General features: G+C 37.4%; 3 protein-coding genes across 4 annotated transcripts; 1 reads left to right on the top strand and 2 right to left on the bottom strand.

Annotated features, from left to right (window-relative positions):
• Positions 1-19504: 19504 nt before the first annotated feature.
• On the bottom strand, positions 19505-19990 carry LOC131167617 (uncharacterized). The gene has a single exon (XM_058126412.1). It carries the CDS (start codon positions 19988-19990, stop codon positions 19505-19507), a length of 486 nt encoding a protein of 161 aa, XP_057982395.1.
• A 20506-nt stretch (positions 19991-40496) lies between these two features.
• On the top strand, positions 40497-42355 carry LOC131168096 (CASP-like protein 4B1). Of its 2 annotated transcripts, XM_058127298.1 has the most exons (4): positions 40497-40612; positions 40816-41112; positions 41191-41326; positions 42010-42355. In XM_058127298.1, exons 2-4 carry the CDS (start codon positions 40832-40834, stop codon positions 42199-42201), a joined length of 609 nt encoding a protein of 202 aa, XP_057983281.1. In that variant the 5' UTR covers positions 40497-40612; positions 40816-40831; the 3' UTR covers positions 42202-42355. The 2 variants fall into 2 exon arrangements, with proteins under 2 accessions (XP_057983281.1, XP_057983283.1); XM_058127300.1 differs by having other exon boundaries at positions 40538-41112.
• A 184-nt stretch (positions 42356-42539) lies between these two features.
• Positions 42540-46736, bottom strand: LOC131168095 (probable WRKY transcription factor 33). Its single transcript, XM_058127297.1, has 5 exons — positions 46301-46736; positions 45989-46174; positions 43999-44627; positions 43736-43897; positions 42540-43273 (listed from the first exon to the last, which is right to left on the bottom strand). Exons 1-5 carry the CDS (start codon positions 46655-46657, stop codon positions 42832-42834), a joined length of 1776 nt encoding a protein of 591 aa, XP_057983280.1. The 5' UTR covers positions 46658-46736; the 3' UTR covers positions 42540-42831.
• Positions 46737-72089: the final 25353 nt, after the last annotated feature.

The following is a 72089-nucleotide window of genomic DNA, read 5'->3' as shown; positions in this document are numbered from 1 at the left end:
ACCCTCAATTTTAGCGCATGATTTCTCTCCTCTCTCTCTCAACCTACGCTTTTCTCTCTCCCTCTCTCTTCTATTTTGGCTTCGTTATAGCCCGAATTGACGATCGGGAACTGCCACAAGGTTCGTAGGGAGATTCTCTACAACTTAACTGAAGCAAATTTTCAATTTGTAGTTCTAGGGCACCATCCCAAAATCTGGGTAAATGAAGTATTTTAATGTTTAATGGTCTATTTGGGGTGTTCAAAACTTAGGAAGTGTTTAATGAGAATTGTTCTGGGGGTTGAGTTGACTAATTTCGGGAAAATGTGATTTTTAGGATTTTGAGTTTCGGGCGCCGCGAGCGTAGGAGTTGGGGTGTTAGTGGACCTCCCAGTAAGCCAGGTAAGGGAAATAAATTATAGCAGCATTTTGAGAACTACTAGTTGAATTAGTACATGAAAATGAGAATATGATACTTTGTATGAAATTATTATGATACAAATATTAGATAAATTGTGTGGCATATGACTAATACTGAATTGTGATGTTTTGGGATATGAAACATGATTATAGAAATATTTTTTATAATAAATGGAGAAATATGAGAATATGATGAATTATGTTTTATTGAGAAATGTTGAAATATGCAGATGGGATATGTATTATCATGAGAATGAAATGTATATTGAAAAGATGAGAAAGAAATAGAAAATGTTGAGAACATTGAAATGTGATATATACCATTATGAGACGAGATGTGAATATTGTAATGTGAATACTACAATGAGAATGTTGAAATGTGAACAATGAAATGTGAATAAGAAAATATGAATATTGGAATGTGAATACTGCAATGTGAATGTGGAAATGTGAATACTGAATATGTAAATTGCAATTAGAATTTTGCAATGTGAATATTGTAATGTGAATACTGGAAATATGGAAATTGTAATGAGAATACTTCAATGTGAATACTAAAATGAGAATATGAAAATGTGAATATTGCAATGTGAATGCTGCAATATGAATACTGAAATGTGAATGATGAAATGTGGAAATGAGAACCCTGATGGACAATTGTTGATATAGAGCATGGTATCGTTGCTAGTAAGGTGTTAGTGCAACCACACGGTCTCATGGTGAGTGTGGTGTTGACAGTTGATTGAGCCAGTGAGAAGGGTAATTTTGCCCCCTAGGTCCAGACCAAGCTTATGGTAGGCCAATCGTACTACAGACGCATGGATGGATTTCCTGTTTTAATCTAATCGGATAGGCCAACCGCAGTTTAGATTCATCCTACGGGCCACACAACATTGACCATAGGGTGAAGCATGGCGTGGAGAGAATATCCTCAGGGCAACCAGAGTTACAGATGCGGATGTATTGATTACCAATGACACTCATATGCTTGATGATGAAATGGAAAGGAAAGAGAAAAAAAAAAGTGTGAGTATAATAATATAAATAAATAAGACAAAGTAAAACTCTCCGCTTGAGGGCTTACTGAGTAAGGTGAGTGCCCTAATAAGTATCAGTTGTAACTATACCCAAGTTAATTGGGAAAGGTTACAAACAATATCAAAGTAGAGGAGAGCTACATGTACGGGCATGTAACCTCCCCTATCCTCGGGAACTTCTACTGATAAACATGGGTTGTATGTAGATGAGTTTGAAAAATGGAAATAAAGCTTTTAAAAGCTTGTGTTTTATATCTATATGATTATGAGTATAATTGGTATATTTTTCTCAGATGGTATTATCACTAAAATGAATATATATTATAATATAATGAAACTCATATTGCCACACACTATAAATAATTTATTCCGTCTTACTATGATGTGTCTCACCCAAATATCTAATTATTTTAGGAAATCATGAAAGACTAGGAGATAGAGCTCCGAGATAGAGGGGAGCAGGTACCCTGGTAGATAGGGTGAGTGTTTTGAGCTAGGGATGGATGATTCCCCTAGAGTTTTGATTGATTTTTGGGAATGTGTTAGATATGTATATGCGTATGGATCTTTAGTACTCTAGTTATTTGTATTCTGGATGATTTGTATATATTGACTTCCGCTGATAGGGTTGTTTATATAAGTTTGACTGATTACCTAGTATCCCACTTCGGGTCGGGTTATGTTTGAATGGTATCAAAGTTTTGATGTGGCTGATGTTCGAGTATTATTGATTTATTATTTATTAGAAAAAATGGTATGAAAATCGGGGCATCACACATTTATTGGGCAGTCGACCAACTTGGTGCATTTTTTAATTTTGAATTATTTTCTTTTGATTGGTTGGTTATTTGGTGGTGTCGCGTATCCCCAATCAATGCCATATATTAAGCAACAACAATGGGTGTTGGTAGTTGGTCATTGGTTGTTATTTTAAATTTTTAGTTTTAAAATTCAAATTTCAAACTTGTTTTCCCTCCCATTTTGCATGTTCTATAATGAGTCATTTTGGGGGACACCTACAGAGGGAAAAGAGAGCATATTAGCAAAAGATGTAGAATATTGTGTATACTTAGAGAAGATCTCTTATTTCCATCTCTTATTTCCATCATTTTCTCATCTTCTCATGCTTCCATTCCATCAATTATTTTCGTAATCCATTCGAGTTAGAGTGTTTCCCCTCTAGTCTACATTGGACAGAAATCTTCAGGTCAGTCCTATAACTCTTTTTGATTTTCATTTTTCATATCATTTTTCCAATTTTCTTATTTGATAATATAAGTTGGCAATTATTTTAGCATGATTCCTATGTATGCATATTGATTTTGAGTGATAGTATGTCATCTAAGATTATTTTAAAGTAGGATTGCACTTTGGTTTCAAACAAAATTGCATGAAAATTTGAAATGTGCTAGAGCATGCATACAAGCGGTCAATTGGCTCTCTATAGTTGATCTACCAACCTAGCTAGAACTTTGATTTTTACTCTATTTTGATTTTCTAGAATTTTTTCTTGTTTATATGATATGTGATGATATTAGCCAAGTTCTCTAGTAATGAATGACATCATTTTTTTTACGAATTTTCTCTTTTAAAAATTAAAAAAAAAATTCAATATTTTCTAAAGTTTCATGGTTTTCTTTCTTTAAAAAACCAAATTGTTTTGAAAACATTAGATGTAAATGAATTTAATAGGGTTGACATGTAACTCGGCTAAAGAAATTTGGGAAAAATTAGAAGTTACATATGAAGGCACTAAGGAAGTAAAAGATAGTAGGATAGACATGCTCACCAGTGAATATAAAGCATTTAAAATGACAGCTGATGAATCTATACAATCCATGTACACTAGATTCACACACTTCATAAATTCTTTAAATGCACTTGGAAAAACTTACCCTACTTATGAGTTGATCAGGAAAATACTCAGGGGACTACCTCCACTGTGGGAAGCGAAAGCTATGGCTATAGTAGAAGGGAGAAATCTCAAGGAGATGTCGGTTGATGAACTCATTTGATCGCTCATCATCTATGAGTTTGCAATAAATGAGAGGAAAAATGAGCAGAATAAGGCAAAAAAAACCACAACACTTAAGGCATCATCAAGCTACTCAAGTGAGGGAAGTGACTTAGAATCAGATGACGACATGGCCTTGCTAACTAAGAAGTTCAGAAAGTTCTTAAAGAAGAATAAGAAGTTCAACAAAAAATTCAAGAACTCAAAAATTCAATAAGAGGAGAGTCAAGTATGAAGAAAAATAAGGAAGATCCACCTACATGCTACAATTGCAGAGAGGTTGGACACATCAAGCTCAAATGTCCCAAACTAATGAAAGCCTCCAAGAAAAAGAAGAAGGCACTAAATGTCGAATGGGATACGCACAACACTAGTTGTTCAGAATCAGGATCCAATGATCATTCTCATCATTTTCGTATTATTCTAGTGATTCTGGAAATGAAAACGACATGATTTCATATGATGAATTGAAATAAGAATACCTGTACTCTATTAAAATGCTTGAGAAGAAAATAAATAAATCTCTGAGTTGAAAAGTAAAGTCAACGAACTTTCAAGTTTAGTTGAATGCCAAAATGAATTTCATGCATCTTTCATAAAAGACAAAGACTTGAAAATTGAGGAGTTAGAAAAGGATTTGAAAGAAAAATATGAAATTATTTGTATATTTACTAAAGGACAAAATAATTTTGAAAAACTCCTAGGAGCTCAAAGAAATTCCCTAGAAAAGGAAGGTATTGGTTTTAATGGGAAAGAAAATCTAAAACAAAGACATCTTTACATGGGATATTTTGTGAAAGAGTCAAAATCATATATTCCAACTAAGGATTATCATAGAAATATTACATGCTTTAAATGTAAGAGGTTGGGTCACATAAAATTTGGCTGTCCTTTCAAAAATAAAGATGTCAAAATTAAGAAGGTATGGAAAGTAAAAGGAGAATCTAGCACTAACCCCCTAGACCCAAGAAAATCTGGCGTACCAAAACTAGTTGTCTGATTGTGTCTTGCAAATATGCTTAAGATCATCATCCTCAAAAGACAGATGGTATATGGATAAAGGATGTTCACGTCACATGATCAAGGATAAAGCGAAGTTCACATTCATCACACCCAAGGATGAAGGATTTGTCAGTTTTGGAGATAATGCTGAGGGAAGGATCACAGGTGTAGGTAAAGTTGGTAATAATTTATCTTTAATTATAGATGATGTTTTACTGGCACAACTTATTGAGTATAAGACAACTGTGTGATAAAGGTTACAAAGTGTCTTTTGAAAATGACAAGTGCACTGTTGAACATAAAACTGATAATTAGATACTGTTCACTGCTAAGCATCATGAAAACGTATATACCACCAGTTTTGATAACTTAACCTTGTAGAATGTGACATGGTTCTCGGTTGTGAATATAATTAGTTGGATTTGCCATAGGAGACTAGGACACGCAAACATGGATTTATTCTCAAAACTTGTTAAGAAAGAATTAGTTAAGGGACTGCCTATGACTAAATTCATGAAAAATAAAATTTGTGATGCATGTCAACTAGGAAAACAAGTAAGAACAAGCTTTAAGAAGAAGAAAGAAATATCCACTACTAGGCCACTCCAAATGCTACACTTAGACTTATTTGGACAAAACCCAATTCAAAATTTAGGAGGAAAATCATACACATTTGTCATAGTTGATGATTTCTTAAAACATACATGGGTACTATTCTTAGGTCACAAAGATGAAGCGTGTGAACAATTCATAAACCTGTGCAAGAAAATCCAAAATGAAAAGGGATATACTATGACTAAAATTCGAAGTGATAGGGGTAAAGAATTTAAAAATCAAGGCATAGAAGACTACTGCAATTCATTAGGAATAGTTCATAACTTTACAGCCCCTAGAACACCACAATAAAATGGTGTAGTTGAAAGAAATAATAGGTCTATACAAGAAATGGCCAGAACTATGCTTAACGAACATAAATTACCTAAATACTTCTAAGCTGAGGCAGCGAATACCGCCTACTATGTTCTAAATAGAGTTCTGATTAGACCATCACTTAATAAGACTCCGTACGAATTTTGGAATGACTAGAGACCAAACAGATGATATTTTCATGTCTTTGGATGTAAATGTTTTGTGCTTAGAGACAATGAGCATCTAAGTTTGATGTGTAATCTGATGAAGGTATCTTCCTAGGTTATGCCTTAGATAGTAAAGCCTATAGAGTATATAACAAACGAACATTGACAGATATAGAATCTATTCATGTTGTGTTCGATGAGTCAAATCTCTTCTCCAAAAGAACTGATGAAGATGAAATTGAGATAAAAAAGGAATTTGATCCATTGAAAATGATTCAGAAAAGAAAAATGAACTTAAAGAACCATCCACTGAAACTAATCAAATTGAAAATAAGGTAAATGAACCACCTAGAGAATGGAAGTACATTAAGAATCACCCCATTGATCAAATAATAGGTGAACCATTATGTGGAGTAGCCACTCGATCCTCTCTTAGGAATTTGATTAGTCGTTTCGCATTTCAATCCCAACAAGAACCTAGGAATATGAGTGAAGCTATAGAGGATGAATCATGGGTGTTGTCCATGCAAGAAGAGCTAAACTAATTTTAGAGAAAAAAAAAGTATGGACATTAGTTCCTAAACGTGAGGATAAGTTAATTTGATAGCTTTGGTGTATTCCCAATAGGGGGGTGAATTGGGTATTTAAAAATTTCTCCCCTAGGTATAACTAGTTCAGAAATAGTATATTCACAACCTAGGTCTGTCTACCCACACGCGCAGATAAGTATAATATGCAGAATTTAAATCATGCGCATCATTCACACAATAACAAACATGTGTGGTAAATATAAAGTGCGGAAATATAAACACACACACGATATGTTATCGGGGTTCAGCCAACTGTGCCTACGTCCCCACCTCTAGCTCGCAAGCCCAAAGATTCCACTAATGCTCACTTAGCAGGTAGAACGGCACCTAATACAACCAGGTCAATTAGCACAACACTTACCTCAACTTTTACAAATTCTCCTTGCGGGGTGGAGAAGACCCTAGGTCAAATTCACAGGGCTGACCCCAACCTGATTTTTCTGAGTTAGATCAAACCCCCTCAAGCCACGCCTAGAAATACAATAGTATTTTTCTCAATAAGACTGGTATAGTGATTATGCTTTCATGTAAAGTAGATATGTACCCAATACGCACAGTATAATCAATCAACCACACATCAACAATGTAGGAAATGTAAGCTCAGTGATGTGTATTCTTGTGCAACCCACACTCAACAAGATATGATCGCTAATGTGCTCAAGAGTTTTCTAATCAAGCTATTTCTTTGAAACAGTATATATCAAATCTTTATAATCACCAGGGTTTCAAAGATGCTGCAAATATTCAAAACAACTTAAAATATTTTCTTCAATGTAATATTCTCAATAGTTGCTTGAAAGAACAATATACCTTGTAGAAAAATATTTTTGCACAACAAAATCAAGCTATAGGAATCTTTGCAATGACAATGCAAAGATCCTTAAGCTAATGAGTTTTTCTCAACACTAGATTTATCAAATAAAAATCTATGGGAAAACTCTTGCTTGACTCTCTAAAAATAAATCAATCAATTAAACAAAAACAAGGGGAGTATTAGCAATCTAATATACACTAGCACAACCAAAATACTCTCACAATACTAAAATGTATCAAGGGAATAGAAATTTGAGAGTATTTGGACAAAAGGAGTATTTTCAAGAGAGAGGATTTTTGGCTAATCTCACACTAATCCTCACAAATGAACCCATATTTATAGACAAGATAAAAAATATAACCGTTTGGGACCTATTGGGTATTATTAGAAAAGTTCAAAAATGCTTAAGCGCATTTAACCCGAATTAACTCAATTTACTGCAATTAAATTAATTTTAACCCGCCGAGGTTCGGGTGGTTGAACTGAGCTTCGGTCGCCCGAACAAACAGCTTTAAAAGTTATTTAAATAAGTTCGATCACTTGTGTCATGCTTCGACAGCCCGAAACAAAATCAATGGATTTTGTTCGTGACTTCGGGTGCCCGATCCTAGGTTCAATCGCCCGAACTCTTGTGTTGGGTCGCCCGGGGCTCATTTTGAACTGTACAGTTCGGTCGTTGGGTTGGTGAAGCGCATTCTGACACGGTTTGGGTGCCTGAGGAAGATACGTTCAAAAAAGGTTCGATCGTCCAAAACCAAGTCAACCGCTGACTTCCCTGCAGTTTAGGCGCTCAAGGAGTTTTGAACTCCTGGGGTTCGGTCGCTTGACCTCTCTCATTTTATGCCTATTAGGTTTATTTTCACTTCAATTGATTTCCCAAATATTATAAGTGATATTGGGGACTTTCTTTTGTGTAATTGCTGGGTCCTAGGGTCTTTTCTAAGGTCTTACTGAGTACGCCAAAAACTTGGCGTTGGTCGACTTTCGATTGACCGAAGGGTGCCCTAAAGTCATTCGGTCCCTATGGTCAATCTACGATCATTTTGAGCTTACATAACCTAAATGCATGACATGCAAAGATTATACAGACCGATATCCTAATTACTATTACAGACCCAAAAACATTACAACAAATAATAAATTTGTCAGGGTCTTCACTTCTCTTCAGGTTGCCGGATGCCATTATATAAACTTGTCAATGAGAACCTGCACACAAACTTGGCAACCATTAAATATCAAAGTATTTGTCATTATCAAAACTAGGTATGACACATAGGGTCAACACAATCATTGGAACAAAATGGATATATAAGAATAAAGAGGATGAACATGGGATAGTTGTGAGAAATAAGGCAAGACTAGTAGCTCAGGGATATAACCAAGAAGAAGGTATAGATTTTGAAGAAACCTTTGCACCTGTAGCTAGAATGGAAGCCATTCGAATGCTTTTAGCCTATGTAGCATCTAAGGATTTCAAGCCATGTCAAATGGATGTCAAAAGCGCATTTTTAAATGGCTACATAAGCGAAGAGCTATATGTAGAATAGCCCCCAACTTTTGAAAACCATAAGAATCCAGATCACGTGTACAAACTGACAAAAGCCTTCTATGGTTTAAAGCAAGCTCCTAGAGCATGGTATGAAAGGTTAAGTAGATTTCTACTAGAAAATGGATTTATTAGAGGAAAGATAGATACAACTCTGTTCATAAAGTCTAATAAAGATGACATGCTCCTAGTGAAGTATATGTAGATGATATCATATTTAGAGCTACAAATAAAGAATTGTGTAATGAATTTGCCAATACTATGTAAAACAAATTTGAGATGAGCATGATGGGTGAACTAAATTTCTTCCTAAGACTTTAGATCAAACAAGAAAAACATGGAATATTCATAAATCAATTGAAGTATATTAGAGATCTACTCAAAAAGTTTAATATGGAAGATGGAAAAATACTAGGTACACCTATGAGCTCTTCATTGAAATTAGACAAAGATGAACAAGGTATTCCTGTAGATGTCAAGCTATATCGGGGAATGATCGGTAACTTACTTTATCTGACTGCCAGTCTACCTGATATAATGTTTAGCCTATGTTTGGCAAGATTTCAAGCGGCACCAAAAGAGTCACATTTTCTAGCTGTTAAACAAATACTTAAATACCTAATAGGAATCGTGGAAATTGGGTTATGGTATCCTAAGTATACATCTTTTGAGATTATCAGCTATTCAGATGTTGATTTTACTGGAAGCAAAGTAGATAGGAAGAGCACAAGTGGTACTTGTCATTTCTTAGGACATTCGTTAGTCTCTTGGATTTCCAAGAAACAAAATTCTGTAGCTCTTTCCACAACTGAGGCTGAATACATAGCGTCAGGTAGTTGTTGTGCTCAAACGCTATACATGAAGCAACAACTGAAGGATTTTTGATTAAGCTATGAAACAATCCCCATAAGATGTGATAATACGAGTGCAATAAACACCTCAAAGAATCCTATATTACATTTACGAACTAAACATATAGAGATAAGACATCATTTTCTTCGTGATCATGTGCAAAAAGGAGATGTGACACTTGAGTTTGTATGCACGAATGAATAATGGAAATATATATTCACAAAACCACTTGCGGAGGATAGGTTTATCCAAATTAGGCGTGAATTAGGCCCGATGCATAGTCGAGAGGTTGCCTAGAATTATATTAGACGACAATTCAGGGGGAGCAACGTCACTTAAGATGTAAACATTTGGTATCCTCACATAATCTTTGAAATTTGGCACACTGTGTATGTTCATAATGCAATTTACATTCCATAACACAGATTTATGCATTAGTAAGGGGGATGGTTGATGTAAAAAGGGGAGAAGTAATTTTTCTTGGTCAAATCTGATAGTTGAACAAGTTTAAAACTTTAAGATTTCAAAAGGAAGAAGAACATAAGGTTATGTACACTCATGCACTATTTTTATACACCTTTTTATTGATGTCAAAAGGGGGAGAAAATTAAGGAGCAAAAATTAAAAGGAGCAAAAATGTTGTTGGCATCACTAGATAAATATCAGGAGCAAATATTGTTGGAAGCAAATAGGGAGAGGGAAAATAGCAAAATTTGTTGAAAAATCAAAAGCAAAAATAATTGTGTAAATGAGACGAATCAGGCTAAACAACTTGTGTATGAACATGAGCATATTTCATTTGGAATGATAATATTTCATTTATTGAGTATTTAATGCATTATTTGAGGGGGAGCCTTGTTAGGCATAACCCTTTTTTTTTTTTTGCTCGTGTATTTGTCATCAACAAAAAGGGGGAGACTGTTGACTCTATGAGTCCAATCCTATTTTGATAATGACAAATCACTTGGTATTTGATTTGTGCATTGAGATTGTGAACATGAACTATATTAAGCATGCATGGAAGGATAACAAGTCATGGAAACCATAAAGAATAAAGTATACACAACTTGGCAGATCCATGGAACTCAAAGAGTACAAGAATGAAGATTCAAGCACCAAGTTCAAGAACGTCATGGGAATGGGTACTTAGAACTCATGTATTTACATTTTCATATGATTTAATTTGAGGCTCAACATATATCCTAGAATGACTTTAGGACTCATGCATTTCATGAACATCATTAGGGGACATTTATGGACTTAGAAATATTTTTAAAACCATAGAAAATATTTTTATAAAGGAGCTAAGAAAGAGAGCGAAGTAGAATTTTAAACTAGAAAGAGAAAATTCATAAAATGAGAACTTCAGTAGCCTGAAGTTAACCTCAGTCACCTAAAGAATTTCTTTAGGAGACCGAAGATTAAGATCAGTAGCTTGAAGAACTAATGGTGAAACACAGAATCAAGCCGAGGCACTTCGGTCGCCTGAACTTGGCACTTCAGGCGCCTGAACTCGTCACTTCAGGAGCCTGAACTCGACTTCAGTCACCTGACCCTGTTTCCAGGTTATTTTTTTGAAGCTTTATGGAACTTCAGTTGCCTAGGCCTTTGACCTCAGTCGCTTGAATTTGCGGGAAAGCTTAAAATTTTAATTTTTATTAAAAGAACTTGCAAGATATTTTTTAATCCAACGGTCAAGATTGATTCTAAGGGTAAGAAACCTATATATTGAACTTCTAAACCCTAGTGTTGAAGCTAAGACAAACGAGAAGAGAAGAGAACATCTTGTTGAAATGAGAATTGAGAAACTTGAACATCTTGATATACGATTGTCTGCCCTCCAACTTACAATCATCAAGTTTAGGCAAATCAACTCAGAAAATCAAAGGGAATCTATTTACACATCTTGATTTCAACTTGGTATTGAGCTTTGGTAAATCCGTTTAGTGTTTTTCAAGAGTTTCTCTTATCATCATTTGTTATTAAATTTCATTAGAGAGTTTGATCTTGAGTGTTCCTAACCATATAGAGATTTTTTTTTGACAAGTTTGTTACTTGAGAAAGTTTTATTTTGCCATTGATATATATTTTTCAAAGAACTTCTCATTTCAAAATCTGTTGTTGAAATAGGCTGAGTGATAGATAGTGAGTATACTTTATATATAGATTATTTAGATAATCTCACTACTTGATAAAGGGTTTCATCATTAGTTAAATAGATTTGATTCAAGTGTGTGTTCTGTTAAAAGATCTATATTTTAGATATTAAAACACTTGATTAAATATCCTTGGTGTTCATAAATATATATTTTATTTAGGGATATTTTTTGAAAGATATTACATTGGGTTTTTTGATCTTTGGAATACATATCGTGTGTGTGTGTGTGTATATATATATATATATATATATATATATATATATTTGCATATTACAAAGATCGTGGTGTAATTGAATAGTTGAAAGAAAGATTTTTGATTTAGATCTTTACAATACTCAAGACAAATTTTTTAACAAGATCATATTTGATATTTGTGCATCTTGTCTTCGAGGCTATTACTCATACAAATATTTTGGAGGGATTTGATGAAAGAGAATTTGCGTGCTGAAGCGTATCATTCATAAACGATTGTATCGCCTCATATATTTTGAGCTTCAAGTTTCATCATACGATTATGTATTAGGAATTTGAATTGTACTCACTAGCTTTGTTGGAAGCAACTTTGAGTGTTTTACAGATTTCATTGTATTCACAATTCGGGTTGTGAATTAGGTTTGAGGAGAGAGTTGTATCTCTTGTAAGTAGCGGAGTAGGAGGAAGTTGTACCTCTTGTAAGCAACGGATTGTAAGGGAAGCTCTGTCCCAATTTAAGGATCTGGGATTATAGTGGGATCCTTGAGTGGGTTGCTCAAGGCGAGGACGTAGGCCGGGTTGGCTGAACCTCATAAAAACTGTGTTTGCACTCTATCTTCCCTTATCTCTTTACTTTCCGTACTACATTCGTTACTTACATTGCATGTATGTTTGTTGAATAATCTCTCACGAACTTGATTAGTATTTGGTTAAATTTAGACATAGGGACTAAGTGGTGAATAACTTTCAAAGAATTTTTAAAATACCTAATTCACCCGCCCCTCTTGGGATTACACCTAAATAAACAGAGTTGATTGATGAATATTTTCTATATACTATAAATTGAAACTCAAAACATGTCACTTAGGTACAAAGTTATGATTGGGAATGATCCATTCTCAAACGGCATGCTACCGACTTTTTCAAAAAATCTTCCTAATATACCTTTTGTATCTAAATGAAGTTCTTTGCCTTCATGCCATAATTCTTAGCCCTTTTTGTTGTTGTCAAAAAGGGGAGAAGAAGCAAAAGTGTGGGTAACATTTAATCAATTTATAATTACCCATTGTTTGGGCTTAAATTGTCTTTATATATAAAGTCGGGGGGAGCCCTTTCTTGGCTGTACCTACTTTTGCATAAAGTGTTTGTTATCATAAAAAATGGGGCAATTGTTGACGTGATAGGTCATGCCCAATTTTGATCATGACAAATACTCTGGGTCCTGATGGTTGTACTAAGGCTTGCATGCAGGTTCACTGTGCACGTGTATTCATACTAAAAGACATACCATGATGGCGTGCGGTGTTCGTGCCAAAGAATGAAGAATTTTGTGCTATATTTGTATTTTTCTTTTATTTTCTTCATTTTGGGATGTAATATTTATTATGGACTATACACTCCTATGGCTTGTAATAATTTGCATCATGCATGGTAGGTAGGTATGTTCATACAGACCCCAGTTGGACTTTAGGTACCTACACAAACCTTAGAAAAACCTTAGGAATCACCCTGTGGTCGATCGACGCTAGGTTTTTGGGCATACTTGAAAAGACCTTAGGCCCCAAGACATATCCACAAATAAGTCCCCAACGTCACTCTTCATTTTAGGGGAATCAAAGTTGGCTAAAATGAATTTAAATGAAAATGTTGAGAGGGTTCGGGCGACTGAACCTAAGCCGTATAACACGGCTCGGGTGACCGAACAAAGTCAAAATATTCACTTTGTGTTCGGGCACCCAAACTTGATTTGAGCGTATGTTCCTCGGGCACTCGAACCTGTGTTAGAGCACTTTTTAACTACTCGGGAGACCGAATGATCTCATTCAAATTGGGCTTGGGCGACTGAATTAGATAGTTTGGTTAACCGAACAAGGAACCGGGCACCCAAATTTACGAATAAATTCTACTAACTTTTGTTCAGCCGATCGACCGTTTCTTCGGGCACTCGAACCATTAAAAATTGGATTTTTGACTGAGTTTGTTCGGGCGCTCGAACCTCAGGCTGGGCACCCGAACCTTACGAGTTAAAATAATTTTTACAGATTTTTTAATAGGGTAAACAGGGTTAATTTTCTTAACGGCTTTTAAAACAAATTTAATTATACCCATTGTGTCCCCAACGGTCAAAAAATCCTCCTTACCTATAAATATTCATTCATTTGTCATAATTAGCAAGGAATAACATCTTGATTAAGGCAAAAATTCTCTCAATTTCCAAAACCCTAGTGTAGCCTATACTACTCCAAAACACTCATACACTTCATATTTCTTGATCTTTAAAGTGTTGTGAGTATTTCTAAAACTATTGTGTTTAATCTTACTAGCTAAAACTCTTACTTTTATTATTGCTTGATTGATTTTCTTTGAGAGTTTAGCATCAAGTTCTTCCACTGATTTAACTTGATAAATCTTGTGTGGGAAGACTTTGAAGGTTGTGGTTCTTGCATTGTTATTGCAAGATACCTAAACCTATATTTTTGTGTGCAAAAATCCTTTTCAAAAAGCTAGTCTTTCAAACAATTCCATTGTGCTTTATATATTGAAATATCTTAATTGGCTTTGTTTGATTCAACTTGCTTAGCATATTTGAAACCCTAATATGATTTTGTGTTATTCACATATTGTGCTTCAAATCTTACTTGGATATACACTCTAGGTCTGAATTGATAATCTATACTTGATTGATTGTTTAGCACACATTAGAGCACTGAGCATATTTACATATCATTCGTGTGTGCAATATTGATTGAGTTGTACTGGTGCACATATCTGCTTATGTAGAAGCGTATTTCTATGTACAAATTTTATACACATTGGTTGTTTTCTAGGCGCGGGTCTGAAGAGGGAGACTAGCCCTATTGAATAGTCCCGGACTGGATTAGACCTGGTTAAGAAAGTTAGGTTCACCATCCTAGTAACGTGTGTTGGTTGAGGTCAACCCCTTGAATTGACCTGGTTGTAATTGGTGCCACTCCACCCGTTAAGTGAGTTTTAGTGGAATCCTTGTGCTAGTGTAGCCGAGGCGAGGACGTAGGCAATTTGACCAAACCTCGATAACATATTGCGTGTGTTGGCTAATTTTTGCACTTTACTTTTACTGCATGTGTATGTTTATTTGTTGATTGCGTAGAATGACCCTAGGTTGTGCTACACTATTGATAAAACTAGTAGACCTTGGCGACAAATTTTGAATTCCCAATTTACCCCCCTCTTGGGGTTGCACCAAAACAAACATTTTTTGTAGGTTATAAGATATTTAAAGTTTGTCATTGCATACTCCATTTGTATTCAAAGATCATATCTTTGCAAAAAAAATTTGAAAAGCAAACACCCTAGGTTCTCCTGAGTTTTATTGAAAAATATTATGGAGAAATATTTATTTGAGTTTAAATCTTTGAAGTGCTTATTATATAAATCATTTTCAAAGATTGAAAAATCATTTTGAAAAAAATACCCATACTCTACTGAGTACAATTTCATATCATATTAGAGTGCATGCTTTAGAGTTTTATTGGTGTGCATCTTTGCTTAGTTGTAGAAAAATTTTAATGTACAAAAATATTTTTTATTGTACTAGTTGCTTTTAACCCGTAAATTGAATTGGGGAGTCTCTACCCCGTAAGGGAGATCGATTGGGTTCAGCCCAAAAATTGAACTAGGGAGTCTCTTTCCTGTAAGGGAGACCAGTTCAGCTCAGCCTAGTAATTGAGTTGTGGTATTTCTCATCCTGTAAGGAGAGGTGTGTAGGTTAGGGTTAGCCATGTAATGTGACCTGGGGTATTCCTTACCTAGTAAGGAGAGGATTGTAAGAGGCATCGCTCCGCCTAGTTGAAGTGAGCAATTAATGGAATCCTTGGGGGGGTAAGCCCAAGGCAAGGACGTAGGCTGGTTTGGTCAAACCTTGATAACAAATCTTATGTATCTTTCTCTCTCCATCTCATTTATATTTATGCACTTAAAATTTCACATGTTTATGCTTTCATTTATCGTTATAATTATTTGCATGCACACCTCTATTTTAAATGAGATATGTTCCACATGTATATTTGCATTTATCGTTTTATTAATTTACCTCTATTTTAAATGAGATATGTTCCACATGTATATTTGCATTTATCGTTTTATTAATTTACTTACACACGTGAAAATGGGATATGATGTGGTGTATGTATGCAAATATTTAAATTATTGTGAATGCCATATTAGTTTTAAATATTTGCATACTTGATTATTTGGGGGAATTGAGAATGCTTAGACAGACCCTAAGTTGTGCAATACTGGTTGTTGATTTAAACTTAACCTAAAAGGAATTTTTAATACCCAATTCACTCCCCCTCTTGGGATCGCTTTATTCACATCATATAAGTTATCAAGCAAAAGGAATGTATCCTAATTTGGTTAAGCTCTTTTATGAGAATATTATAAAAGGAGAAACTGTGACCTCCACCCAGGTCATGGAGAAATCTTTTGCAATTACTCCACAAACCTTAGCTACAATTCTAAGAATCAAAAGGGGAGAATTTGAGTGTCCACCCCTTGGACAATCATGGATTATGGCTCAAGATTTTAACCCTGAGGCATTTTTACCTTTGGTAATGACTGAAGAACCTATATATTTTGGTCATCCTCCACTATATAATCAGTTGAACTTGTAGACTCAATGTAACGCCTCGAACCCGAAACTAGGGTCCGAAGTGTTATTTAAAATATATCTCTGATACCACCTTGAGATGCCTCGAACCCGCCAAGTGGGGCCCTGGTATCACATGTTCCATTACCTGTATCTGATATTCTCACATCAATTACTCAATAGAAATTATAACAACTCCTCAATCATATACTAGAGTTTCTACATATCTATAATCTCAAAAGGTATCCTCCTAACAACAAGTATTCACAAACATATATACATCTCAAAAAACTTAAATATAATACAACCCCAAAAACATTATACATCCAAAAGTCTATACCCTCTCGCTCTCAAAAATGCTATGCCAAGCCTTGAGCTCACTGAGCTGGATCATGTGAAGGTCCTGAAAAAGTTAAAATTCCATATTGAGTGAGACACATCTCAGTAAGTTGGAATAGATTAGCACCAGCGTATGGCTATCATAAGGTTTGTGTACAAATATATAATCATCATTTATAAAATTATCACAGTTGTGAAAACATTCTTTTTCCCTACTCACATATATGCAACATATTTTAATAAAACGAGAGTTCCTAAGGATTGGGGTGATTACCCTCCCATACAAGTAGCACCCCTCTGCTCTGATACCTTATGCAACCCATAGCTACAACTGAAGCATGATTACCTTACTCAGTAAGCCCTCAGGTGGATCGTCTATCTCGTACTCACACACTCACACAAATGTTTACCTGGCAGAAGTTCCTGAGAATAAGGAAGATTACCCGCCCATACAAGTAGCTTTCTTCTGCCCTAATACGTTATGTAGCCTGACATGGCTACATTTGATACCTATTAGGGCACTCGCCTTTCTCATCAAGCCCTTGGGCGAAGTGTATTCCTCGCCCTAAATAAATATGATACTACAATATACAATACATTTTTTCTTTACCCTATATCCGCTATCTATGTAATATTCATCTTTTTATGTTCTCAATATTTCATATCAAATAGTTCACTTTCACAGTTCACATCACGTGAATCTCATATCATATAATTTAATTTCATAGTTCACATTACGTGAATCTCGTATTATATAATTCACTTGCATAGTTCACATCACGTGAATGTCATATCATATAATTCATATCTTTCACATTTCACATTCACATTTCACATTACTCTGATTTCATGCTACTCCGTATTCACGTCTGCATTCACATGTTCTGTTTTCATATTATTCACTGCTTAAATTAAAAAATTATGCATTTAGAACTCACTACCAGATGGATAATCACTGTCATGCTTCCCCCCATGATGGGTTGTGCGGTCTGAAGGCTAAGCTTAACCCTGGTCGGCCCACCAAAGCTAAATAAGAAAACAAGCTCTTCAGTCTGTAAGTTAGATTGGCTTTCCCACACTGGTTTAAACTCTAGGGGGAATCTCTACCCCACACAGTACAATCGACCATCCTGTCTCCACACTCTCTAGGAGATGGGTGGGTGCACTAATCTCTGCCAAAAATCACGTGCAACAGTACTGTGCCTCACTGGTTCCCCGGAGTTCTCAAATCATACATTACAATTTAACATTCATATCTGGCTCTGATTAACAATACACATGCAATATAATCCCAATACATTTTAGTATTTCCAACATGTCATATATATATCACAAGTCAACTCAATATTTTCATTTTACTTATGCTACACATTTCAAATAATACACATAATTATATCTCGTTAAAATAGTAAGCCAACCCATATTCACCATTCATTTTATTGAAGATACACATTGAATTATCCCCACAATTTCCAGAAAATTCATTACTAAAATCATTCCATTTTCATAAATAATATCAATAGCCCTATGCTCAAAAACCACAATTCCAATGGTTGGCTTTTCTTTTAAACTCACATGATAATCATACACACACACACACACACACACACACACATATAATTTCCATTTTAACTGGTAAATTCATAAAACTACTGGCTTAATCTATTCCCCTTACCTAATTTCTTGAACTACACCAATAGGACCCCAAAATAATGCCTGCGGCGCTCACTTGAATCTTCATTCAAAAACCCTAGTTTATCAACTCAAACCCCAAATTAACAACTATAAAACATTCCCAAGCCCATACACCCCTTTTTAAATCGTCATATACTAGCCAAATAGTTAATTTCTACCCTTACCTCAACTTTGGGGTAAAGCTTGGAAAGACCCCATTTGAAAATCCATGTCGCTAGACTTGTAGAGAATTTCCCCTTGGTCCTCATAGCAGCTTTCGATCATCAAATGAGGTGACGAATGACAAAAAATCGAAGAGAGAAGGTGAGAGATGACATTTTTAGAGAAAGAAACGGAGGATTTGAGGTTACTTAATAAATAAGAAACAAAAAATTCAATTTATACTCGGCCAACCTCATCGATTAAATGATGTCTTCGTAAACAAGTCATAGACGAATGTTCATGGACGAAAGAAGGACTTCGTCGATGAACCCTAAACCTGAAAATTCAATCGTTCAGGATCTTTTCGTCGACAACGCTTGAACTTCGTCAACGAACCACTGAAGGACCTTCGTCGAAGAAAATAGGGGATTCATTGACGAGACCTACTATTTCTTTTAAAATTTTCCTTTCATTCCTTTATTATTCTCGACAAATAAATTTTCCGAGTCTCTACATTCTCCCCCTTTATGAAATTTCGTCCTCAAAATTTTTCTAATCGTTTATTTCCACATCTCTACAATTTACTAACTCACTATATCTCATACAGTTTAGCATATATCACCATCTAAATTTCTACATTAACTACAATTAAATAAAACCTTCATTATCTTAAACATAAACTTGAACTTGCCCCTTTGGCAATATCTGCCTCGGTCAGGATCATTGTATACACACGTGCTAGACCACCTCCACCTCGGGATATTTGCTAGTTTCCCTGATTCTGATTTGGTGCGGGTGTATTAGGCAGCAACATATGACAATTTTGCATAATATGCCCTGGCTTACTGCACCTATAGTAGTTAGGACCCCTAACACTGCATTCACCCCTATGCCTTTTGTTACATCTATGGCATACAGGGTAAGATGATTCATTTTGATAACCAAAATAACCCCAATCCCTCATCTCCTGCCTCGGTCCCACCGTGCCCCTTTCTCTCTTCCACAATCCCTAACTAGCCTAAGCTTGAAAACTAGAAGGTGCAGGCCTCTTTCTCTGCTCTGACGGCTCTATGCTACCCTGCAAACACTTCTCCAGTACCGAAGCCTTATCCACCAAGTCTGAGAAATTCTGGACTTGGAACTCCACCACAGGCTCAAAGATCTTTCGTTGCAGACCTTTTTCAAATATTTCGGTCTTTCTTGCCTTATTAGGGATCATAAAAGGTGCGAAGCGAGATAGCTCCACAAATTTCGCCACATACTCCCCAACAGTCATATTTCTATGGGTCAAGTTGGTAAACTCCCCAACATTTTCTTCTCTAGTTGACGAGGGAAAATACCTGTCCAAGAACAGTTCCTCAAATCGTTCCCAGGTGAATGCCACTTTCACTACCCTCTGTCCCTCTAGCAGGTTTTCAAAAAGCCACCAACATTTCGCATCTCCATTCATCTTAAATGCGGCATAACGGACTTTCTGCTCATCCGTGCAGCTAAGTACTTCCATTATCTCCTCAATTTCTTGAACCTAGTTCTCTACAATCACTGGATCAAGTCCTTCCTAAAAAGTTGAAGGGTTCAACCTCATGAACTCCTTGATGCTACTGCCCTGATCTGAAATTGGGCAATTCTGCTCTCTAGGTTCCTTCCTCATTTTTCCCTAACCTGATGGGCTATACCTGTAACGCCCCGACCCTTTAGGTGGCCCCGGAGTGCTACTAAATATACATACCTTTTGATACCTTACATGTACAACCCACCCAAACAAGGGAAAAGGTGTGTTCCATACTAATCCGTATAAACATACGCATTGAAAATACAAACATCATCTAATACATACCAGAGTTTCTAACTCTTCTCCATATACATCCATACATAATTAAAACATAATCTGCTACTACAATCCCCAAAAGACATAAACTGACTATCATCTCACCAGCTCTAACAAGGACTGCCAGCCATCTAACTCAGCCCAGAAGAACACTAGGCTCGATCCCTCAGAGGACTTGAAAATACATTTGTATGCTAGGGTGAGACACCTCTCACTAAGACGGATTACACCATCATCAGTGTGTGGTTAACATGAGATTTCGTGTTTACATAATACTGCTAACATTAATCATTTAACTGGCATTTAAAACTGTACTAAAATGTATATACGAAAATACATGCTTTCATAATAACATATTGTTGGCTCAATATAGCTCTTTCAATAGTAAATGTGCCCATATATGCCTAGAAGATACAACCTGGTCTATAGGACTAACGTTGTCACGCCATTACATAGATGTACGACATGCTTCCCCCATAATGGGTTGTGCGACCTGAAGGATGGACCTAACAAATAGCCAGTCGACTAATGCTAAATCAAACATAATGTAATACGATGGTGCCTACTCAATTTGTACCCGAAGGCTACCCGAAGGCTGATTCATCCAGAATTACTACATCAGATGGAGTCCCAGAAAACCTTTAGGGAGTACTTTACCCAGGTCGCCAATCGCCTTTCCCATCCATAATCTCATGTGTGGATTGCACCTCTACATACATTTAGCTATGGTACCGAGCTTTAACATGAGAACATAATAATAGGGCTCTACTATCATATATGGCAATTTACATCGTATAAAACTATATTCATAATTCATTTCATAAAACCGTACATATCTCTGCTACATATCTGTTGGAGACTTGGTAAAAACCGGCATATCATGTCATATCATTTCTCGTATCTCATATTTCATATCTCATACCTCGACATATAGCCGTTATGTTTCAGTATTTCACAAAACATGCTCATTTCATGCCAATTAAAAACTATACTCACGCCACACAATTTTCATCAGTTAATTCATAAATAAAATATCTGCTTGATAAAGTAATTTTTGCTGCTAAAACTGGGGTATGAATATCTCCAAGTTGTCATTTTATTATATATATATATATATATATATATATATATATATATATACATATATATTGCTAAATGTGGGAAAATGGAGAAAACCAACCCTACCGCTTTAGTTAATTTTAAAATAAGCTTATGGTTCAAAATAACGATTTTCCAACCGGCAAAAATGTTCATAAGGACCTATACTATACTTTAAAAATATCATACTTAAATTTAAATGGTTGGTTTCGAAAATAAAGTCGGTTAATCAAACTCTAGGCCCGGAAACCCTCGAAAAGCCATAACTAAATATATAAAAATTATTTTAACATACCATTCAGTTAAAACTCTTAAACATAACTAACATAATATAATACCCTTACTTGATTCCTAGAAATGACCTAAGACACTCGAAAATTGAACCCCAACTTTTTCTCGAGTTCTAGAATATACTCTGCTAGACTAGCAGAGATTTGTTCCCTAATCCTCTTGGTATCTTCCAATTGTTGAAACAAGAGACGAACGGCGAACAATTGAAGAGAGAGAGAGAGAGAGAGAGAGAGAGAGAGAGAGGAGAGAGAGAGAGAGAGAGAGAGAGAGAGCGAGAGAGAGAGAGAGAGAGAGAGAGAGAGAGAGAGATTTAGATTTCTTAATGAAGAAGCAAACAAAAATCATATTTATAGCCCTTAGACCTGGTCAAATTCGTCGACAAAATGATGCCTTCATTGATGAGCCACACAAGGTCGTTCATTAATGAAGGAAGGAGCTTGTCAACGAACCCTAAGACTGATATTTTCGAACGTTCTGGATCTCTTTGTTGATGAGGCTTTTAATTTCGATGACGAAGCACAGAAGAGCCTTCATCGAAGAGAACATTGTCTTTGTCGACGAAGCCTGTTGTTTCATGTTGGAATTTTCTTTTCTTTCTTTTTTATTTAATTCTCGGGTTTGGGTCTGTAGAATATTCCCTCCTTATAAAATTCCGTCCTCAAAATTTTCTACTGGTTTCTAACATATCATCTGAACCATCACTGCTCTGACTCTAGGAAGAGCCGGCAGCCACCCACATAGCAGTCCCGTCCCAAATTTATTACCTACCCTCACTTATGGCAGAGGAATACTATGGTTACACATAATATCTTGGGAGATTACAATATCCATGCAAAACTCTACTAGAGACCATACCTATTCTAATCTATGAACAAACTTACTTTGCTACGACATATACATGAAAATCGTTTACATACTGATCTTCTTACCTAACTAACTTGGAGTGTCTCTAAAAATATAAGGATACTTCTGACATATCTCTGACTCTAACTCCCATGAGGCCTCCTCTACTGCGTGATTACGCCACAGTACCTTTACTAGAGGAATCCTCTTTGTAGGTAGCTCCTACTCTCTATGATCTAGGATCTAAACCGGTATCTCCTCATATGCTAACATGTCCTCGAGCTCCAAAAATTCATAACTAATCACATGCGAAGGATCTGGAACATATCTCCTAAGCATGGACATGTGGAACACGTTATAAAGCCTAGACAAGGCGGGAGGTAATGCTATCATGTACACCACCAAACCAACTTTCACCAAAATCTCAAACGGTCCAACATACCTAGGGCTCAGCTTGCCCTTCTTACAAAACCTCATCACTCCTTTCATCGGAGCAATCCTTGGAAATGTAGCATCACCTACCTTGAATTCTAGCTCCCTTCGACATGTATTTGCGTAGCTCTTCTGCCGACTCTGAGTTACTTTAATCCATTCCCTGATGAGCTTTACCTTCTCTAAAGCCTGTTGAACTAGCTCTGGTCCCAAAATTTATTACTCATCAACCTCATCCTATAACAGCAGAGATCGACATCTTTGGCCATATAGTGCCTCATACGGTGCTACCCCTATACTGGACTAATAACTATTGTTATAGGCGAACTTAACTAATGGCAGATGTCTTATCCAATTACCACCAAAATCCAGTACACACACCCTTAACATATCCTCTAAAATATGGATGGTCCACTCAGACTGACCATCTGTCTGTGGGTGAAACATTGTACTAAACGTAAGCTGAGATCCCAATACTTCCTAAAGACTCTTTTAGAATCGGGAAGTAAACCATGGATCCCTATCTGAGACAATTGACACCGGCACTCCATGCAACCTGACTATCTCCTATACATAAGGCTCGGCAGCTTATCCATGGAATTACTTACTTTCACCAAGATGAAATGGGTTGTCTTTGTCAATCTATCAACCATAACCCAAATCGCATTCTACCCATGAAGTGCTGAAGGAAACTCCGTAACAAAATCCATGGAGATGTGCTCTCACTTCCATTTAGGAATAAGAAGTGGTTGCAACAGTCTCGCCGACCTCTAGTGCTTGGCCTTCATTCGCTGACATGTCAGGCACTGCTCTACAAAATGGGCGATCTCTCTTTTCATGTTAGACCACTAGAAAGATTCCTGTAAATCCATGTACATCTTCGTACTCCTTGGATGTACTTTGTAGAGCGAGCGACGTGCCTCCTCTAGAATGACCCGTTTAATTTCAGCATCATTCGGTACTTAAATCCTAGTATGGAATCTCAACACCCCATCACTTGAAATGTTGAAATTCGGCTTCAATCCATCCCGAACTCCCTCCATAACCTCTACCAGCTTTGCATCTATCGTTTGAGCTGCTCTAATCCTCTCGTATAAGGTCGGCTGTACCACCAAGCTATCAATAAATGCCTAGTGATTTCCTTCCACTACCTCCAAGCCTAACCTTTCTAGGTCCATACAAATCTTATGCAAAACTCCCATTACTGAGACTGATGCATCAACTGACTTTCGACTTAAAACATCAGCTACCACATTAATTTTTCCTGGGTGATAGCTAATGGTAGATTCGTAGTTCTTTATCAGTTCAAGCCATCTATGTTGCCTCATATTCGGCTCCTTCTAGGTGAAAATGTACTTAAGACTTTTATGATTAGTAAAAATATCGCGCCTTTCACCATACAAGTAGTGCCTTCAAATCTTCAATGCATACACTACCATTGCTAATTCCATATCATGTGTTGGGTAGTTCTTCTCGTACTCTTTGAGTTGATGAGAAGCATAAGTAATTACCTTACCCTACTGCATTAGGACACACCCGAGACCCTTCTTTGAGGTGTCACTGAAAATAATAAACCCACCATCCCCTGACGGAATGGTCAAGACTAGGGCAGTAACCAATCACTGCTTTAACTCTTGGAAATTCTGCTCGCACTTATTAGTCCAATCATATTTCATGTTCTTCCTCGTGATTCATGTCAATGGACCTGATAAACTGGAGAACCATTCTACGAACCGTCAATAGTATCCTGCAAGACCTAGAAAACTCTTAACCTCCTAAACATTATTTGGTCTTTCCTTGTACACTACCGCTCCTATTTTTCTCGGGTCCACTGATACCCCTTCTTTGGACACTAAATGCCCCAGAAATTCTACTTGCTCTAACTAGAACTCACATTTCTTGAACTCAGCAAAAATCTTTTTCCCTCTAAGCACCTAAAGTACCAATCTCAAATGAACTGCATGCTCCTCAGGACTCCTCGAATACACTAGGATGTTGTCAATGAAAACGACCATAAATTGATCTAGATACTCGTGAAACACCCTACTCATCAAGTCCATAAATGCTGCAGGAGCATTGGTCAATCCGAAAGGCATAACCATAAATTCATAGTGGTCATACCTAGTATAGAATGCAGTCTTCAGTACATCCTCCGATCTCACTTTCAGCTGATGATACCCAAATCGCAGATCGATCTTAGAGAATAGCCGTGTGCCCTGTAGCTAGTCAAGCAGATCATCAATTCTGGGTAACGGGTATTTATTATTCACAATCACCTTGTTAATCTCTCTGTAGTCGATGCACATCCTCATCAACTCATCCTTCTCCTTCACAAATAGTACCAGTGCTCCCCAGGGTGAAACACTTGGTCAGATGTAGCCCTTATCTAATAACTCATGTAGCTGCTCCTTCAATTCCCTTGGTTCTGCTGGAGTCATATGATATGGAGCTTTTGATATTGGTGTCATGCTTGGAGCTAACTCTATAGCGAACTCCACCTCACGAACAGGAGGCAATCCTAGTGAGCTCTCTGGAAATACATCTAGGAACTCACTTACTACCGGAATATCCTCCTACTTAAGTTCTCCTTTCGACATTTCTTTCACAAACTCTAAGTACCCTGGGTATCCCTCCTAGAGTAACCTTTTAGCTTGAATAGCTAAAAGGATACGTGGTGCAGAACGCACACACGACCCTATAAACTTTAATTCCAGCTCCCAATGAGGCCTAAATATCACCTCTCTCCTTCGGCAATCGATGCTAGCATAAATGGCTACTAGCCAATCCACCCTCAGAATAATATCAAAGTCATGCATCTCAAACATAATTAAGCTAAATGAAAAATCTCTCCCCTGAATCTGCACAGGGAAATCCTGAATTACCCTACTACACACATCTATTGATCCTGACAATGTGGCCACTAATAAGATAGAATCTAATAGTTGTACCTCTAACCCACATAACCTGACGAATCCCAGGGAGATAAAGGAATGCATCACTCCTGAATCAAATAATATCACAGCTTTATTCGAAAGCATATAAATATTACCTATCACCATGTCACCTACATTCTCGGAGTTGCTAGGAGTCAAAGAATACACCCTCGCCTCGGTCGTATCCCTTTAATAACCACCACATGGCGCCTAAACACCTCCTTCATATGCCTGCTGTGAGGGTACATTGCTCCTCGGCATGTCACAATCACGCATTAGATGCCTGGTTTACCACATCGAAAGCACACACCTCAACCCATCAGACACTTCCCCACATGCTGCTTGCTGCAAGTGGGACAAGCTGAGGAAGATGTGGTACCCTGAGATGTACCACCGCCAGTCTCTTACCATTGGCCTCTGTCACTGCTATATTCCTTCCAAGTGCCCTGCCTCACACCAGAATAAGAACTGGGAGGTGCTGGCCTCTTTTTCGGGTTCTAGACCTCTATGTCATCCTGCAAACTCTCCTCTGCCATAGTGGTTTTATCCACTAACATAGCAAAGTCCCAAATTTTTAGGCTTTTCTCACCTCATCCGGCACCATAAACGAATCAAAGCATGATAACTCCATGAATCAGGCAGTATACTGCTGAACTGTCAGCTGTCCATGAGTCAGGATCTTGAACTCCTCCATCTTCGCATTCCTGACAGTGGCTGGAACGTACTACTCATAGAACACCTCTCTGAAAATGGTCCTATGACATCATCACCACCTGTACTGGCCTCTACTTCTCCAACATCCTTTCTGATTCCCAGTATCTCTCAGCTTCACTTACCATCTTATACGTCGCGTATAGCACCTTTTACTCATCAGTGCAATGTAGAACAACCAAGATCTTCTCGATCTCACGAATCTAGTTTTCTGCTCGGATCGGGTCGACATTCCCTGAAAAACTAGGGGCTTCAGTTGAGTGAACCTCTCGATAGAATCACCTAACTCAGCCATGGGTCAATCCTGCCCTCTAGATGTTCGCACCACCTCAGCCATAAACAATTGGACGAAATCCCGCAGTACCACTGTGGAGTCACTGCCAGTCTCATGGCTGGCTCCCTCAGTACTACTTCCTCCAGAGTTAGCAGTATTATCCCTAGATCCCATGACATCACCACCTGTACTGGCCTTTACTCCTCTAACATCCTTACTGATTCCCACCATCTCATGGCTTCACCCACCAGCTTGTACGTTGCGTAGATCACCTTTTGCTCATTAGTGCAATGTAGAACAACCAAGATCTTCTCGATCTCTCGAATCCAGTTCTCTACTCGGATTGGGTTAGCATTCCCTGCAAAGCTAGGGGGCTTCAGTCGAGTGAACCTCTTGATAGAATCACCCAGCTCAGTCGTGGGTCGATCCTACCCTCTAGATGTTCGCACCACCTCAGCCATAAGCTGTTAGGAAAAATCCGACAATACCATTGTAGAGTCACTGCCGGTCTCATGGCTGGCTCCCTCATTACTACTTCCTCCAGAGTTAGCAGTATTATCCATAGATTCCATCCTGAAAAGGCAATCAAGAAGATTTTTTAGAATCTTGGTATCTTACATATCTGCTACCATTACCATACTTATGAAATTTATCTTAATAAATTAACGTCTGTGATGACAACATACTGTGCTAACGTGATACTCTCATTCTAGTTCAAGTTCCACCCCTCCACTTGGAAACAAAACTGTCAATGGATTGTCGTGATTTTCTAAACCCGTCGACTAATTTAGAAAAACACAGAAGTCCGCCAATGGATTTTTGTCTCCAGGCTTATGAAGCCAAACTCGAAAGCCTTATCATACCCATTCCTATCCTTCGCCTACTCTGACACCTAAACTCTGGTAAGACTCTCTGATTTACTCTACTGAACCTAGTAAACCTAGTGCTCTAAACATTACCAAACCTAAGCAATGTGAATCTCACCACATTTTCGACTGGGTAATGGCTCTGATACAATTTTGTAATGCCCTGCCCTCTAGGTGGCCCTGGAGTGCTACTAAACATACATACCTTCTGATACCAAACATATATAACCCGTCCAAATAAGGGAAAACGAGTGTTCCATACTAATGAGTATAAACAAACACAACGGATACACAAACATCATCTAATACATACCAAAGTTTCTAACTATTCTCCATATACATCCATACATAATTAAAACATAATCTACTACTACAATCCCCAAAAAATAGACACTAACTATTATCTCACCAGCTCTAACAAGGACTGCTTGCTATCAAACTCAGCCTAGAAGAACACTAGGTTTAATCCCTTGGAGGACCTAAAAATACATTTGTATGCTAGGGTGAGACACCTCTCAGTAAGATGGATTATATTATCATCGGTGTGTGGTTAACGTGAGATTTCATGTTTACATAATACTACTAACATTAATCATTTAACTGACATTTAAAACTGTACTAAAATGTATATCTAAAAATACATGCTTTCATAATAACATACTGTTGGCTCAATATAGCCCTTTCAATAGTAAATGTACCTATATATGCCTAGAAGATACAACCTAGTATGTAGGACTAGCGTCATCATGCCATCACATACACGTACGACATGCTTCCCCCCATAACGGGTTGTGCGGCCTGAAGGCTAGACCTAGCAAATAGCCGATCGACTAATGCTAAGTCAAACATAAAGTAGTACGATGGTGCCTACTCAATTTGTATCCGAAGGCTGATTCATCCAAAATTACTACATCGGATGGAGCCCCTGAAAACCTTTGGGGAGTACTTTACCCAGGTCACCAATCGCCTTTCCTATCCACACTCTTGGTGTGTGGATTGCACCTCTACATACATTTAGCTATGTTACCGATCTTTAACATAAGAACATAATAATGGGGCTCTACTATAATATATGACAATTTACATCATATAAAATTGTATTCATAATTCATTTCATAACAACGTACATATCTCTGCTATATATCTGCTGGATATTGACTCGGTAAAAATCGGCATATCATATCATATCATTTTTCATATCTCATATCTCATATCTTAGCATATAGCCATTACATTTCAGTATTTCACAAAACTTGCTCATTTGATGCCAATTAAAAGCTATACTCATGCCACACAATTTTCATCAGTTATTTCATAAATAAAACATCTGCTTGACAAAGTAATTTCTGCTGCTAAAACATGGGAAAAAATATCTCAAAGTTGTTATTTTACTAAATATAGATATATTGCTAAATGTAGGGAAATGGAGAAAATCAACCCTTCTGCTTTAGTTAATTTTAAAATAAGCTTATGGTTCAAAATAACGATTTTCCAACCAATGAAAATGTTCATAAGAACCTATACTATACTTTAAAAATATCATACTTAAATTTAAATGGTTAGTTTTGAAAATAAAGTCAGTTAATCGAACTCTAGGCCCGAAAACCCTCTAAAAGCTATAACTAAATATATAAAAATTATTTTAACATTCCATTCGGTTAAAACTCTCAAACATTACTGCCATAATATAATCCCCTTACTTGATTCCTAGAAATGACCTGAGATGCTCGAAAACCAAACCCCAACTTTCCCCCGAGTTCTAGAATCTACTCCACTAGACTAGTCAAGATTTCTCCCCTGATCCTCGTGATATCTTCCGATCGTCAAAACGGGCGATGAACAACGAACGATCCAAGAGAGAGAAAGAGAGAGAGATTTTTAGATTTCTTAAAGAAGAAGCAAACAAAAATCCTATTTATAGCCCCTTGACTCGGTCAAATTCATTGACGAAATGACGCCTTTGTTGACAAGTCACACAAGGTTGTTTGTCGAAGAAGAAAAGACCTTGTCGATGAACCTTAAGCCTGATATTTTTCGAACATTCTGGATCTCTTCGTTGATGAGACTCTGAATTTTGGTAATGAAGCACAGAAGGGTCTATGTTGACGAGAGCATTGGCTTCGTTGACGAAGCCTGCTATTTCATTATTTATAAAATTATCACAGTTATGAAAACATTCTCTATCCTTACTCACATACATGCAATGTATTTTAATAAAATGAGAGTTCCTAAGGATTGGGATGATTATCCGCTTATACAAGTAGCACCCCACTGCTATGATAACTTATGCAACCTATAACTACAACTGAAGCATATCAGGGCACTTACCTTACTCAGTAAGCTCTCAGGTGGATAGTTTATCTTGTACTCACACATTCACACAAATGTTTACCTGGTAGAAGTACCCAAGAATAAGGAAGATTATCCGCCCATACAAGTAGCTTCCTTTTGCCCTAATACGTTATGTAGTCCAATATGGCTACATTTGATAACTATCAGGGCACTCGCCTTTCTCAGTAAACCTTTGAGCGGAGTGTATACTTCGCCCCAACTAAATATGATACTACAATATATAATACATTTTTACTTTACGGTGTATCTATTATCTCTGTAATATTCATTTTTCATGTTCTCAATATTTCATATAAAATAGTTCACTTTTACAGTTCACATCTCGTGAATCTCATATCATTTAATTCACTTTCATAGTTCACATCGCATAAATCTAATATCATATAATTCACATCTTTCACATTTCACAATTCACATTTCACATTACTATGATTTCATGCTAATCTATATTCACGTCTACATTCACATGTTCTATTTTCATATTATTCACTGCTTAAATTAAACAATTATGCATTTAGAACTCACTACCAGATGGATAATCACTATCATGTTTCCCCTCATGGCGGGTTGTGCGACCCAAATGCTGGACTTAACCCCAATCGACCTTCCAAAGCTAAATCAAAAAACTACCTCTTTAGTATGTAAGTCAAATTGACTTTCCCACACTTGTCTAGACTCCAGGGGAAATCTCTACCCTACATAGAACAATCGACCATCCCGTCTCCACACTCTCCAGGAGATGTGTGGGTGCGCTAGTCTCTTCCAAAAATCACGCGCAACAGTATTGTGTCTCACTATGGTCCACCGGAGTTCTCAAATCATACATTGCAATTTAACATTCATATCCTACTCTGATTAACAATACACATGCAATATAATCCCAATACATTTCAGTATTTCCAACATGTCATATATATATCACAACTCAACTCAATATTTTTATTTTACTCTTACTACACATTTTAAATAATACGCATAATTATATCTCGTTAAAATAGTAAGTCAACCCATATTCATCATTCGTTTTACTGAAGATACACATCCAATTATCCCCACAACTTCTAGAAACTCATTACTATAATCATTCCATTTTCACAAATAATATCTATAGCCCCAGGCTCAAAAACCACAGTTCAAATGGTTGGCTTTTCTTTTAAAACTCACATGATAATCATATATATTTATATACACATATAATTTCCATTTAAACTGGTAAATTCATAAAAAAAATTACTGGTTTAATCTATTCCCCCTTACCTTATTTCTTGAACTACGCCAATAGGGACCCCAAAATAATGCTGCGGAACTCACCTGAACTCGAATTCAAAAACCCTAGTTTATCAACTCAAATCCCAAATTAGCAAGTATAAAACATTCCTAAGCACCTACACCCCTTTTTAAATCATCATATACTAGCCAAATAGTTCATTTCTACCCTTACCTCAACTTTGGGGTAAAGCCTGGAAAGACCCCGTTTGAAAATCCACTCCGCTAGACTTATAGAAAATTTCCCCTAGATCCTCGTAGCAGCTTCCAATCATTGAATCAGGCGACTAACGGCAAAAAATTGAAGAGAGAAGGTGAGAGATGATGTTTTTAGAGAGAGAAGCAGAGGATTTGAGGTTGCTTAATGAATAAGAAACAAAAATTTCAATTTATACTCGACCAACCTCATCGACGAAATGGTGTCATCGTCGACGAGTCACAGACAAATGTTCATCGACGAAAGAAGGACTTCGTCAATGAACCCTAAACCTAAAAATTCAATCATTCGGGATGTCTTTGTTGATGACACCTGAACTTCGTCGACAAACCATCGAAGGACCTTTATTGAAGAAAACAGGGGATTCGTCGACGAGGCCTACTATTTCTTTTAAAATTTTCCTTTTCATTCATTTTTTATTCTCCATAAATAAACTTTTCGAGTCTCTACACTCAAATCCTAAAAGAACTTATTACTTTCAACATATTGCCTAGGATAGGATCACATGATCATGTCTGTTATCTTGATTGTTTTGTAACGTGGTGCCTGCTAAAGGGGAAGAAGCTTGACTTGCCAAGCTTAATTCTAAAATGGATTATTTCGAGAGAAGAAGCTCATAAAGTAATTCTTCCATATAGAGGAATTCTAAATCTAATTTTTGACCATCTCGGTTTAGCCAAACCATCCACTTTGTTTATCACGCGAACCCATTATGACATATTTTCTTCTACTATGGTTAAGAAAATGGGGTATGAATGACATGAACAAGGGTTGGTTTCTCAAAAGTGGTTGGCGATGCAGACAGGCTCTCGAACCACAGCAAACTGCTCCTCTAGTAGATGATACTCCTTCTTGGTTTGTAGTATATCAGTAGCAGATGACTGGCTTTCGTGATGAAGTACATACAGGTTTTAGCTTGCTTCAGTCGAGTTACACTTCTTTTGATCAGTGTCTTGGATGGATTGAACAATATATGGCCGATTCATCTTCTTCACGGGGCAAGGCTCCTATGGAGACAAACTCATATGACAATCAAGAAGAAGATGAAGATGATGATGAGGAATGAACTGATACAGATGGTGCAAATGATGCGTAGTTTTCTTGTTATATGAACAATCTTGGATTGTAATATTTGCATTTGACACTACTTTTTTATTTTTTATTTCTTATGCTTTTATGGTTTTTTCATGCTATTTTGGTGCTTATTGACTATCTTATCGTGCATAATGAATGATTTGTTTTGACAATCTTAATGGATAAATGTTGTTAACTTTGCACGCTATTCTTGTTCTCCTTCTCTTTTTGATTGATGTCAAAAGGGGAAGAAGTTTGGGCAAAATTGAGCATGAAGTTTGAGAAATTGAGCAACTAGAAAGTACAATGAAAATATAAGCATGATGAAATCTGAATTACAATGAAACTATGAGCATGATGAGATGACATTAGATAATGATATTAGCTTCACACTATACATGATTTAAACTTAACTTCATGAATGAAATTCAAATTTTATTGAATATGGCATATATTTCATTCAAAGGGAGTTATATTTGATAAATGCTAATATCATGATATAAGTCAATTACTAAAAGTTAATATGAATTCTGATATGCACTCTTATTACTCTAAAAATATTGTTAAGACTATGCTTATTGTAAGGGGGAGCCTTATTAAGGCTTACTCACTTTTGTTTTTTAGTTGTCATCATCAAAAAAGGGGATATTGTTGGCCTAACAAGGCTTAATCTCGTGTTGATGATAACAAATCAAGAATACTTAATATGTTTGTTTAAGTAAAGTTTCAGGGCTCAAATGTTTTCATAAGATCAAGTTCGAGTGTTTGAAGCTTGAATGAAGCTTGTGCTTGAAGCGATGAGTAATGATGAAGTTAAAGCATATTGAAGATAGAGTTCAAGATGGACACAAAATGGAAGCTAAAGCATGAAGACTTAGGGCTTAGAAAGTTTTATTTTATAAAAGTCTCATGTAAGTACTTCATAATTTCAATATGGATGTTTGAAGCTCTAGGAAATATCATTGACTTAGAGACCTGTTTTAAAATCATGGGAAATATTTTCGTAAAGTCTCAAATAAATTTTACAAGTTTAAAGCTAAGTTTTTGAAACCAAAATTTGAAAAATAAAGAAGTAGCAAGCAGGATAGGTGACTGATGATTTATCATCAGGCGACTAGCATGTTGCTTTAATTGTTTATAAGCAAAGAGAACCAGAGCAGGCGACTGACCCCTTAAAGTCTAGTTGACTGACTCAGCACTGGTTTTCAAAATACGCTGAATTTAAAAAGATCAGGCAACTGACCCTCGGGCCTTACTTAACTAAAGTACATGTTATAACTTTTAAACAATGATGTTAAAGTTTCAAAAAATGATTTCTTAGCTTCCAAACTTAAAGAAAACTTGGGGAAAATGGTAAGAAACTTTATTACTCTATATATATTTGATATTTTCACAAATTATCAGAACATACAACATGCATATGAATCATATTTTTGAAATTATATTGCTAAAAATTTCTGAAAGGGTTGTTGTGCCTTTGTTGAAGTTTCAATTGAAATTTTGATTCAATATCTCAATTTATTCACTCTTAAATCAAAACCCTAGTGATATTATTCTGAGTTTCAATCTCTTTATTGATTTCGATTAAATTATATTGATTCTAACATTGTACAAATCAGCTCTTTTGACAGTATTTCATTGTACGAAGAAAGTTTGTTCCTTGTTTCCGTTTTTGACAATTCATGATTGTTTAATCGTTGCCTAGCAAGAGGGTTGTTCTTATTAGAGAGGGATCTCCACATGATTGGAGAGAGGCTTTACTTCACCTAGTAACGAAGTTGGGAAAGGGAATAGTCACAACATGTTGCTTGAGGCAAGGACGTAGGCCGCTGGCCTAACCTTGTAAAAAATCTGGTGTTCTACTCATCTTCCCTTAGTCTTTTTACATTCTTGCAAGTATATAAATTGTGCGTATGCTTATTTAATTGTTAAAAACTTGCTGGATATTGGGAATTTACTAGAATACTGATTTTGAATATCTTTGAATCAAAGAACTGTATTGATTATATTTGTTGGATTGAAATTTCGGAATAGATTTAAATGCTGAATTTCTAAATATCATAGCTAAGGTAAATCTTGTGAAATTGATTATTTCATTGAAGGAAAATTGCAGGGTGCTTAAAATTAATCGTCTGAAATTATATATTGATATTTTCAGTGATAAATACTGAAAAGAAAACTGATTATCTATTGATATTGTGAAATCATATTTATATTCATATATACCTAGGACTTTCGATTGGTATAATACGGTCGCTGATTAGAACTTTTGTTTGTGTGATTGTAGAAAATTAATTTGAAGAAGGTAATACTTAATTAAGGTTTTGTAAAGAAAATTTTAAAATCCCAATTCACCCTCTCTTGGGAGTACACCTTTAATCTCATCTGTAAAAAATCTGTCTTTTGTATTCTACTCCTTCTTCTTTTCTTTTCTTTTTTTTTTTTTTTTCAGCCGTCTTTCCTTTCTTATATACAAAAAACTTAACTTTGCTATACAGTTTTTTGATCTCCTAGACTCAAGCTAACCACCCTGATTTATGGGATGTTACAAAATTCAAATGCCTCAAATCTCTCTTGGTTGTTTACAATGACAACTCACGCCAACACTCCCCCTCGAGTTGATGCATAGAGGTCTCACATGCCCAACTTGTCAAGTGAGTTGTAGAAGTCCTTGCTAGATACAACTTTTGTAAGGATGTCTGCCAATTGATCTTCGAATTTTACAAACGAAAACCTAATTGTTTTTGCTTCAAGATTCTCTTTGATGAAGTGTCGATCTACCTCCACATGTTTAGTACGATCATGTTGAATAGGATTGTGAGAAATGGAAATTGCAGCTTTATTGTCACACAAGAGATCCATCTTGGAATTGGGGGCAAACCCGATTTCAGTAAGTAGCTTTCTTAGCCAAAGGAGTTCACAAAGACCTTTAGTCATTCCCCTAAATTCAGCTTCAGCACTTGACAAGGCTACCACTTTTTGTTTCTTGCTTCTCCATGTTACAAGATTTCCTCCAACAAATGTAAAATATCCTGATGTGGACTTTCTGTAAGTGATATTACCTGCCCAATCCGCATTTGTATACCCATAAACCATCGACTGACTATTATGTTTTGAGAACATAAGTCCCTTTCCCAGGGATGACTTCAAGTATCGAAGTATTCGAATCACTGCTTCCATATGACTCTTACTTGGATTATGCATAAATTGACTTACAACACTTACAGCATAGGCAATATCTGGGCGAGTATGGGAGAGATAAATGAGTTTACCAACTAACCTTTGGTATCTTCCCTTATCTGTTGGTACTTGGTCTGGGTATTCTCCAAGCTTGTGATTCTAAGCCATAGGGGTGTCTGCAGACCTACACTCCAACATCCCTACTTCGGCTAGAAAATCTAATATGTATTTTCGTTGGGAGAGAAATATGCCTTTCTTAGACCTGGAAACTTCAATTCCCAAGAAGTACTTGAGTCCTCCCAGATTTTTCATCTCAAATTCAGTTGCTAATTACTTTTAAAGCAGAAAGATTTCGTCTTCATCATCTCCTATAATAATAATGTCATCTACATAGACTATCAAAGCAATTACCTTGCCTAACTGATGCTTTAAGAACAAAGTATGGTTAGAGTTACTTTGTTGGAAGTCATATTTCTTCATTGCCAAGCTAAACCTTCCAAACCACACTCGTGGTGATTGCTTCAGTCCATACAATGCTTGCTGTAATTTGCACACCACTCCATTCTTTGAAGATGTTGTATAACCAGGAGGAACATCCATATAAACCTCCTCTTGGAGATCACCATTGAGAAAATCATTTTTACATCAAATTGATGTAAAGGCCATTCAAGATTTCCAGCAAGAGACGATAATACCCTAACTGTATTTAGCTTGGCTACATGTGAGAAAGTCTCCTGATAATCGACACCATATGTCTGCGTATATCCCTTTGCTACCAGTCATGCTTTGTACCATTCAATAGATCCATCTGCTTTGTGTTTAATGGAGAACACCCATTTGCACCCCACAGTTCGTTTTCCTTTAGGCAATGGAACAAGAGTCCATGTATCATTTTTTAGTAGTGCCTCCATTTCTTCCTCAATAGCTTGGGTCCATCTTGGATTTGCCAATGCCTCATGAACACTGGTAGGAATTTAACATATGGAGAGTTCTTGTGCAAATTTCTTAAGAGGTTCAAAGCATTCCTTGGTGGATACATAGATAGCAATAGGATACCTCGACCTTCGTTCCTCAATATCTAGAGAGTATCTATTAGGTGGCTTGCCACAATTGTACCTGTGAGGTAAGACATAACCCACAGAAGCATCTATATCATCAGTATATAAGGGTGTAATAACATTACGTACCTCAGGAGTATTCTCAAGAGATGATTCGGCTGGCACTTTAGAGGGAGGGGATATAGGTTCAGTCTCAGATGTTGCATGCTCTGCAGTAGGATATATCTTAGCTTCATAGTTCACAATGCCTAAGTTATCATTCGACCCATCCTGCCCCTCATGTTCACGTGGCCCCTCATTTTGTGCCAACCAATCAAACTCATTTGGCGCCTCATGTTGGAACCAATTTAACTCTTCATTATATATCTCCCCCTGAAGAGGAGAAGTAGGTGCCAAAGAGGAAAAAAACATATCAGTCTCCAAGAATTGGACATCCATAGTCACATAGAGTCTACGGGTGGTAGGATCATAGCACCAGTACCCTTTTTGATGGACGCCATAGCCCAAAAACAAACACCGACATGCACACAGATCAAGTTTAGTGCGCTGGTTCTTGTGGAGATACACATAGACAACACACCCAAAGACGCAAGGAGGAAGCATAAGTGCAGTAGGTAGTGACACATAAGTAGAAGGACATTGGAGTGGTGTCTTAAAGGATAAAATCTTGGAAGGCATTCGGTTAAGAAGATGGACAACAGTTGAGATGGCATCGGTCCAAAAACGTTTGGGCATATGAGCACCGAGAAGCAAAGCACGGGCAGTCTCAAGAACATGTCTATTCTTCCTCTCTACAACACCATTCTGTTGAGGTGTTTGTGAGCATGAAGTTTCATGAATTAAACCATGTTGAGTAAAGTACGCTTTAAGGTGCTTTTTGACATATTCATCACCATTATCAGAGCGGAGAACCTTCATGGTGGCACTGTACTGAGTACCAACCATAGCATGGAATGTTTCAAACACATTAAGAACCTCATCTTTGTGTTTCATCAAGTAAAGCCATGTCATACGAATACAATCATCCACAAAAATCACAAACCAACGAAAGCCAGACATATTAGTAACAGGTGAGGGCCCCCATACATCAGAGTGAATTAACATAAATGGAGTGTCACTTTTATTCATGCTTAAAGGATAAGTAGCGCGATGGCTCTTAGCCAAAATACAAGTGTCACATTTCAAATTAGGAGTCTGTAAATGCTTAAACAAATCAGGAAAAACATGCTTCAAATAAGGAAAAGATGGGTGTCCCAAGCGTTGATGCCACAACCAAAGTAGTGTCTCTTTATTGGCATGCAGATGGTTCATGTGATTGGCCTGGCCGAAACTGATGTCTTCCACATAATATAATCCCTCCCTCTTAGTACCATGTCCAATTATCTCCTTGGTGAGAATATTCTGAATAAGACAGAAATTGGGATAAATAAGCACAACACACCCAAGGTCTGCAGTAAGCTGACTTACAGACAACAATTTATGGGATAAAGATGGAACAAGTAAAGTATTAGATAAATGCAGGGATGGAGATAAAGTCACAGAACTAGCGCCAATGACTAGTGAGATAACACCATTTGCATTGCCTATGCTAGTGCATCGCGGAAGAGAGGTATGAGAGAAGTCCGAGGCAGCAAAAGTTATATGGTCAGTGGCCCCCGAATCAAGAAGCCATGCACTACAGTCTGCATCTCGGTGGGAGGTAGGAAGAGTAAGACCAGGGATACCTGACTTCAAATTAGAAGGAGCATCCGTGGACGTTCCAGCTGGTTGTATAAGGGAGAGATGAGGCTCTGCAGCAGCAACAGCAACTGTGCTTGAATTTCCATTCGTTCCGATTCCAGTAGGACGTTTACGAGCTTGAAGGTCATGCCACCAATTAGGGTACCCATGCAATTTGAAACAGGTTTCACGAGTGTGCTTTTAGTTTCCACAATGAGAACATTTTTTCGAATCAGTGGAATTTTGGGGCTTGGAAGATTTACCAAGGGCAGAGGTGCTTAACGTAAGTGATTTTGAGGCCAAGACAGCCCCGTGGAGCCTATCAAGGTCATGGGTAGTCATAACTTGCTGTCGAATAGCCTCCCGTCTAACACACGCATATGCTTGTTCGACAGTAGGAAATGGTTTCATCTGCAAAACATTAGCCCGTATTTTGTCTAGCCGATCGTCAAGACCATCCAAAAACACATAAACACGGTCTTCCTAGATGATCCGATTATAGTGCTAAATATCAACAGAGCATTCCATAGGATTTGGCCGACGAAAATCAATTTCACGCCATAAACCCTGCAACTCAGTATAATATTTTTCCAGCGAGCCAACAGCTTACTTCAGCCGTGTCACACGGCGTCAAAGATCATACACTTGTGATGTATCACTACCATCAAAGAAGGTAGTGGCAATAAAATCCCAAACTGCCTTTGCTGTAGGAAACCGAATAAAATTTCCAATTAAGGATGAATCCATGGAAGAAGTTAACCAACCTTTAACAATGGCGTTATCGGTGCGCCACTTGCCAAAGGAGGGATCAGTGGATAGCGGTAGGGGAAAGTCGCCATTAATGTACCCCAGTTTATCCTTGCCAGAGATATACATCTCAACAACTTGGGACCACAATGCATAGTTGGAACCATCCAACTTAATGCCGATCGGAGTAGCGGATGTTTCAATGGTGATGGTCGGGGTCCGAGTGTTGTTCAAAACCTCGGTCATCCTTGTAGTCAATTCAAGGATAGAATTAAAGAGATTGGATGTGTCACCAGAAGAGTTCAGATCATCAGAGTCCGCCATGAATAGAGGTATGGTTAGGATGCAATACAGGAAGCCAAAACTCGTTTAGCTCTGATACCATGTAAAAATCTATCTTTTGTATTCTATTCCTTTTTTTTTTTTTTTCCAGCCGTCCTTTCTTATATACAAAAAACTTAACTTTGCTATATAGTTTTTTCATCTCCTAAACTCAAGCTGACCACCCTGATTTATGGGATGTTACAAATTTCAAATGTCTCAAATCTCTCTTGGTTGTTTACAATAATAGTTCACGCCAACATCATCAACAATCAATCTCAACAATTAACAATGGTAGCGAACTTCCCCTACTTCCTATGTTTAAAGTACCATAATAGACTAATAAAAAAAATTACTCAATGGAAAGTAATTTGCATGGACATTTGTGAATTTTCCTCCAATTAGTACGTCTATTGTATTTTATGAGAACAACATTAACTCTTTTTATTACTAAATTATTCAAAATAGATCATTATGACGTTTAAATCACATACAAGATAATTAGTTATTTAAAAGACCTTCTAAGTTATGAGGTTGAAAATTAAAATTTGAAAGATGATGAGCACACTTTCTTATCTATCTCATTTTCGAAAGCCCCTATTAAATTATTTTGTTAAATTTGTTTCAATAAAAATTTTAAAAATTATTATTTTTACTTCAACTTTGATATTATCGCAACTTGACTCCCTTAATTTTTAAACTATCTCTATTTGAGATTTTAATAATGAATTAATGCCTTCTTTACCTAAAGCTCAAATCTCAATTTCAAGCAATAAAACCCCCAAAAAAAAAAATAATAATAAATAAATCATATTTTAGAACTAAATCAGGGCATTCAATCATTCCATCTGTCTTTGATTGACCGCAACAGATTGTTTTCTGCGAATGCCAACTAAAACTTCCACCGCAGATATAGGTATGATTTTCTGTCAAAGAACAAAAAATAGAACACAAAAACATTACAAAATCCCGTTTTATTTTTGCAAGAAACCAAATTCTCTCGTGAATCCTTCTCTACCCCGATTCTCCAACATAAACTAGGCATAATCTCTTCTGTTTTCCTTTCATTTTGTTCGTACGATTCCCGATTAATTACTTTTCCTTCATCTTGAATTCAAGCCAAGTTCGAAGAAAAATGTCAAATCCCGGAGACCCAGAATCGAAAATGCCCGCAGAGTCGCAGACGACGGCTCCTCTCCCGTCGGCCCCGCCGGCCGTCGACGTCGAATGCCAGACGCCGGTGACAGGTTACGGCGTCTCGGCCATAATTAGGCGGTGGAAGAGAGAGGATTTATTGAATAGAGGCGCTTTAGCTCTGAGAGGATTGACTCTGCTCTTCTCCTTGCTTTCCTTCGTCATCATGGCGAGTAACAACCACGGTGATTGGAAGGATTTCGATAAATACGAGGAGTACAGGTATTTTCCATAGCTTCGTACCTACAGAGATTGATGAGGATTGATGACAATTTTAATTATTTTATTTGAATTTTATAGATATTTATTGGCCATAGCAATCTTGTCGACTCTGTATTCCGGGGGGCAAGCACTGAGACATATACATGAATTGTCCATCGGAAAACTCATGCTCACGCAGCGGAAATCGGCCATGCTCGACTTTTTCGGGGACCAGGTTCTGTTATTTCGCCCTGAATTTCGTTAAATTTGGTGTAGCTTGACTTCAAATTTTGCATTAATCAGCGAAATTTTCATGAAATTGTTTAGATTTTTCATACTTTTGCACATAGATGCCTGAACTTTAAAACCGCGCATAGCCCATCATAGGTAAAGGAATGCAAGAGGTTTTCCCAGAAAATATATTATAAATGACCCTCTGGAACTCTTTAGTTGTCATCGTCTTCTGCAACTCTTTAATTGTGAGTTCTCTCCATGTGATTGCCGTGAAATTGATGATGATTATTACAAGTGAGAGTCAAAACACAGTAACAGACAAAAAAACATGCCCTCTTTCCTCTGTTTTGATTGCTTCGTGTCAGCTGTTTTCTTGAAGGAAGTATGTTCAACCAGTTGAAAAAGCAAGAATCACAACTTTGACAATAACAGTCTCTTTGCAGTATCGTACACCCAGTTTTTGAAATTTTCAATCTTTCGAATTTCCATAGAGCTATTATTATAATTAGGGATAAAAAAGGAACAAGAAATAAATAAAAAGAAAGAACATCTCCACGCTGACTTGATTTTCGAGACTGAAAATTAGGTGTAAATCATGCAGTTGCAATTACAGCTTTTCTTACCAATTTTAGATTATGCATGACAAATCGTTTGAGCTAAGGAAGTGAATATTTGGAATGGCAGATTGTAGCATACCTGTTGATATCGTCGGCGTCAGCGGCGATTCCATTGACGAATAGGATGAGAGAGGGGGCGGACAACCTATTTACCGACTCCTCCGCAACCGCCATCAGCATGTCTTTCTTTGCTTTCATGGTGCTGGCCTTGTCTGCTCTCATCTCTGGATTTAAACTTTCGAATCAATCTTATATCTAGTAAACTTTTTATTTGGTTTGGTGATTTTTCTTTTTTTCTATTTCATTATTGTTTCATTTGTCATCCACTTGATGTATTATAGTTGAATTTATGTACTTAAACTACCGAATTATTTGAAAGCATTCTCTCTCTTGGCCTGCTTCTATTTTACAAATGCAAAGCTTGATAATCCAAACAGTGGGAGTGAGAGTTTAATCTGTAAATTATTTGGTAGAAGGCTCAAATTCTGGTTTGATATTTTATGGAAACTGCATTGAAAATATCATTGTGACCAGTAAGTACAACAACAGTAGATGGCAAAAACAAAAACTTAAAGAAATGACTAGCCGAACTCCAACTAAATAGGAAGTGGAAGTATTTTAAACCTATCAAAGTATACATGAAGTATTCAGCTCCTTACCCCTGTACTCTCCTTCTACATTGCATTTATACAGAGTTGAATGAAGCCAATTTCCTACTCCTTGGAAGGCTTCTGAAGTTAGAAAAAGAATTGAAAGAATGAAACTAAATCCTCTTTTCATATTAGTCCTGCAATTCACAGACCCAAAAGCCCGTGAAACAGAGAGGTATAAATTGGTACAAATTGAAGCTAGTTTATTAGACTTGATGTTTGGATTTTGAGCAAAATGTTCAATTGAAAAATGACTCAAGATCATCCTTGGGTTCTTCCTTGGCTCTAGAGAATGCACCATCTGAGTGCTGCTGTTGACTCATGTAAGAGGTGATCGGGTTACCAAATCCCAGAAATCCAAAACTCCCCGGGCTCTGCCACATTTCCAGGGTGAATGGTGCTTCACTCTCTGATGTTGGAAGCCTTGCAGAGGAAGATGTTGGGTAAGTTCTTGGGTTGTTGGGATGATAGGTTATTGCTGAGGGCCTTATGGCCGTGGGAGCATTGTTGCTGTTTGTAAATGGAGGTCTATTTGCAGCACTGCTATTGCTTCCTCGTGCTGCAGGAACATCATGGTTGTGTTTCCCTTCATAGGCGGTGAGCACGGCCCTCAGATCGTGAGATGCTCGCTCCACATGTTTCCGCACAGGACAACCAATACTGGTGCATTTGTAGTAGCTCCTGCACATGAATCAAAATTTCGCACATAAGAAATTATGCCCATAAAATTTATTGGTTTAAACACTGAACAGACAAGATTTCTGAGCCATTTCAAGAAAGAAAAATTACTTCCTATAGATGCTGGCATTGAATGATTTTTAGTGGCTTACAAAGGATGAAGAAAAAATTTCATCCCTATGCTGCATGTAACCTAGGCTGGTGCTTCCTGCTTCCAATTCAGGATTTGCCATTTGGTTTTTGGAAAAAAAGATGGCCATTTTCATGGTTGAAAAAGTATGCAGCTGCTGTTTTTTATTTTAATCAACTTACTCTTCTCTTTTCATTCAGAAAAGATATTAAAATGCTTGAAAACCTTATGTAGTACATCTCCTTTTCTAAGCATGCTTGCACCTAGGCTTGCTGTGCTCATAAAGACAAGCACTCTCATTGAGATATAATGTGGGTAAAGATGAAAATTCTTACCTTGGATTTGGATTTCCCTTCACAACTTTCTGTCCATATTTCCTCCATCTGTATCCATCATCAAGAATATCAATCTCACTTGTTGTCTGAATTACAATCCTAGGTTCTCTCACAGTTCTGCTTTCCATACCTGAGGGACCTTCATACTCATTCTCTCCTTTCCTGCAAAAAAGTATAATATCAATTAATTAAACCCTTTTGCATATTTGTTATTACAGCATAATTAAATTAACCTATCAGACTTTTCTTCATCTTAGACTTACCATCTTTTGGCCTCGGGTTCATTGTCTTCCTCATCGTTTCCTGATTTACTCAATGAAGAGCAATGATCAAACTCATCCTCTCCGATGGAACCTGAAGAATTCTCCGGCGTAGTAATCGACTCCATCTGTGAGTTGCCTACTGCTGGCAATGATAGATCAGACATGTCTGAACTATTGGTACCTGAAGATGGCTGAATTGATTGAGAAGATGATCTTCTAGGAGGCTGAGACTTGGGGTGATTGTGAGTTCCCTTGTACACTATTTCAGTAATATGTCCGTCCAAAGCTCTCTCGACTTTTTTCTTTGTTGGGCAATTAGGATAAGTACACTTGTAGTAACTCCGTGGGTTTTCACTTCCTTTTACTTGCTTTTGTCCATATTTTCGCCAACTGTATCCATCTTCTGATTTTCTTTGCTCTCTAATAGGATGCAGTGGCTGAGTGTGATGAATATAAGTGGATTGTTTTGCAGCATTACTCTGCATGTTAGTTTCAACCGTGTTAATTCTTGAAGAGCCTTGAAGTGGTGCAAACTCTGATTGCCCTCTCCTCTTTGTGGGTGAAAAATCAGTTCGGTTTACAGGGTTATCAAAATCCCATTGTTCTTGTTGTCTTCTCAATGATTCCTCCTGTTTAACATCAGTCATCAAGTTTTTAAAATGAGAACTAAAGATAACCAAGGATGAGATCAATGAAAAAGAGATTAACAAGAAATCCACAATTATTTATGTCTGCAAATATCAGCCGTTTGCTGCAATTCTTCATTCTCATTCGTTTGGCACATTAAGAACTGTGGTGAATAGATTCCTTGCTAAATGCAAATTCCCTTTTTTATGTTTTGGCTCGTTGAGACTATTACACACAATGTTGTCGCCCATCCCATACCCATTGTTATCCAATCCATTAAGAGTATATGAGTGACTTGACAAATACAAATAAAAATCTTATTTGTTGACAACACTAGACTAATCCATTGAGCATCGATTCACACTAATTGATCGAACACTACTTGAAATTGATTGTTTTAGTAAAAAATAATATGTTTCATATCCTCTGAAAATTTTCTTTGACTAGGCCATTTGTATCTATATGCACTAGGATCCAACGGTTCAAAGAAGTAAAAAAAATGTGTCCTAATCATTATCAACCATGCATTGAGCTGTCCCCTAGGCGGGGCAGCTAGACAAATTTCAACTTAAGAAAGGTATAAGGTTATCAAAAAGAAAGGAAAGTTTGTTACCAGACGGTTGACTAAAAAAGAATACTAATCAAATTACAAATTACATCATCCTACATGTCAAACAGGGAGGGAGAGAGGCGCTGCCACCACTATCACCAGCGGTGGTAGTTGTGAGCCTCCGCTATCTTCTCACCACCGTCATCAAAATCAAAGTTGAGCTCAATATTGACAACCTCAGTCACACAACTCTACGAATTCTTTAACACTGAAATTCAATAGATACACATTTGAAATTTTAACATATATAATAGAAGAATTTTCAAAATTAAACTTGAGGCAGTAAAAAGATCTAATATTATTGCGTTTTCTGTCTTTTAAAGTGCTAACTAGAAGTTCCAAATGCCTCATCCGATCCAAATACATTGTGAACAAGCATATGGTGTAGTAAATGCATATATGGTGATTGACTTGAAGGAAGACTTAACAAAAGGTTTTGAATGTAACACGTTGCGCATCACGAAAAGGAGTGGGTAGATATTCTTGAAATAAACTCAAGAAACAAATATCGAAATATAAAGATTTAGAAAAATAGTTCATGGGATATATACGGTAGCAAGAAATAGTTATAAAGCATACATGTGTGTATGCTGTGTGTGTATCATACCAAGCGCAGTGGGCGAATATTCTTAGAAGAATTAATCCCAAGAAACAAACATGGAAACAGGAAGAAAGAATATATATATATATATATATATATATATATATATACACACACACACACACACACACACACACACATATATATCCTACCATTGAAATCATGTTTGCAGATGGCAGATACATGGAGGGTGCTGCCGACGTTGAAGGCCTCGTTAATTGGGGTTGAAATGAGAAATCGGAATATTTTCCTTCTTCCTCTTTGATGTCAGTATGCATGGTGTTCCCAGAATTACTCCTCCATGCGTTGAGGGCCTCATCATTTGGAGACGGAAGAATCTGCAGAAAAACACACATTAATTCCTTTTTTTCTCTCTTTTTTTTTTTTTTTTTTTTTTGGGATATTCTCAACATTCCATTGAATATATTATTAATAAAATGACAAAATTTCAAAATTAACGGAACCTTCGGAGTGGAAAGAAGGCTGTGTAAATCCAAGAACTCAGTTGGGCTAAAGGCAGGTGAGACGGCCGCCAAATAAGAAGGAGACACAGGAGGTGGAGGGATATCGGGCAGGGAAGGAGGAGGACTTGACTTATACTTCGGAACATCCGCACCGGTTCGATCCACCGCGCCGTCTGAAAATCCCCAGCCAAATGCAACCCCAGCACTCCTCTCACAGTTTTTATTATTGATAGCCATTTCTTCTTCACTGGCACCTTGCTGGTAATCAGTACTGAAAGAATTCGTGAACTGGGTTGGGAAGGAGAAGTTGGAATGAGAATTGAGAGAAGTATTCAAGCCGCTCGCTGAGGAAGCCATTTAGAGAGAGAGAGAGAGAGAGAGAGGTATATGTTGGAGAGGGTGGGAGGTAGAGGGATATGATGGGAGGAGAAATGTTGCTCTATTACATATTTGGCTTTGTAGTTGAGGTGTCCAAGCTACTTCTGAGAAGCTGGATGGAAGTTTGACCGTGGAAAATATTTGGTCAGAGGTTGTGGGTTTGACTGACTACCCTCGAGGAGGAGGCAGCTGGAGAAGACTTGGGGGAGATTTGTTCATGTACAACTCAAAACTCCCATCACCCATTACAACTATCTCCAAAGTCAAAACATGTACCTCACTCATTTCGAATATTGGCCCACTCAGATTTAATGGACCACAAATTAAATAAAAAAATAAAATTTGTACCCAAAAAGAGAATCTAGGTGTGTGTTTATATATATATATATATATAAACACATGTAATCCTATATATGCCTAAAAATAAGGAATTATTGATGAAAATACATCACCAAAAAAAGAAAATAAGATGGTAATTGTTATGAAAACTATAGAAATGAATGACCGTTATTACCCTTCGCTTTCTACTTTCATAAATTATGTTCCTTCATTTTCCACTACCATAAATTAGGTGTTATCCTCTTATTGTCCTATAAAGGTCCTCTCTCCCTCTCATTTTAATATGCACACATAAGGCTTGGAGTCGGCATACGAATAAAAAATATGAGAGAAGAGGTGAGTTAGACAAAAAATAGATATTTTGTACAAGACCAGTTCCAAATCATCTTCTAATTCTTCCCAAGATAGTGATGTTTTTTATAGGCATAACTGAGTCACGTAAAATTTTTGTCTCATTTCTATTTATTTTTTCTACATATTTTTATAACATATTATCAACACGAGATTTTAACTATCTAAGATATTTCTTTAAATCTTATTTAATTTATTTCTTATAAGTTTTACTCTGCAGGAGCATAATATTCTCAAGAAAAGAATATGTCTTTTAAAGTTTAAAGAGTATCAATCTTCAAAAGAGATGGTAAGATAATCCTCCTGAAGAGACTATATATTTAAATCTCCCGCCTATAGATTTAATCTCCCGAAGAGATATACCTCCTGAAAAGGTTGTGTATCTAGTCTGCATAAAATATAGTAAATATTTACCTCATTAAGAGATGATGTAGGATGGGGTAGGCTGACCTATGTCCTACGGTTCAACCCTCACAAGCACATATACTCGATACACTGTAAATTAAGAATTTAATTACTCAAGCATAAAAACAATAAATCAATGGACATTTCTCATGTTGAGGAATTTTGAAAGGGTGTATAGTGCTATTTTGAAACAAGTCTCAATTGGTTCTTTCACAAAGGAAGTAAGTTGAAATTGCAGGAAAGATGTTATTTCAATATTTTAAGAAATAAGTTTTATGTTTAACACAGCAGTGTTCCACAATTGATTTAGACTAGCATGTAGTAATATTGAAAGTCTAAGGATTTGGATATGCTATTCAAGTTTGGAATTTCAGAATTTCAAGCAAAGGGTTTATCAAATATGAAATTGCAAAATTTGAAACTAAGGTTTTAGTAATAGCAGGGGTTGAAAGATATAATAGGGTTTCAAACATAAACTGAAGTTACCACGAGAATCTATGGATGCTTAACATTATTCAACACGTAGTGGGATCATACTTGGAGTCCTTTGTGCAAACTTGTGAGATACCAATTAAATGCAGCATTGCAAAGGATTGATGGTGGCCATGTGGTGATATGAAAGTGCTGGCCATGCGGATGTAACTTTGGTTGTGGTCGTGAGAGTGAAGGAGGGAGGATATATAGATGGAGTTGTTGGATAGGTTAGTGGTCTTTTACCACCTGATCTCTGGAGAGAACGCATAGCCTCTCGTCATTCAATATTCAGACTTAGCTGCATTTTTACAATGATACAAGACATATACAGACTTAGCAAGGGAAAGGGGGAGACAAGACAATAAATAAACAACACTTCTCATATAAGCATGAGAGACAAGCTAATAAATATGACAACTTACAAGACACACACAACTTACTAAGAACAAACACATGCAAGCAAGTTGTCTTGCAATATTACACATTAAATATAAGTCAAAAGGAAGCTCAATCCACATGGGGCCATATGGTCGGGACTCGAACTTGCTTATTTTAGAGTTCAAACGATGATGTTGTCGACTAGGTCACACCCCCAAGGCTCTTGATCGCACTTTTGGTCAAAGTATTATGGAATTCTTTAGTGTGTAGGAGACCTGGTCGCACCTCATGGCCAAGTCACTCTAGAAAATCTATTGAAATTTGCGAGCTGCCAATGGATGGACAATTTCACCCACGAATGCTCTTCAGTATTTAGGAAATAACTTTTGCTATAACACTCCAAATAGGGCGATATTGGTATCAAAATAAAGCTAAGAAAATTTTCCACAACTTTTGTGTTTAACTCTTTTTGAAGATGGGAAGTTTTTATAGAGAAAATGGCACATAAATTCAGAAAAATATCAAATCCAAAAATATCCAAGCAAGTACAAATCAACATAATAATAAAATCTTCCATCTAAATAGTTAGATCGTAATCAAAAGGTCTTCAATTAATCCCACGGGTTCCTGAAAAAGAGTTATGAACTAAAGTGGACATCTGCAAGTCGTCCACATGTCACTATGTCAGCAAAGGAGTGGACATCGGGAGGTCGTACACGTGTCACAACATCGGTAAAAGAAAGGGGTAAGGCATGTTTATCCCTATCAAGAGGATATATTTTTAACCTCCTGAAGAGATGTTAAAATCAACCTTCTGAAGAGGTGAGACATTTATCCTCCAGATGAGGTAGAACATTTAACCTCTAAAAGAGGTGGTAAATTATTACCCATTTTTATATTATAATTGAAATCATACTCCTGAAGAGTACAAATTGAGAAAAATAATGTTCTTGAAGAAACATATTAAAGTATCCCCAGAAAGGTGGAAGTAATATTATATCTATTATTATCACTATTTTATTTCAGTTTTTACATTTTATTTTTCTAAATTGCCTTATTATTGTTAATTTATTCACATGTCGAACCTAAACAAAGTTGAATTTGTTCCTTTTGATACCAAAGGCAACAATTATTTATCATGGATTCTTGATGTTGATATCCATTTAATGCAATCAACTTGGGAAACACTTATTTAGATGAAAATACCATATCCCTGCAGGATTGTGCAAAAGTTATGATCTTCTTCCGTCATCATTTAGATAAAGAATTAAATATTGCAAATCTCACTATCAAAACCCACTTATCCTTTGGAAAAATTTAAAAGATAGATTTGACCATCATAAGACTATGATTTTACCAAATGCTCGACATGAATGGTTGCACTTGAGGTTGCAAGATTTTTAAACAGTCAGTGAGTATAACTCAACACTACAAAAGATTAGCTTGAAGCTAAAACTATATGGTGAAAATATTACTGATAAAGACATGCTTGAAAAGACATTTACTACTTTTTATCCCACTAATGTGCTCGTACAACAGCAATATAGGGAGATGAAATTTACTAAATTTTCTATACTTATATTATGTCTTCTTGTTGCTGAGAAAAATAACAAGTTTTTAATGAAAAATCACCAAACACATCTAACTAATTCAACCCATTCCCTGAAGTGAATATGAATACATCTCGTGGCCGAGGACGAGGCTGCAGGCATGGTCATGGCCGTGGTCGAAACAATCACTAGCATTGACGTGAGACTGTAATTCCCTAGAAGAAGGATGACCCCTAGAAGTGGGATAATGATCAAGATCAACGACCTAGGCATCATGAAAATAAATGCTACAGATGAAGAGGAAAAGGTCATTGGTTGCGTACCTGTCGTACACCTAGACACTTGGTAGATCTATACCAAACCTCTATAAAAGAAAAGGAAAAGAGTAAATAAGTTGAAACAAATTTTCCTAATAATGTTGTTCCAATAGACCTTGATGTTGGACCATCCAACTTTGTTTATCTTGATGTTGTTGATTTTCTTGTAAATCAAGACGAAAAATAATGATATAATATTTTAAGATATAAACTAAGCAATATTGTATTTGGATTTCAATAAATAAATTATTGTACTTATTGTTGCTATAATCAATTATAATAATGGGTTTTTAAAATATGTATTGTACCATGGATTGTCCTAAAACTTTGATTGATTATAAGATATTTATGGAAGAAGTTTGTTTAGCTGACAGTGCCACAACACACACAATTCTTCGTGATAGGAAATATTTTCATTACTTGAATATATTTTCAACGAATGTTAATATAATATCTGGTTCTACAAATTTGATTGAAGGCTCCGAAAGTGCTAATATAAAGTTACCTAATGGTATTTTATTACAAATTGATGAAGTTTTATATTCCAGCAGATCCAGAAGAAGTTTGTTAAGCTTTAAAGATTTAAGATTCAATGGATATCACATTGAAACTACAAATGAAGGCAGTAAAGAATTTCTTATATTACTTCTATTGTTTCTAGGAAGAAACAAATTTTAGAAAAACTGTTAACTTTATCTTCTAGCTTGTATTATGCAAAGATTAAAGCAGTTGAATCATATAATGTCTTGCACTAGAAGTGTAATGACCCAAAGTTATTTGCACTTTGGCATGATCGTCTTGGACATCCTGGTGATGTAATGATGCAAAGAATCATTGAGAATTCATGTGGTCATGCACTAAAGAACCATAAGATTCTTTTATCAAGTGATTTCATGTGTACTGCTTGCTCTCAAGGGAAATTAATTGTCAAACTATCTATTTCAAAGGTAAGTCTTAAATCTCCTAGTTTCTTAGAAATAATTCATGGTGATATATGTAGACAAATACATCTATTATTTGGACTATTTAGATATTTTATGGTTTTAATTGATGCATCTACTAGATGGCACATGTTTCTCCACTTTCTACTCATAATATTACATTTATGGTAGGCTCGCCAAGGCTTGCGTCTTTAACTACAAAAAATAATATTTATACTACCTAACAATCCCAAGTTCAATAGAAAGTGGTGAAGTCAGGTGTTGATCCATAGGGACTAAACCGTGCAGTTATAAACCTTTTCTCAATTAGTCTATTGTTACCTCGAGTAAAAGAAAGTGAAAAAGATGGTATTTTGCAATGAGTGTGATTTAATCAACTACTGGAAAGAATATAAATTCTACATTACCCTACTCCTACAATTTGACGCCCCGATTTTTGTACAATTTTTTTTCTCAATAATAAATAAATAATCACTCGTCATCCACGACATCCACAAATCGATCACGTCAACAATCCTACTATTATTCATACGACCTGACCCGCACTGGCTACTAGGTAAAAAGTTATTTTATTTATAAAACCTAACAGCAGAAGACAGTATATACATATCAGTCAAAATACAATACCTAGAGTATCAATATACACAATACTATCTCATACCCAAAAACAACACAACCCTAGGGAATCACACATCCCTAGTCCAAACTCACCCTATATATATATATCAGGGTTCCACCTCCCTATTATCACGGAGCTCTATCACCCGGTCGGTCTTTGTTCCCTGAAAAATTTAGATAAATTGGGTGAGACACATATCAGTAAGAAGGAATAAATTATTTACAGTGTGTGGTCATATAAGTTCAGTTATAACATGCTTTACTTTTCAAAATAACATTTGATTTAAGAAAATACACTGGCAAATATATTCTCATAGTTATATACATATACAACACAAGCTTTTAGAAGTTTTGAAACCATTTCCCAAATTCAATTATTTTTAACAAAATTTACTCGCGAAGTTCCTGAGAATAGAGAAGATTACCCGCCCATACAGGTAGTTTCCCTCTGCCCTAACACGTTATGCAGCCAAATATAGCCACATCTGATACCTATCAGGGCACTCATCTTACTCAGTAAGCCCTCAAGCGGAGAGTATCACTTTGCCTTAATTATTTATATTATTAACTCACAGGGTTCCATTTCTCAATTTTATCATTTTCTTATTTTTCAATTTCCAATCTTTCTTTCATTTATCATTTTAACCAATTTTATCATTCTTTCACTTTCCATTTTCATTTTACTTTCTGGCTCATGAGTATCCTTGGTATCAAATACCAACATTGCGTCTGTAACTCATGGCCACCCTGAGGATCTTTCTATCTACGCCATGCTTCCCCCCATGGTCAAGGTTGTGCGGCCCGAAGGTTGGATCTAATCGTGATTGGCCGACCCGGTTAGATCAAATATCATATCACATATCACGTCTATAGTACAACTGGCCGGCCTATAATCCTGATGCGGACTCAGAGGGCCCACAACCCTACAAAATGGTACAGTCGACTGTCACGCCACATGCTCCAAGAGTCCGTGTGGTTGCACTAACACCACTAGCAATGGTACCATGCTCAATATCATAACCATCCAATAGGGTTTACTACCACATACCCGTAATCATTATGCGGTATTGGCATTTCATCAATCATATTCCAGTATATCACAATTCAGTTCAATATAAATATTCTCATCATTTTCTATGCACATTTCATCATCTCGTAATAACATATATCATATTTCACGTATTTTTCATATTTTTCCAAAATACTCATATCAATAATTTGTACAAATTCATTTCTCATGCAAATAATTTCCACTCACAAATAAATACCACATTTTATTATTTTCCAATATTAGAAATTCACAAAATCTTATCTTTCAGGCAATACATTTCTACTCACATATAAATACCATATTTCATTATTTTTCACTAATCACATCAATAATTTTCATTTCAATATTTTCTTAGAAATTACATATCGTTATATTTTACACTCCAAAATATCAAACTTTAAAATTACTCAAATGCCACACAATTTGTCTGATATTATATCATAATAATTTCCAGACAAAATACAATAAGCACATTTTCACATATTAATTTAAACAGTAATTCTAAAAATATTGCTAAAATTTATTCCCCTTACCTGACTTACTGTGAGTCTCATTAGATCCAAATCCTACGTCCTTGGCGCCCAAAATTCAACTCCTGAAATTTACATTTTTTCTTGATTAATTAATCTATTTATCCAAAATAATACCCATATAACCTTCCCTAGGCTCCATATGCCTCAAATTAATATTTAAACTAACATTTAACACTCCCACTTAATTTTTTGAATTTTGTCTGCGAGTCCTAAAATTACACCCGCGGCGCTCACCCGGACCCTAAATTTCAAAAATCCCACTTCAACTCCAGATGCTCAACATTTTAGCATTTCTAAATAATTAAAAATAAGCCCCTTAATAACTCCCGTATCCCAAATTTGGGATTTTGCCCACGACAATCCCACGAGAATTTCGTCGCGCTAGACTTGTAGATAATCATCCATAGATTCTCATGGTAGTGTCCATTCGTCGATTGAGCTTATAATTTGTAAGAAATTAAAGGAAAAAGGGAAATTGTCTTATCCTAGGAGATACGTCTACGCTGCTCCTACCACCAATCCGCTCTAGTAGAAATGACGGCAGCAGAGAATGGAGCCCAGCAATATCTTTTGATTTTCGATCGGGCAAAAATTCTTTACAAAATCGAGGAGAGAGGGAGAGAGAATGAGAGGAGAGATAGAGAGTGTGTATGCCCTGCGCAAGAAAACAGAAGAAAAAAAAAAGAAGAAAAGAAGAAGAAGAAGAAGAAGAAGAAGAAGAAGAAGAAGAAGAAGAAGAGAACAAAGAAATAAAACAAAAATCAAACCTCCTGAAGCTTCTAGCTTCATGAGAGTTATAATAATAATAATAATAATAATAATAATAATAATAATAATAATAATAATATATTTAATTAATATTAATACTAATATATTTAATTAATAAAAATAAAAATAAATTTTAATTATTATTCTTTTTTTTTTATTTTTTTTATTTTTTTTATTTTTTTAAAAAAATCTGATTAATTAATTAATTAATTTTTTTTTTGGAATCACTCCACTAATATTTTATATCCCTTTTTTTGGGATTATTACATTCTTATCTCCTTATAAAAATTTCGTTCTCGAAATTTGCTATTCATCTACTTCTCATTCTTAGAGAGAAACACCCCAATTTTATTAATGACCCTTACTTATGGCGGAGGAATACCATGGTTACAAAGAGGGTTCTGGGACGTATTTCCTTAGCATAGCACGTGGAATACGTCATCGATCCTAGACAAGACCGGTGGTAATGGCAACCGATAGGCAACTGGACCCATTCTTTCAAGAATCTCGAATGGTCTAATATACCTAGGGCTCATGTGACGCCTCGATTTTTCATACAATTTTTTTTTCTCAATATCAATAATAAATAAATAATCACATCATAAATCCACAAATCGACCATGTCAACAATCCTACTATCATTCATACGACCCGACCCGCATCAGGTATTGGGTAAAAAGTTATTTTAGTATACAACCTAACAGCGGAAGACAATATACACATATCAGTCAGAATAGAATACCTAGAGTATCCATATACACAATACTATCTCATATCCAAAAATAATACAACCATAAGGAATCACACCTCCCTAGTCCAAACTCACCCTGTATAATAGGTTCCCAGCTCCCTATGATCACGGAGCTTTACCACCTGACCTATCTCTATCCCCTGAAAAATTTAGATAATTTGGGTGAGACACATCTCAGTAAGAATGAATAAATTATTTACAGTGTGTGGCCATATAAGTATAACTATAATACACTTTACTTTTCAAATCATCATTTCATCTAAGAAAATACACTGATATACACATTCTCATAATCATATAGATATACAACACAAGCTTTTATAAGCTTTAAAATCATTTATCAAATTCAATGATTTCCGACACATATTTACCCACGAAGTTCCTGAGAATAAGGAAGATTACTCGCTGACCGGTGCAAACTGCAAGTGCACAGTATCGTAGTTTTATAATATAATGATGTGTAGAGTATCGTCCTCAGGGATTGATGTCTTAATTTTACCAAGTACCAAAATTTTACTAACCTTGATTTTATTTAGAAAAATTAATAATTTTAGACTGCAAAATTTAAACAAAGCTACTTTAAATAAACTATTCAGGAGAATTTAAAACTGTATACCGCGTGTCAAATTGATGATGTTGAAAACTTCTAGGAAACCGATTTCACCTAGTTTCTCACTATGCTTTACTCATTTAGCTAATTCAACTTTGTTTTCTCTGTTTGTTAACAAATCGCCAATTTTTCCAAAAGCCTCTTTCGATAGTCAATCAGAACCTATTCTTGTTTATTATTTAACATAAGAGTATGCAAATTAATAACGCAAGAACGTAGTAAGACCTCGATTTTTAATGCTACGTAGGTTCATACAAGTCTTTTGATCTCTATATTTACCTACGCTGAATTATCCAAGATCTATCCTATAATCCCCCCTTTCGGTAGCAAATTACAATACTAAAATCATTTAATTAATGGCCAGTTAATTAAAAGCATTAGGCACAGAATAATTCAAACAAACATTAATGAAAACTACTTCAGATTAGCATCAAAGAGCAAGCATAGTTCGAAACTGGCTACATCGTTTTCCTTGAATTCAAAAATTTAGTTCATTCTGAAAATTAAATCCAACATAACATATTTCACCATATTTTCTTCAATTTGGAGGGTACGGGAAAGATCAACACTCGTCGCACCGCCGTCGCGCGTCACGAACACCCCGAACACCGCCGTTGTTCGCCGTCTTCCGATTCTTAAAAGATAGTATTTTTGCGTGCTTCCAACTCTCCTTTACTAGCTATGTGTGTATCTTTGCAGCACCCCCAAAAGAAAATCACAAGAAAGCTCCTGAAAAGGTAATTTTTTTCCAAGAAAATTTTTGTGGTTTGGCCTCCCTTGTGTTTCTCCCCAAGAAAAATCAATTCTTTTTTTTTCTCCGATGGTGCGGCCTTCCTCTTCTCTCCAGCCCCCCAGCGCACGCTGCTCTCTCCTCCTCTCTTCTTGCACATGGCTCCCTCCACAAGGAAACCCTCCTTTGACTTTTCCTTTTTCAATCCTTTCCTTTTGTCCTTTGCTTTTCTTTCCTTTCTTTTTTTTCTTTCCATTCTTTTGTCTTTCCTTTCTATGTACCCAGCAACACATTGCCCTTCTGAGATGACCCGGTTGCATGGCTGGGTCACATCTCATTTTTTATTTTTTTTTTCTTTTTTTTTTCAAAGGTACATGAACTGCCCTCCTCTTTCAAGCCCACTTTCGACCCTCTTACAGCTCGTAACTCTCAAAGATTAAAACACAAAAGATGTAGAGCTCTTTTTTATATTTTCCCAGAATTTTGAATCGTCTCGATCGGAGCTCGTATGAGAAAGCTACTCCAAGATTACGAAGAATTGTTGAAATAATCCATAAAACGGCGTATGCTAAATTCACGTCTGATTTCGGCCTTGATGTTGCCAGTATTTTGCAAAACACAAAACATGAAAATTGTAGATTGTTTTCTTATCTTTCTACGGCATCTTTAATCATATGAATCAAAGGTTAGATGAGAGAGTTACGCACAGATTGCAATGTACCATCGGTTTTTTAGCTTCCAACAGTTGCTTTACAATAAAAAACACCAAAATTTCATACATTACTCAATAAAACCCAAATTTTATAAATAGAACACAATGTTAGAATATTGAGAGTAATTAGGCATTTAAATACAAAATATTCGCGTAATCACTCGCCCATACAGGTAACTTCCCTCTGCCCTAACACGTTATGCAGCTGGGTATGGCCACATCTGATACCTATCAAGGCACTCACCTTACTCAGTAAGCCCTTAGGCGGAGAGTTTCACTTCGCCTCAATTATTTATATTATTAACTCACATAGTTCCATTTCTCAATTTTATCATTCTTTATTTCTCAATTTCCATTCTTTCTTTCATTTCTCATTTTAGCCAATTTTATCATTCTTTCACATTTCATTTCCACTTTACTTTCCGGCTCATGAGTATCCTCGGTATCAAATACCAACATCGCATCTGTAACTCATGACCACCCTGAGGATCTTTCTATACACGCCATGCTTCCCACCATGGTCAAGGTTGTGCGGCCCGAAGGCTGGATCTAACCGCGGTTGGCCAACCCGGTTAGATCAAATATCATATCACATATCGCGTCTGTAGTACGACTGGCCCACCTATAACCCTGATCCGGACTCAGGGGGCCCAACAACCCTACAAAATGGCACAGTCTACTGTCACGCCACACGCTCCAAGAGTCCGTGTGGTTGCACTAACACCACTCGCAACGGTACCGTGCTTAATATAGTAACCATCCAACAAGGTTTACCACCACATGCCCGCAATCATTATGTGGTATTGGCATTTTATCATTCATATTTCACATATTTCCACATTTCTCATTTTCATATTGCAGAATTAACATTGCAATATTTTCATTTCGCATATACACATTTCAATATCAGTATTCTCAACACATTTCATCATTTAAATGATATTTTCTCAGTTCATAATTCATCTCATCTCGTACTATCATATACATATCTTATTTCATAATTACTCAATATTTCTCAAAACACATTTCCATATTTCACCTTTCTTCATTTTCTCGAAGAATACATTTTTTTGCACATTTCACTTTATCATTTTCCCACATTTCAATTCTCATATTAAAACACATTTCAGTATCATTTATTTCACAGGGTAAATCATCTAACTCAGTTTAAACATTTCTCAATATAAATCATATGCCACACAAATTTTATCTGATATTTATATCATAATAAATTTTAGATAAAATAATATACACCATTTTCACATATTTCTCAACCCATAATTTTCATAAAAAGACTGTTATAATTTATTTCCCTTACCTGGCTTACTGAGAGACTTGTTAGGACCCAAATCCTACGCCCTTGGCGCCTGAAATTTAAGTCCTGCAATTTGCATTTTTCCCCAGATTAATTAACTATTTTCCCCCAAAACAATACTCCCTTCCCTAAGCTTCATATACCCCCAAATTAATATTTAAACTATTATTTAATACCCCCACTTAATTTTCTGAATTTTGACTGCTGGTCCCAAAATTACACCCGCGGCGCTCACCCAAGCCTTAAATTCCAGAAATCCTACTTCAGCCTTAGATGCTCAATATTTTTGCATTTCTAAATTAATGCTAATTAATTAAAAATAGGTTCCTTAATAATCCCCGTACCCCAAATTTGGGGTTTTGGCCCGACACCCCCATGAGAATTCTGTCTCGCTAGACTTGTAGAGAATCATCCCTAGATTCTCGTGGTGGTGTTCATTCATCGATTGGGCTTATATTTTGCAAGAAATTAAAGAAAAGGGGGGAAATGACTTACCCCAGGGAATACGCTTACGCCGCTCTTACCACCGATCCACTCCGGTAGAAATGACGACAGCGAAGAATGGAGTCGAGTGGTATCTTCGGATTTTCGATCGGGCGAAAATCTGTCACGAAATCGAGGAGAGAGGGAGAGAGAATGAGAGGATAGAGAGAGAGTTCAGAAGCTGCGCTACAGGAGAATAAAGAAAAGAAAAGAAAAGAAAGAAAAAGAAGAAGAACATAGGCGGGGACTCTTTCGTGAAATTTAAACCTTCCTGAAGGATCTAAATCCTTCAGGAAGTTATATAATAATAATAATAATAATAATAATAATAAATTTAATTAATATTAATAATAATATATTTATTAATAAAAATAAAAATAAATTTTAATTATTTTTTTCTTATTTTTTTTAAATCCAATTAGTTAATTAATTAATTTTTATTTATTTATTTATTTATTTTAATTTATTTTATTTATTTATTTATTTTTTGGGAATCAATCCACCAATCTTCTATATCCCTTTTTGGGGTTATTACATTCTCCCCACCTTATTAAAATTTCGGCCTTGAAATTTGCCATTCCCCTGTTTCCCTTCCTTAGTGAAAACACTTCCAATTTTTATTAATTACCCTCACTTATGGCAGAAGAATACCGTGGTTACAACGAGGGTTCTGGGGGAGATTACAACTTTTCCAAAATTCTCCCAAAGCCATTCATATTTCAAAATTAAAAACCCTATCTATCCTATGTTACACTATACAAATAAAAACTACACAATATTATTCTTTTTACTCTGACTGGCTCAACTCAAAACTGCACTGAATAAGTGTGGATATCTCTGGCACATCTGATCCTTTAGTTCCCAGGAAGCCTCCTCAATGGCATGGTTGTGCTAGAGAACTTTTACCAGTGGAATCTTCTTCGTGCGTAGCTCCTGTTCCTTCTAGCCAAGAATCTACACTGACACTTCCTCATAAGCTAAAGTATCACTTAACTCCAATGCTTCATATTTGATCACATGGGAGGAGTCTGGGACGCATTTCCTCAGTATAGAAATGTCGAATACGTCATGGATCCTAGATAGGACCGGTGGTAATGCCAAACGATAGGCAACTGGACCCACTTTCTCAAGAATCTCGAATAGTCCAATATACCTAGGGCTCAGCTTACCCTTCCTCCCGAACCTCATAACACCTTTCAGCGGTGCCACCTTCAGGAATACGTGATCTCCTGTGTCAAACTCTAATTCTCGCCAACAAGTATCAACATAACTCTTTTGCTGGCTCTGCATAATCCTGATCCTGTCTCTAATGAGTTTGACTTTATCTTGAGTCTGTTGTATCAGCTTTGGCCCCAATACCTATATCTCTCCAACCTCATCACAGTACAACGGGGATCAGCACCTCCTGCCATAAAGTGCCTCATACGGTGCCATCCCGATGCTAGCCTAGTAGCTGTTGTTATACGCAAACTCAACCAGTGGCAAATATTGCATCCAACGACCTCCAAAGTCCAGCACACATGCTCATAGCATATCCTCTAGAATCTGTATCGTCCTCTCTGTCTGTCCATTTGTCTGAGGATGAAAAGTTATGCTGAACGACAATTGAAAACCCATGGCCCCTTGCAGACTCTTCCAAAAACGAGATGTGAACCGTGGGTCTTTATTTGAAACTATGGACACTAGGACACCGTGGAGCCTAACTATCTCCTGGATATATAACTCAGCCAATCTGTCCATAGAGTAGCTAATCCTGATCGGCAGAAAGTGGCCAGTCTTCGTCAGTCGATCCACCACTACCCAGATAGCGTCCTGTCCATGCAATGCTGGCGGTAATCCTAAGATGAAATCCATTGCTATATGCTCCGACTTTCACTCAGGAATGTGGAGTGGCTGCAACGATCCCGATGGTCTCTGATGCTCAGCCTTCACTTGCTGGCACGTCAAACAATAATCCACAAACTGAGCTATCTCCCTCTTCATGTTGCTCCACCAGAAGAACTCTTGGAGATCCTTGTACAGTTTAGTGCTACTCGAATGTACAGTATATAAGGACTGATGTGCTTCCTCCAGAACGACTTTCTTGATCTCAAGATCGGCAGGAATGCATAACCTGGTACGGAACCTCAAGGCTCCATCATCTAAAATGTTGAACTCTGGTTCCTGACCATCCTGTACCTTTTCCACAAGCTCTACTAATTTTGCATCATTCCTCTGAGCTACTTTAATCCTCTCATGTAGAGTCGCCTGCAAAACCAAGTCAGCAATGAACACCTGGGGATCACCCTCTACCAGCTCCACACCAAGTCTCTCTAGATCCATCTGAATCGGATGCTGAATCTCCACTACAAATACAGATGAATACACTGATTTCTGACTCAAAGCATCAGCAACCACATTAGCCTTTCCCGGGTGGTAGCTGATAGTGCAGTCGTAATCCTTTATTAGCTCCAACCATCTCCTCTGCCTCATATTCAATTCCTTCTGCATGAAGAAATATTTTAAACTCTTATGGTTAGTAAATATCTCACACCTACTCCCATATAGATAGTGCCTCCAAATCTTCAGCGCATAAACAACCTCTGCCAACTCCAGATCATGGGTAGGGTAGTTTTTCTCATATTCTTTCAACTGTCGTGAGGCATAGGCTACCACTCTCCCTCGCTGCATCAACACGTATTCGAGCCCTTTATGGGACGCATCACTGTAAATTACGAACCCCTCTTCTCCTGAAGGAATTGTCAACACAGGCACAGTGATGAGTCGTTACTTCAATTCCTGGAAGCTCTGTTCGCATTCATCAGACCACTTAAACTTCACTCCCTTCTTGGTCAATCTAGTCCTTGGGACTGACAATCTAGAGAAACCCTCAACAAACCTGTAGTAGTACCCAACTAATCCCAGGAAACTCCTTATCTCATGCACGTTCTCTGGTCGTACCCAGTCTACTACCGCCTTAATCTTACTCGGATCAACAAAAATACCACCCTTGGATATAACGTGTCTAAGGAAGGTAACCTGTTCTAACCAGAACTCACACTTCTTGAGCTTCGCATAAAGCTTCTTCTCTCGCAATATCTGAAGCACTATACTCAGATGCTCCTCATGCTCCTCTGGGCTCTTCGAATACACCAGTATATCATCAATAAATACTACCACAAACTGATCCAAGTACTAATGAAAGACCCTGTTAATCAGATCCATAAACACTGCAGGAGCATTCGTCAATTCAAACGGCATAAATAGAAATTCATAGTGACCATACTGTGTTCTGAATGCTATCCTCGGAACATCTTCTACCCTGACTTTCACCTGATGGTACCCGAAGAGTAAATCTATCTTCGAAAAGATCGGTGTCCCCTATAACTGGTCAAATAAATCATTAATACGTGGGAGCGAGTATTTATTCTTGATAGTTACTTTATTTATTTCTAGATAGTCGATGCACAACCTCATCGATCCATCCTTCTTCCTCACAAATAAAATCGGTGCTCCCTAAGGCGATACACTAGGCCGAATGAACCCTTTATCTAACAATTCCTGCAATTGCTCTTTCAAATCTTTTAGCTCTGTCGGTGCCATTCTATACGGTGCCTTCAAAATCGGCATTGTCTATGGAACCAGATCAATGATGAACTCTACCTCACAATAATGAGGTAGTCCCGACAAATCCTCGAGGAATACATCATCAAAATCCCTCACCCCTGGGATATCCTCCACCCTTAGTTCCCCTTCTGATACAACCTTCACACAGGCTAAATATCCCTGACTGCCTTCTGATAGCAACCTACGTGCCTGAATAGCAGATAGTAACTAAGGTGTGGTGCGCACACATGATCCCACAAATCTGCACTCCTATCCTTCTAGAGGTCTGAATACTACCACTCTCTGATGGCAATCAATGCTAGCATAGTGGGCAGCTAGCCAATCCATACCCAAGACTACCTCAAACCCATATATGTCTAAAACCACCAGAGTAGCTAACAGAGACCTCCCCTGAATATTAACTGGATAGTCCCTGAGTACCTTTCTACATACCCCTACAGCCCCAGTCGGCGTAGCAATAGACAAACTAATTTCTAACTGCTGAGGCTCAAACCCACACAATTTAACATAATCCCAAGTGATAAATGAATGCGTCGCCCCAGAATCAAACAAAATAGTAGCTTTAAATGATAGTATTGAAACCGTACCTGTCACCACATCTCTTGTCGCCTCAGCATCTCCTGGCGTCAGTGCATACACTCGTGTCGGAGCAGTATTCCTCTGCTATCCACCTTGAGGTGCCTGATAGCCTCCTCTGTATGGTCGAGGAGCAGTCACTACCACTGGTGGTGCCTGGTAGTTTCTCGTGATATGCCCAGGCTAGAGGCACTGATAGCAGACAACCTCTCTCGCTCAGCACTCTCCTAGGTGCCTCCTCAAACATTTAGGACAAGGAGGGGGCATCTGTCTTCCTAGTACTGCTCGCTCTCCCCCTCACTGTTGTCATCTTCCCCTAGTATCATATCTCCTCCACAGCCCTCAACTGGGCCTTGCCTGAAAATCAGAAGGCGCGGGCCTCTTCCTCTGGCTCTGGGCTACTGCGTCTCTTTGTATGTTGCTCAATCACCGCAACCCTATCCACTATCTCCGAGAAAGTCTGATCTTGGAAACCTACCACCTGCTCAAACAGGTTCTCCCTCAAGCCCTCCTCAAACTTTCTCACCTTCCTCTCCTCATCTGGCACCATATACGGGGCGAACCGAGACAGTTCAATAAACCTCACTACATACTGCTGCATCGTCATAGACCCCTGTGTTAGATACAGAAACGTTGATTCCTTTGCGCTCTTGAGCGTAGCGGGAAAGTATCGCTCAAAGAAAATCTCCCTGAAGCGACTTCATGTCATCACTACAAGGTCAGGCCTCTGCTCCTTCAGTACTCTCACTGACCTCCACCAGCGCTTTGCCTCCCCAGTCAATTTAAATGTGGCAAATAACACCCTCTGCTCATTTGTACATGAGAGGACTTCCAGTATGTCCTCTATGTCCTGAACCCAGTTCTCTGCTACTAGTGGGTCTACTCCTTCAACAAAAGATGGGGGTCGCATACACGTGAACTGCTCGATCGTGCAACTCTGCTCCCCCGAGCTCCCAGCCATCTCAACCATCACCTATTTTCCTCAAAATCCACTCCTATACTCTGGTATTGTATTCCGCTGTCTACTAAAGTCTACAGAACCTAGCAACCTAGGCTCTGATACCAACTGTGACGCCCCAATTTTTCATATAATTTTTTTTCCTTAATATTAATAATAAATAAATAATCATGTCATAAATCCACAAATTGGCCACGTCAACAATCCTACTATCATTCATATGACCCGACCCGCATTAGGTATCGGGTAAAAGGTTATTTTATTATACAACCTAACAAAGGAAAACAATATACACATATCAATCAGAATACAATACCCAGAGTATCCATATACACATATACACAATACTATCTCACATCCGAAAACAATACAATCTTAGGGAATCACACCTCCCTAGTCCAAACTCACCCTGTATATTAGGGTCCTAGCTTCCTATGATCACGGAGCTCTACCACCTGACCTATCCCTGTCCCTTGAAAAATTTAGATAATTTGGGTGAGACACATCTTAGTAAGAAGGAATAAATTATTTACAGTGTGTGGCCATATGAGTACAATTATAATACACTTTACTTTTCAAATCATCATTTCATCTAATAAAATACACTGATATACACATTCTCATAATCGTATAGATATACAACACAAGCTTTTACAAGCTTTAAAATCATTTATCAAATTCAATGATTTCTAACACATATTTACCTATGAAGTTCCTAAGAATGGGGAAGATTACCCACCCATATAGGTAGCTTCCCTCTACCCTAACACGTTATGCAGTCGGGTATGGCCACATCTGATACTTATCAGGGCATTTACCTTACTCAGTAAGCTCTCAAGCGGAGAGTTTCACTTTGCCTCAATTATTTATATTATTAACTCATGCGGTTCCATTTCTCAATTTTATCATTCTTTATTTCTCAATTTCCATTCTTTCTTTCATTTCTCATTTTAGCCAATTTTATCATTCTTTCACTTTTCATTTCCACTTTACTTTCCAGCTCATGAGTATCCTCGGTATGAAATACCAACATCGTATTTGTAACTCATGGTCACCCTGAGGATCTTTCTATACATGTCATGCTTTCCCCTATGGTCAAGGTTGTGTGGCCCGAAGGCTGGATCTAACCACAGTTGGCCAACCCGGTTAGATCAAATATCATATCACATATCGCGTCTGTAGTACGAATGGCCCGCCTATAACCCTGATTCGGACTCAGGGGGCCCAACAACCCTACAAAATGGCACAGTCAACTGTCACGCCACACGCTCTAAGAGTCCGTGTGGTTGCACTAACACCACTCGCAATGGTACCGTACTTAATTTCATAACCATCCAACAGGGTTTACCACCACATACCCGCAATCATGATGCGGTATTGACATTTTATCATTCATATTTCACGTATTTCCACATTTCTCATTTTCATATTGCAGAATTAACATTGCAATATTTTCATTTCGTATATTCACATTTCAATATCAGTATTCTCAACACATTTCATCATTTAAATGATATTTTCTCAATTCATAATTCATCTCATCTCATACTATCATATACATATCTTATTTCACAATTACTCAGTATTTCTCAAAACACATTTCCATATTTCACCTTTCTTCATTTTCTCAAAGAATACATTTTTTTGCACATTTCACTTTATCATTTTCCCACATTTCAATTCTCATATTAAAACACATTTCAGTATCATATATTTCACAGGGTAAATCATCTAACTCAGTTTAAACATTTCTCAATATAAATCATATGCCACACAAATTTCATCTGATATTTATATCATAATAAATTTTAGGTAAAATAACATACACCATTTTTTCATATTTATCAACCCATAATTTTCATAAAAAGACTGTTATAATTTATTTCCCTTACCTGGCTTACTGAGAGACTAGTTAGGACCCAAATCCTATGCCATTGGCGCCTGAAATTTAACTCCTACAATTTACATTTTTCCCCAGATTAATTAACTATTTTCCCCCAAAACAATACTCAACTAACCTTCCCTAAGCTTCATATACCCCCAAATTAATATTTAAACTATTCTTTAACACCCCCACTTAATTTTCTGAATTTTGACTGCGGGTCCCAAAATTACATTCGCAGCGCTCACCCGAGCCCTAAATTCCAAAAGTCCTACTTCAGCCCTAGATGCTCAATATTTTTACATTTCTAAATTAATGCTAATTAATTAAAAATAGGCTCCTTAATAATCTCCGTACCCCAAATTTGGGGTTTTGGCCTGACACCCCCACGAGAATTTCGTCTCGCTAGACTTGTAGAGAATCGTCCCTAGATTCTCGTGGTGGTGTTCATTCGTCGATTGGACTTATATTTGTAAGAAATTAAAGAAAATGGGGAAAATGGCTTACCCCAGGGAATATGCCTACGCCGCTCCTACCACCAATCCACTCCGGTAGAAATGACGGCAGCGAAGAATGGAGTGTAGTGGTATCTTTGGATTTTCGATCGGGCGAAAATTCGTCACGAAATCGAGGAGAGTGGGAGAGAGAACGAGAGGAGAGAGAGAGAGAGAGAGAGAGAGAGAGAGAGAGTTCAGAAGCTGCACTGCAGAAGAATAAAGAAAAGAAAAGAAAAGAAAAGAAAGAAGAAGAAGAAGAAGAAGAAGAAGAAGGGGGGGGGGGGGGGCGGCTCTTTCATGAAATTTAAACCTTCCTGAAGGATCTGAATCCTTCAGGAAGGTATATAATAATAATAATAATAATAATAAATTTAATTAATATTAATAATAATATATTTTATTAATAAAAATAAAAATAAATTTTAATTATTTTTTTCTTATTTTTTTAAATCCGATTAATTAATTAATTTTTATTTATTTATTTATTATTTTTTTTATTTTTATTTTTTATGTTTTATTTTTTTTGGGAATCAATTCACTAATCTTCTATATCACTTTTTAGGGTTATTACAACTCAGTTTACCTTTCCTCCCGAACCTTATAACACCTTTCAGCGGTGCCACCTTCAGGAATACGTGATCTCCTATGTCAAACTCCAGTCCTCGCCGATGAGTATTTGCATAACTTTTTTGTTGGCTCCATACAGTTCTGATCCTGTCTCTGATGAGTTTGAATTTATCCTCGAGAATCTGTATCATCCTCTCCGTCTGCCCATCTATCTAAGGATGAAAAGTTGTGCTGAATGACAACTGAGAACCCATGGCCCTTTGCAGACTCTTCCAAAAACGAGATGTGAACCATGGGTCTCTGGCTGAAACTATGGACACTGGGACGCTGTGGAGCCTAACTATCTCCTGGATGTATAACTTAGCCAATCTGTCCATGGAGTAGCTAACTCTGGTCGGCACAAAGTGGGAAGTTTTCGTCAGTCGATCCACCACTACCCAGATAACATCCTGTGCACGCAACGCCGACGGTAATCCTATGACGAAATCCATCGCTATATGCTCTCACTTCCACTCAGGAATATGGAGTGGCTGCAATGATCCCGCCGGTCTCTGATGCTTAGCCTTCACTTGCTGGCATGTCAAACACTGATCCACATACTGGGCTATCTCCCTATTCATGTTACTCCACCAGAAGGACTCTCAAAGATCTCTGTACATTTTAGTGCTACCCAGATGTACAGTATACAGAGAACAATGTGCTTCCTCCAGAATAACTTTCTTGATCTCAGGATCGGCAGGAACGCATAACCTGGTACGGAACCACAATGCTCCATCATCTGAAATGTTGAACTCTGTTTCCTGACCATCTTGTACCTTCTTCATAAGCTCTACCAGTTCTACATCATTTCTCTAGGCCACTTTAATCCTCTCCTATAGAATTGGCTACAAAACCAAGTCAGCAATAAACGCCTGGTAATCGCCCTCTACTAGCTCCACACCAAGTCTCTTTAGATCCATCTGGATCGGATGTTGAATCTCCACTGGAGATATAGATGAATCCAATGATTTATGGCTTAAAGCATCAGCGACCACATTAGCCTTTCTTGGTCAATCTGGTCAGCAGCCTGATAGTCTCGAGAAGCCCTCAACAAACCTACGGTAGTACCCAGCCAACCATAGGAAACTCCTGATCTTATGCACATTCTTTGGTCGTACCCAATATACCACCGCCTCAATCTTACTCGGGTCAATAGAAATACCACCCCTGGATATAATGTGTTCAAGGAAGGTAACCTGTTCCAGCCAGAACTCGCACTTCTTGAGCTTCGCATACAACTTCTTCTCTCGCAACACCTGAAACACTATACTCAGATGCTCCTCATGCTCCTCTAGGCTCTTTGAATACACTAGTATATCATCAATAAATACTACCACAAAATACTGGTGAAAAACCCTATTCATCAAATCTATAAACACTGTAGGAGCATTCATCAAACCAAATGGCATAACTAGAAATTTATAATCATCATACTGTGTTCTAAATGCCATGTTCAAAACATCTTCTACCCTGACTTTCACCTGATGATACCCGAAGCATAAATCTATCTTCGAAAAGATCTGTGTCCCGTGTAACTGGTCAAACACATTATTGATATGCGGGAGCGGGTATTTATTTTTGATAGTCACTTTGTTTATTTCCTTGTAATCGATACACAACCTCATTGACCCATCCTTTTTCCTTACAAACAAAACCGGTGCTTACCAAGGCGACACACTGGGCCGAATAAACCCCTTATCTAACAACTCCTACAACTGCTCTTTCAATTCTTTCAACTCTGCCGGTGCCATTCTATACGACGCCTTCGAAATCGGCGTTGTCCTCGGAACCAGATCAATGATGAAGTCTACCTCACGTTCAAGAGGTAGTCCCGATAAATCCTCAGGAAATACATCAGGAAAATCCCTCACTACTGGGATATCCTCCACCCTCAGCTCCCCTTCGGACACTGCCTTCACACATGCTAAATATCCCTGACAGCCTTTTGATAGCAACTTACATGCCTGAATAGCAGATAGTAACTGAGGTGGGGTGCGCACACGTGATCCCACGAACCTGTACTCCTGTCCATCTGGAAGTATGAATACTACCACTCTCTAATGGCAATCAATGCTAGCATAGTGGGCAGCTAGCCAATCCATAGCCAATATTATCTCAAACCTATGCATGTCAGGAACTACCAGGTTAGCTGACAAGGACCTCCCCTGAAAATCCACTGGACAGTCCCTGAATACCTTTCTACATATCCCTATAGCCCCATTCAGCGTAGCAACAGACAAACTAATATCTAACTGCTGAGGCTCAAACCCACACAACTTTATAGAATCCCGGGTGATAAACGAATGCGTTGCCCCAGAATTAAACAAAACAGTAACTTTAAATGACAGTATTGAAACAGTACCTGTCACCACATCTCCTGCCACCTCACCATCTCTCGGCGTCAGTGCATAAAATCGCGCCGAAGTAGTATTCCTCTACTGACCACCTTGAGGTGCCTGATAACCTCCTCTATATGGTCGAGGAGCAACCGCTACCACTGGCGGTGCCTAGCAGTTCCTCAAAATATGCCCAGGCTTATGGCACTGATAGCAAACCACCTCCCTCGCTCGGCACTCTCCTGGGTGCCTCCTCAAACATCTGGGAGGGAGCACCTGTTTGCCCTGTACTGCTTGCTCTCCTCCTCCTTTTCATCATCCCCCTCTGTTATCAGATCTCCTCCACGGCCCTCAACTGGGCCCTACTTGAAAATCAGAAGGCGCAGGCCTCTTCTTATGGCTCTGTGCTGCTACGCCTCTCTGTATGCTGCTCTTAATCATCGCAGCCCTGTCCACTATCTCCGAGAAGGTCTAAGCTTGGAAGCCTACCACCTACTCATACAAGTTCTGTCTCAATCCCTCCTCAAACTTCCTCACCTTCCTCTCCTCGTCTGGAACCATATACGGGGAAAATCAAAATAGCTCAACAAATCTCATTGCATACTGTTGCACCATCATAGACCCCTGTGTCAGATACAAAAACTCTAATGCCTTCCCACTCTTGACCATAGCAGGAAAGTACCGCTCAAAGAAAATTTCCCTGAAGCAACTCCACATCATCGCTATAGGGTCCGACCTCTGCTCCTCCAATACTCTCACTGACCTCTACCGGTGCTTTGCCTCCCTGATCAATTTAAATGTGGCAAATAACACCCTTTGCTCGTCTGTACATGAGAGGACTACCATTATGTCCTCTATGTCCTGAACCCAGTTCTCTACTATCAGTGGGTCCACTCCTCCAGCAAAATACGGGGGTCGCATACGTGTGAACTGCTCGATTGTGCAACTCTGCTCCCCCGACCTCCTGGCCATCTCTGCCACTATCTGCTGAGTGATGCTACGCAATACCGCATTAGGGTCTGCACCAGCCATACTGGAAGGCCCTACTCCATCACCTCCCGCATTCGTGTTGCTGTTCCCTAGATCCATCCTGCAAGGGAAATAGCTAATCTCAGCATACAATCACAATCACACAACCCATACACTACAATAACTCATAAATTATTCTTCTATCCCCATCCTTAATTCCCATTTAAGATTTAGTCCTACCACTAAGAAACAAGACCCAGCGATAGTATCCATGGTTTTCCTGAAATCCTCACCTTAGGAAAAACATAGAAACAACCCTGGTACTCCTGTCTCTAGGCCGCAAGATAGAATCCTAAATTCTTACCTCAACCTCTATCAATCATTCACTCACATTTCAATCTACCCATCACCTATTTTCCTCAAAATCCACTCCTATACTCTGGTATTGTATTCCGTTGTCTACCGAAGTCTCCAGAACCTAGCAACCTAGGCTTTGATACCAAACTGTGATGCCCCGATTTTTGTACAATTTTTTTTCTCAATAATAAATAAATAATCACTCGTCATCCACGACATCCACAAATTGGTCACGTCAACAATCCTACTATCATTCATACGACCCGACCCGCACTGGGTACTAGGTAAAAAGTTATTTTATTTATAAAACCTAACAGCGGAAGACAATATATACATATCAGTCAAAATACAATACCTAGAGTATCAATATACACAATACTATCTCATACCCAAAAACAACACAACCCTAGGGAATCACACATCCCTAGTCCAAACTCACCCTGTATATCAGGGTTCTAGCTCCTACTATCACAGAGCTCTATCACCCGGTCGGTCTCCGTTCCCTGAAAAATTTAGATAAATTGGGTAAGACACATCTTAGTAAGAAGGAATAAATTATTTACAACGTGTGGCCATATGAGTTCAATTATAACATGCTTTACCTTTCAAAATAACATTTCATCTGAGAAAATACACTGGCTAATATATTCTTATAGTCATATAGATTTACAACACAAGCTTTTATAAGCTTTGAAACCATTTCCCAAATTCAATTATTTCCAACAAAATTTACCCGCGAAGTTCTTGAGAATAGAGAAGATAACCCGCCCATACAGGTAGCTTCCCTCTGCCCTAACACGTTATGTAGCCAAATATGGCCACATATGATACCTATCAGGGCACTCACCTTACTCAGTAAGCCCTCAGGTGAAGAGTTTCACTTCGCCTTAATTATTTATATTATTAACTCACATGGTTCCATTTCTCAATTTTATCATTCTTTCACTTTCCGTTTTCATTTTACTTTCTGGATCATGAGTATCCTCAGTCTCAAATACCAACATCGCGTCTGTAACTCATGGCCACCTTGAGGATCTTTCTATCCACACCATACTTCCCCGCATGGTCAAGGTTGTGAGGCCCAAAGGCTAGATCTAACCGCGGTTGGTCGACCCGGTTAGATCAAATATCATATCACATATCGCGTCTATAGTATGACTGGCCGGCCTATAACCCTGATCCGGACTCAGGGGGCCCACAACCCTACAAAATGGCACAGTCGACTACCACGCCACACGCTCCAAGAGTCCATGTGGTTGCACTAACACCACTAGCAATGGTACCATGCTCAATATCAT

This window comes from Malania oleifera, chromosome 11 (assembly GCF_029873635.1).
Source record: "Malania oleifera isolate guangnan ecotype guangnan chromosome 11, ASM2987363v1, whole genome shotgun sequence".
Classification (NCBI taxonomy): Eukaryota; Viridiplantae; Streptophyta; class Magnoliopsida; order Santalales; family Ximeniaceae; genus Malania; species Malania oleifera.
This window is presented reverse-complemented; position numbering and strand designations above follow the sequence as displayed.

Bases quoted from the DNA above. Each gene is read 5' to 3' on its own strand.
- LOC131168096 (XM_058127298.1), top strand. From the start codon at position 40,832: ATGTCAAATCCCGGAGACCCAGAATCGAAAATGCCCGCAGAGTCGCAG. The intron at 41,113-41,190 runs GTATTTTCCATA...TGAATTTTATAG, and splicing joins GATAAATACGAGGAGTACAG to ATATTTATTGGCCATAGCAA. The intron at 41,327-42,009 runs GTTCTGTTATTT...TTGGAATGGCAG, and splicing joins TCGACTTTTTCGGGGACCAG to ATTGTAGCATACCTGTTGAT.
- LOC131168095 (XM_058127297.1), bottom strand. From the start codon at position 46,657: ATGGCTTCCTCAGCGAGCGGCTTGAATACTTCTCTCAATTCTCATTCC. The intron at 44,628-45,988 runs GTAGGATATATA...GATGTTAAACAG, and splicing joins CTGCAAACATGATTTCAATG to GAGGAATCATTGAGAAGACA. The intron at 43,274-43,735 runs GTAAGAATTTTC...ATTCATGTGCAG, and splicing joins AAGGGAAATCCAAATCCAAG to GAGCTACTACAAATGCACCA.
- LOC131167617 (XM_058126412.1), bottom strand. From the start codon at position 19,990: ATGGAAGTACTTAGCTGCACGGATGAGCAGAAAGTCCGTTATGCCGCA.